Below are 58,288 nucleotides of genomic sequence, written 5' to 3' on the forward strand. Positions count from 1 at the left end.
CGCCGCGACGAGCGAGCCAGAGCCTGAGGATAAGAGGACAGAGCTTGCCAACGCCCCGGAAGTAGTGCCCAAGACACCAGTGGCTGAGGGAACTGAGATGGAGGACTGGCTGATAGACTTCGATGGGGTATTGTCAACTCCCACCCTATCCCACCCGCTATCTAAATCATCTATATTACTCAAAGAGAGCGTTGATAACTGGGAACTTTTGTTTGCTCTATCCTGTGTGAACCGTGTCATGATTACCTTTGTCATCTCAAGTCTCATTTCATCACCACCACTACAGAGCTCAGCCAGCTCTCCAGTCCCATCGCTGCGGGATGCTTGCAGCCCTGCGCCATCTCTGGGGAGTCCCTGCATTGACGTTGAGCCGCAGGTTGAGCAACCACCAGCAGTGCTTATCTCTGTCGGTCGTCCCCCAGTTGCCGTTGGCCTTGTCACCATCTGGGCTCCTCCCTCTCTCGACTCCGCCATGGTCTGTCGGCACTGGGGAGCTCTGGGTCTGTGCTTGCAGACCATCTCCACCGTCACTGCCAGGGGATCGTCGTCCTGCCATCACCTGCCCTTCTCCAGCTCCTCGCCCGCCTCCAAAACCTCCTCCCTCATCTGTTTATGTTCTTCTTATGGCGCAAGATCGCGCCTACTCAGAGGGGGCGTTATGTCACAGTTTGTATTAATTAGTCACATGTTTACCCTTGTTCAGTTTTCCCGCCACTCCTTTGTTACCATGGTCACCATCATTATGAGTTCATTTGGTTCAGCTGTGTTTCATTAATAATCCTCATTTGGGTTTGCTATATAAGTTGGTCCCTCACATCCATTCTCTGTCCAATCACCGTTATGTTAAGTGTGTGTGGATCAACCTGTCTGCTGTCTTCTAGATTGTAATTAACACTTTGTATTTGAAATGATCGTCTTCATCTGCCTTCCTGCAACCCACCGTGACAGTAGTGACATATCTTCTGAAGACATGTTTTATAAACTTAAAATATGTTGATTCTGCTGACAGGACAGAAAAAGAAGCTATCAATGGCTGCAACCAGATTTCTGAGAAGGCAGGTTCAGAAAAAACGCTTGAATGACTGCAAAAACCCTGCAGCAAGACTTGGTGGCAACAGGCACTGAGGTTTCAGCTTGCACAGTACGGCACATACTAAACGCATGCAGTTTTCATGCCAGAACTCCAAGACTCCAAGACACCACTACTGACCCAAAAACACACAAAAAAAATCTGTTCTATGGAGCAAAACAGAACTTTCCGGCCCTATGGATCAGCGGTATGTCTAGAGGAAGAATAAAGAAGCATTTGCTGAAAAGAACACTGTCTACAGTTAAGCATGTGGGGGCTCGGTGATGCTCTGGGGCTGCTTTGCATGTGGAAGGCAAGATGGATTCATTGAAGTATCAGAAAATCCTAGGAGAAAACGTCATGCCGTCAGTGAGGATGCTGAAGCTTGGGTGTCATTGGACCTTGCAACAGGACAATGATCCCAAGTATACCTCAAATTCCACCAAGGCTTGGTTGCAGAAGAAGTCCTGGAAGATTCTACAGTGGCCATCAGTCACCTGACTTGAACCCCACAGAAAATCTCTGGTGGGATTTGAAGAAAGCAGAAAGGCAGCACGCAAACCCAAGAATATTACTGAACTGAAGGCCATTGCTCATGAGGAATGGGCTAAGAGGAATGGGCTGTGCTATTGTCTGGTCATACATCTCGTTTGCAGAAGGTTATACCAGCAAAAGAGTGTTCTATTAAGTACTAAAGATGCTTGCCATGAAGGGGTGGAAAATTTTGAGACGGCAGAAGTCATTAAAAGTTGCACTTTCAGTTAAATTTGGGGAAACCACTTGAAACATTTGTTGTGTTGAGCCATTTCAATTACTTTTGTTTGATTTGTTCATTTCAAACAGCTGTCTGTACATTTTGCCAATAAACCTGATTTGCAATGGGGGTTGAATAATTTTGATTATAACTGTAATATCCAATTTCCCATGGCTACCCACAGTTCCCATGTCACCAATCCACCAATAACATAAAAAACACAATATTAAATATATAATGTACCTTTATATAAACTAACACCTATAAAGTCATAGAAAATCAGCAATAAAAATAAGCTTATATGCTTGGGGGAAAAGTTATCAAAGAATTTAAATTCAGAGTTGTAGCCTTTTCTAGTCCATAGTTACATTCAAGTGAGTAAACACATCTTCCAATTATCTATAAGCTACTTGGTTGCTCAAAATATTTGATGAAGTTGAACAGAGATGCCAGAAGATATAGGCTGTCATTCCATAGTGAAATTTTATATCTGGTTTAAGGTTAGAAGCAGAATACAGATAGGCCTACTACAAAGATATACATCTATATATACACCCCAGATTTGTTTTCCCCCCCCTGAAGTGGTAAGTCTGTAATCTTTTTTTAATTCCTCTTAAAACTATGACCACCCACATGTTCTGTACCATGTTAGGTCTCAGTATTGCAATGCCGTAAGGCACACTTTCACCCTGTCACCCACGTCGCTAAATGAAAACAGTCCCCAACTAAAGACTTACCTGTTTTATCAGCAGTGGAACAGCTGCTAGCTTTCATGCAATGCCTTCATGTTTTTTTTTTTTTTCACAAGTGTTCCTAGTATTTTGTTGTTGTTATTGTTTTCTCTGGGACTCATTATGCAGTTACACTACAATGCTATTCAATAAGGTTATATTAGCATGCTAATTGAAATTTATAAAGCAATTGCCCTAGAGAATGCTGAAAGGTCCCTGATCCAGTTGTTGTTGCGTTAAAAGCATAACTAGCCAAACCGTAATTAAACCATGTAACTTGGTTTCTATGCCAACAAGACTACATCCCCCTTGACTGTTTTCAATTTAAGACTAGATGAAATAATTGCTTCTAGGAAAATTCTTGACAATTCCAATGTACTGGATTGTGCGAATAGATATTACATACACTGACTAAACAATCTTTATGCCAGACACTTAAAACAAAATGTTCGATTTGGGTCAGGCCTGATCCATGCATGTCAGTAAAACTGAAATGCCAATGTCTGAGTGAAAGTTCATCGTGTAACCTTGGTTAAAGCACAAAATCAGATTGGTTAGATAAATGGTAATATTTATCAGGTTTGTCAATCTTGAGGAATTTTAGATTCTGAAAGTGCTGTTCATAATGAACCCTAAACATTGTAAATATGTCCTATTCACATATTCGTTTACATGTGCATTATGTATTTCAAACAAAACTTCAGCACATGAGCAGAGCCCAGACGCCACTTACAGAACAGGAGAAAGCCATCGCAATAATGTCACCGGACCTACAGTGAGTATGATTGTAATTTTTGCCAGTCTGTAAACATAAAGATCATGGTACTACGCTCATGCACAAGGTATTTTTGAATCCAACTGAGAAAATAGTCAGATTCAAGCATTTATATGCAGTATTTAAGGTCTACACCACCCCTACCAATCTAATATAAATTTAATTCGAAACAACCTCAATCAGGGGTGCATTTCTCAAAGACATTGTGAGCTAAGTGATCGTACAGACCATTGGTGCCACTGGTTCTACGATCTACTTAGGCTTACAGTGCTTTTGAGAAATGCAGCCCAGTTCTATTTAGGCATTTACATGAAGGCTTTTCTGTCTTATCGAGCCATCAGTGATAATCGATTATTTGGTTGCATGTAAACATAGCTATTGATGCATACCAAGCATATTTTATAAATAATTTGTTGACTTTGTTGATGCATGTTTTAAGAACTAATTTCCTTGGCTTAACTTGGCTCATACTGATGGTCTTGACTGTAGGAAATGCATAAAAGTAAAAAAATATAAATTTGATATTCTGTGGCCTGGCTCCTCCACATGAGGCTGTGAATCAGTGACAGCATTGTCTCGGACAGGAAGTGCCTGTCAACTGTCACATGTGATTTACAGGCAGGCTAAATATTTTGGAGAGTCTGCCTGAACCCATCCCTATTGTCTAGAAACATGCATTGTGCTACTGTTAAAATACAATAAGCTGCTGACTGCTGAGATGACAGGCTGGATGGGGCATCAACCACTCAGCATAGCTCTGTGGGTGTCGCATCCCAGAATGAAATCATTCTGTGGATATGGATCACTGTGCAAGCTTCAACAGAGGGGTGCAAGTTGAAAGTAAATGCACCAACAAAACCCAAATGCAAACTGACTCGCCTAATAACAATGAAAATGCCATTAGGCCTGTATGTTAAGCATGAGAGATAGTTGGTGTTTTGTTCATCATTATTAGTATATCATAGCAGTATTGTAGATGCATTGTTATTTTAGGATTTTGGCTGGAGAAAGTGCTAAATGTTGGGCAGTAAGCCAAAGTAATGAATGTACAATAACTACCTGGTGGCAGCACCATGAGTGTGTGGGAGAGAATTTCCTATTCATCAAATAATCCTGAAAAAATAGGTTTCCACAAAAAATATCAAGCAGCACAACAGTTTTCAACATTGATAATGTAATATACATGTGTTTTTGTGCACAAAATCAGCATATTAGGATGATATCTGAAAGATCATTTGACACTGAAGACTGCTGAAAATTCAGCTTTTCCATCACAGAACTAAATTACATGCGTAAAATATATTAAAACAGCCAACAGTTATTATAAATTGTAATAATATTATATCACATCACACTATTGCTGTTTTATTGTATTTTTGATCAAATAATGCAGTCTTCAAAAAAATACCCCAAATCTTTTGAAAGGTAGTGTATTTCATTTATGTGGGTTTTTTTAAACTTCTATAGGTGCCATTTCAAACATTGATTATTAATATCATTGCAACGTCTTCGGCAAGGTTGAGCAGAAGAAGGGACTCGCTATAGCGCTTTAATCAAATGAAACACAATTATCCAGGAATCAAAGGAGTAAACAAAGGCAGACTAACAGCTTGTATAAATAAACAAGACAATACCAGACTAAGAACAGAACCAAACTCAGGACTTAAAGGTTTAGTTTACCCAAAAATGAAAATTCGATCATCATTTATTCACCCTCATGTTGTTCCAAACCTTACAAAAGTTTCTTTCTTCTGTTGAACACAAAAGAAGATATTTTAAAGAATTTTGGTAACCAAACAGTTGCGGAGCACCATTGACTTTCATAGTATTTTTTTTTCTACTAAAGCATGTCCTGTCACAGTAAAACAGCAAGGCAACAGGATGACTGAGAGGTGATGATACGGCTAAGCGACAGGCAATGTCACCTGGGAGAGTGAATCACAGTTCATTTTCTACATGGATCAGCACACATCTGTGTTACTATGGAAACAAGGTCAAGTGAGGTCAGGGGTCAACAAAGTTCAAAAGTGATACGTTAAGGTTTCATGTCAGATCAGATGGTGAAAACAACTGCCATGACAACACTTCCCAAACAGTCAAAGAGACACAAAGAGACAGAAGGGTTTTTACTGTACAGCAGCCCATCTCAGCGATTTAAAATGTCATTAATAGTGTATGAGAATATGTCTGTTGAAAGATGCAATAACACACAATACACTCTGACACATAAGCAAAAAAAACCTGAAAATTGACGTTACTTTAACGTTTTAAGACATGTATGAAGCTTGAATGAGCATCGCCGCTGCACTGTCAGTAGTAAGATGAGTCAAAGAGATGGCTTGAAATGGTTTTTAAAGGGGTCATCCGATGCCCATTTTCCACAAGTTGGTATGATTCTTTAGGGTCTTCATGTACAGTTTGTAACATACTTTGGTTAAAATTCCTCAATGGTTGTGTAAAACAACACCCTTTTTACCTCCTCAAAAACAGCTCTGTTCACAGCGACCCGTTTCGGTGCATGTCTCTTTAAATAATAATGAGCAACTGCTCACCCCACCCCTCTCTTCCGTGTGGCATGTGTCGACACAAGACATGTAAATGCTGCCTTGGCAGACAGTATATAAATGGCTGAGGGCGGAAATATGCTAATACGGGACAGTCCGTCAACGGTCGTGGGCGGAGCATGAGCAATATGACATCATATTGCCCAGAAAATCCAAACGGCTTGATTATTGAGAGTGTTTAGGCTTTTTGAGGATTCAAAAAAAAATTATTTTTTTCATTGTATGGTGTCCACACACTGCAAAGACACATTTATATGCAAACACCATATAAAAAAGTGATTTTTGCATCCGATGACCCCTTTAAAGCTCAGGTGAGATGCATCTAAAGATTTCAGAAGGCTAAATCACATACCTCTGATAAAAATAAGGAACAATTCATAAAATTAAACTCAAACCAACTCAGCAGGGCTTCTAAAAACACAACATAGGGGACCGGAAAATCTGTTCAGTGCAATAGGCAATTTTCTTTGTCAACAGAGTTAACCCACTTTCTACATGTTATTTGTCACATGTTATTTGATTACAATGAAGAGTGCAGAGGGCTCTTTAAACATATGTGTTATGCTTTCTGTGTTATTATTCCCTTTTAGAAAGCTCTTTGTAGCTGAATTGGGTGAACTTTTAGAGAAAAAATAATAAAACAATGGTTTTGAGTGTGGCTCATCCAATTAGAATTTAGAGGCTCTTTTATAATGTAATTAAAAAGTGATGACTCACTCACCACTAAACATCATTCAAATGGTGGCTACCTAAGTATACTGCTAACATTAATACTTGTACAATTCTCCCTTTTTTATAATCTGGTCAAAAGGACGTATATCCTACATTATAATGCAGCGGATACCCTGCATTTTGGCACGGAAACAAGAAAGTACTCTTATTCTTCATAGAGAGAGAGAGAGAGAGCAAAAAAGAGTAAGCGAAAGAGTGCTGGAGAGCAAAATGTACATCACCATGCAAGTGTCAGTGCTGATGGCAGCTATGTGCACTGATTGCTATGCACAGTTTTACTTAATCTTGTAATGAGAATGGTGAAAGGGGGCAAATTCTGAGAGCAGCTGCAGCAAGAAAATAACACGAATGAAGAGCTTTTTCAGATATAGCTACAACATGCAGACTGACATGTGCCCACCAATACAATTATAATAAGAGGTTCTTTAAAAAGTGCTGTGCCTTCAGTGATCATTATACTTTTCTTTCAGAAAAGCATTTTTTTTTTAAGGAAACGTATAGTCGGCTGGTCATGACAGTCATATCATTTCTTCAAATCAAAATTAAACAGTAACAATGTCATATTTGGTAAATGTTTAACACACACATAATAGTTCACCTAAAAATGAAAATTCAATTTCTCACCCACATTTTGTTCCAAACTCTAATGATCTAGAAAATAAAGGTATTTTGAAGAACGTTTCAATTATATTTATGTCTAATGAAGTTCAGGGGGGTCCAAAACTAAATTTAATTTCAAATAAGAAAGAAAGTCCTACATGATGACGGCAAATGTTTTGTTTTTAATACAGCTGTTGGAAACCGACTACCTGAGAGTTAATCATACAGTTTAGCGGTCATCGTTAAAAAATATTTGACCTCAAAATGCCACAACCGACCAATCAGAATAAAGTATTTCAGTGAGAAATGTAATAATATGTTTTTAACTTTGGGTATTGTAACGCCCAATATTTTTCAATTCATCTATAAAGCAGCTCTGGAGAAAACAGTGATGTCATCATTTAGTTTAGTTCAGTTCCCATCCAATAGTGTCAGTGCATTTAGGTCAGTAATACTGGACAATATTAACTGTCCTCAACTTAGCAAGCCAAAAGGTGACAGTGGTAAGAAACCCAAACTCAATCAGTGGAGAACAAAACCTTGGGAGAAACCACAGAAACCTGTCTTCAATGAGGATCTGTGCAGATAGATGGCTGTCTAGTCGACGAGGCCTTAATTTTCAAAGATCAGGTCATTTTCCGAAACATCTGATATTAGTTATTTTCGTATAGATTCACTAGCAATAACTACAGTACTTGGCATTTATGTACAATATTACATAAGCATTGGATAGATTTCCTGACTTTCTCATGATCAGGGACAGGGTCATTACAGTCATTCCAACACAAACTCTAATGCCCTTAGTTCAGGGGCTGTGACAAAAAGCCTTCGGCTCAGCTCTGCTAATTGAATTAGTCTCAACCTCGAAGCATGCAGTGAGGCAATGAGGGAACATTAGTTATTTTATCTTGATGCCTCCCCCTTCCGTCTCTCCATGGTGTTTTAATTGGAGGATGGGAAGAGTGAACAACACTGTTGTTGTTAACACTGTATCTGGCAGGTTCTACAGGAGGGTCAGCTGACATTTAAAATGATCTAATCAGCTAGTATTTTTATCAGCCCTAGATGCAATGAGTCATTGACCAGGATAGTCAATCTTTAGATCAACCAGGAAATTCATTGCTAAACGAGATGAGTTCATTAACTACAATAAGTCAATCCTTGCTTACAGACCGCCCACAGTCCTTCACTGACCATCTGATGCATTTTGCACTTGAAAATGGAAAATTCTTTAACCTAATAAATAATCACATGCAGAATATATATATATATATATATATACATAATAGGGCTGTCAAAAGATTAATCGCGATTAATCGCATCCAAAATAAAAGTTTGTTTTTAAATAATATATGTGTGTGTACTGTGTATAATTAAATTTGTATATATAAATACACACACATGCTTGTATATATTTAAGAAAAATGTGTAATTTATATATAAAAAAAATTATATTTATATATAATATAAATTATATATAAATATATACAGTATATGTATGCAAATATTTCTTAAATATATACATGCATGTGTGTGTATTTATATATACAAAATAATTATACACAGTACACACACATATATTATGTAAACACAAACTTTTATTTTGGATGCGATTAATCGCGATTAATCTTTTGACATCCCTAATATATATATATATATATATATATATATATATATATATATATATATATATATATATATATATGTAGCAGTCCGTTTTACTTGCATAATATGATGTATTTCCAACTGAATTAGCATATTAAATGAGAAAACATAAAACATATATATATATATGTATATACACAAGAATAAATAAAATAATAGAAAGATTATATTGAAATGCACAAATTGTAATATGCTTTAGAAAGCATAAGAGACTCAAAGTTTTGAAATAAAAAAAAAATCTTACAGTATAGTGTGAGCAGTTGTGTACTCTCTCTCTCTCTCACACACATACACACATGCACACACACTTTTCTGCTTTATTTTCCGTGTTATCTGTACAACTGTTTGTGACTTAAATTCCTTTTTTTCCATGCCAATTATTGTGCTAATCTATTTTAGATAATCCAACCCTAATATTAAAGCAAAACAAACTGCAGCTGGTCGCCGTCAGTCAGACGGTCTGTTCCTGTCAAAGTGGGAGGATAAGAATAAGATAGAATAAGATAGAAAAAACTGCAATAAGGAATGAAATTTATCCGTAGTTAAAATTCAGGCTACCTGAGACTGCGCTGAGTGGAATATGAGGTGAGTCCTCAGACAGGTTTACAGTAAGCGTGACTGCATTACTTCCTGCACTCCGGTGGTACCCACAGTGTTCTGCATGTTCCCATCAGTTCTGTTCAATTCATCCAATGCAAGAAACATGTCTCAGCTAGTTACCTTTGCAAGTCCAGCACGTAGTTTAAGGGGATCTGCTGTCATCATCAATCATTAGACATGTCATACACGATCAGTCATATAAATCTCTCCATCGCTCCCTATCTGCATTCGCTTGCTCCTGTCTGCATTTATACATGCTGTTTGCAAATACAAACACATTTCTGGGTCAGAACAAAGATTCAGCATGAGGGCAAGTGCTCAAACATTAGCATGATCAAAATCTGTTCTGTGCTCTTCCAAAAATAACAACACAGCCACCCTGACAGAATGTGTGAGCTTGTGTGTGTGTGGGGGGGGGTATCTATGTGTTATGCATGAACATACAAAAACATCAACTCTTTCTCTCTCTTTGGACTCGCTCCTGTCTCTTTGCCTTTCTCTTTACAGAGGTCAAACTCTTCCTTTGGAAATAAGGTCTAAAAATCAACATAAAATGCTGTTTGCAGCCAGTTTTACTTGCATAATATGATGTATATCCAACTGAACTAGCATATTAAATGAGAAAACATATAAAACATGAAATAATTTTTCCATTTTCCATTGGATGGTGAAAATGGGGGTTACCTGAATTGAGCCCAAAACACTGCTTAAATAGCTATTCAACTGTGTTGAATATATGTTGGTAGTCAAAATCCAGCTCTGGCCGCATTGGGGGATAAAAAGCAAACACTTGTGTGCTACTGTACTCGTGTATATATCTATGTACTGTACTGAGGAAACACTTATGACACGTGTCCGAAAGCAAGGCTGAAGAGGTAGAGGTGAACGAACAGCACTGAAACAGTCTTTTGTGACCATCATAAAAAATCCAGTTGTTCTACCTTTCCTTTAAAAAAAAAAAAAAAAAAAAAAAAAAAATATATATATATATATATATATATATATATATATATATATATATATATATATATATATATATATATATATACACGACTGCAAAAATGACAGCCTTACAGCTCAAATAATACACAAGTTTTAAAGGAAGAATTAATGTAAGTGTTTTTTATTTATTATTATAGGCTTCACATTTCACATTCACAAAAAAATGCCTCATTCAAAAGTGACATCGATTTTTGCCTGTCTTTTTTACGAAAACAAGGGACAAGTTGAAATTATTTTTAGTGGTAATCGACATTTTGCCACAAATACTGTTGAATGCGCTTAATTTGTATTGATATTTTCCTGTTACTACAGTGCCCTCAATATTACATAACTCAGTTTGTCTTTTCATTAAAACAGAAAACAATATCATGAGCCAACGATCACCAATGCTCAATCTAATTAGTATAAATAGCCAATATACTCTGATACCATAAGATCAATTTTATAAAACGGATAGTTCCGGTCCTTGATTCTGATTGGTTGAGCCGCGTTCGAAGCCGTTGTAAATTACTCAACAAACATACACCTGTGACCGCATTACATTAGTATTACTGTGCAACCATAGACATAATATACATAGACGCCCTATTGGCCGCTTTGGAACGTTGCTGCGATACGTCAACGCGTCCGCCATTTTGTGGAGGGCAAGACTGCGCTGTAATCAAATGCAAGTAAACTGCTGAGCTGCGGTTTTTCTGTATAAAAACCAAAAAAAATTACATTTATCAACCGATTTCAGTGGTTTGTATGTGGTGTACAAAAAAAGTTCCATCTGTAGTTAGTTAAACTCTCGATAGTTAGACTTATATATTATTATTTTTTTTTTTAATAAGGAATGGCCAAAGCTCTGGCTTGTCATGTATTTAGCTTTTCATTCTTGGATAAGAATTGTGAACACCCCCATACTGAGACATAATTTAATTTTCACATTAAATTAAATAAAGTTTTCTTATTGTGGGAAAAGCATATTCTGTCATTGACCCGATTTTAGCAATAACAAAGATAACTGATGGATCCTTTATGGTACATAAATATGGATATGGTACATGGATATGGTACAACTACAGTGCAATGCAAATAGTAAATATAAGATAAAGTGAGAGGTAGGCTAATAGTAAATAGTTTAGTCAATAAAATAAACAAACAGTATACAGTAAATAAAATAGTAATGAAAAGTATAATTATATAATATCATAAGTACTAATATAATAATAATAATAATAATAATAATAATATATTGATAATAGCATATAGTTTATGTATACTTTAATAATAGCAGTAGAATATGAAATATCAATTACAGAATATAGACAATAAAAAATAATAGGTTAAATAGTTACTATGAATAGTAAAATAATTTGACAGCATAACTATAATAGATTGATAATTGTAAGTGGTATATTATTATAATAACAATAATAAATAATGTAAATTTATACATTTTAAAATATTATTACATAGGCTATATAAAATAAAAAATGACGCAACCCTGTCTCTTTTTGTTAAATTTCAGTTTTTAAAAGGTATAAGAAGCTATACAAATCAAGAAATAAAGTAAACGATCCAGTCAAACATACAGCAGGCTACACTGTTATAATAGCCTAAATATATTAAGTTATGAAACTTCACTTTGCCCTCAGCCAAAACAATCTGCCAAGGAACAAATTATAGATTAATGAAACCAAAGATCGCCCTTTAGATAAACACAAGACGAATTATTCTCACTAGACTGACAGCGACTAACGTCAGAACTCAGAAGCGGTGTACGACAGGCACTATAGCCGAGGCAAGGCTGTTCTCGGCGGGGTACATGAGCGCTGAGCGCCCGCGGGGATCGCTGGATCTCACAACTCCGAAACCGTCAGATAACATTTTTAAAAAGGCGCTATCTTTATAAATAAACCACAGATTTGAGCTTTAAACAACTACATTGTCGACTGAAAAACTCTTAAAACTACATTTCGTGACACAATAACAGTAGTATTTTTAAATTTCGTGGCCTTTCTCCTCTGAAAATAAAAATAGTAAATGAAATGCAACCAGAAACAAATTTTCAGTTTTGCTTGAGAAAGGTAATTCCCTGAGACCTGTTTTCAATTGTGTGGCGATTTGTAAAGCCCCAAGCAGCACAAGAAATAGGCATTTTTCTCAATTCTCGTTATGAGAGGTATGGGAAAGTTGCCCTCCGCAGTATGGCGGCGCCGTTGACGTACGATCCAGCGGCCAATAGGGCGTCTATGTATATTATGTCTATGTGTGCAACAGGGTATATGTCGAACGCCGCATTACGAAACCGGAAAACAGAACGCATCGCTTCCGGTTCAGGTCTTTTGTATGCGCTTCATGCATTTTTTTACTGTTTTACTCAAGATAACTTAAAAGGAGCGAGCAAAGATGATCATAACCAATGTCCCTCGCATGTGAAGATCGATATTTAAAAGTAAAAAAAAAAAAAAATCTTCACACTAACGTTTAGATATTTAAATAGAATAAAAAGCTAATAACAAAGTGAGATAGGTAGGTTAGCTGATTACCTTAAAATTCCATAGATATCGGCATCAGTTCATACGGCTGTTAACACTTTCTATGACAAGCGGATGCGATGAGACCAGGTTTCCGGTTTCGTCATGCGACGTTCGACATATACCCTACTGCCGTTTGTGATTCTTTGTTGCTGCATGTGTTGCTTGGCAACCTCTTAGGAACTACATTGCTTGGCTGAGGAATAAATGTGTTGTAACGTTATATTTTTTGTTGCTGGTGTTTATTTAATGAATAAAATAAATATTAAAATGAATATTTTCCAATCCGCGTTGTGCCTTAGCTGTTCTAAATTCACTGTAAATCACGGCTTTGCAGGGCTTATTGCTTTATTTTACCACCCAAGCAGATATACATCCTCGTATGAATCAACATTTACGGTGTTGAACCACAATGACTTCCTTCTAATTAGTAATGTCCTGCTCAACAGTGCTCGTCCCCTCCCCCCTCCACACAATGTTTGCATCGTACTGCACAAGAATGACGAGATATATCCATGGAAACAGGGCCCTCCATGTTTAGGCCCTCTGGCTCTTCATATATGCACTTGCTGTGTTGCCCATGGACTTGCTGAGTGTGTTTAAATGTGCTAGCGCATGTATGTGAGCGATTGTCGGACAGCCAATGGCCTAGATTTACAGCGTGCCAAAGAACGCACCACTCCCTGTGTGTGTGGGAGCAGTGTGCTCTGAAGCGTACTCACCCCGAGAACCGCACCATGCTTTTCATCATTCACACACATTCCTCTCTATCCATTGATGTTCCTCTTCCTTTTTCCTTCATGTTCCTTCTCTTAAGTGCCTTATTTTGCATTTATGAACACGTGATCAATTGGAAATAGGTCAATGTGTTAATAGTACCCGAAAGTGTTGCAAGAATATAATGCTGCTTACAGGTCTAACCTAAGATTTATTATTTTTCATCATTCATTGTTGTAATGAAGGGCTCTTTTTAAGACATTTATTGTATGAAAAGCTGCATGCCGTCACAAACATGAGCAGTATGCATTTAGATTCCCTGTATGCCTGTATGACTTTTATGGTGCACTGCAGTTACGTGTCTAAAAGCTTTTGAGAATGTAAATGTATTATACTGTAGTTATTCTTGCATTGGTGATTCTCTTCTCATAAAAACTGAGAGATGAATATTCATGAGGACCCTTAGGGATAGATCGCTGCGTGTCTGAAAACTAAAAATAAAATGAAAAAAAGATACAAATGTGCTGGGATCGAGTCCTACGCCTTATGTGAACTCTGCATGCTAATGCTATGGCAGTGTTTGAACGTACAATCATATTATACACTCCTCCAAATCTACACCTTAGAATCCAGCTTTATCAGATGATATGTATCAGTTAGCATCTACTGGCAGAGGGAATTCTTGCACTGTAAACCAAAAATCTGCCTCTAATGACCTTATATCATAGCTTCAGGTTTTCATATCTGCCTAACATACCAACTCGTAGGAGTGACGAGTGACTGGGACTAGTCACATTTGACTCCAGAATGTAGGCCTACTGCTTTGTAGGTTTATTTTTTGAAAGCCAATTCCTACAGGCACATGCCTTGGCTTGAACAAGAAAAAAGAAGGGAGAAAACAAACTATTAAACATTTTCACCAATGTAGCCCTGGAAAAGATACAGTAGTTCACCCAACACTGTTCTCACGATGGGAATCTGACATGTAATATATATCCTATACTGTAGCCTATTTGTGAAACACAAAACAGTTAATGGAAAATGTAACATAAAATGTTTTTACAAACAAATGTAATGTACTTCAATTTATGAAGTACATGACAGCTTACCCCCCAATAAGAATGTGACAACCTTCCCCGATATACCTTCATCATCAGTGAGCATTGGAAGGATGCTGGTGTGTTTGTTATGAGTTTTACTTGATTAGCCTACACAAAAGCTAAATAGCTAATATGCGACCAAGATATTTGTCTTCTATTTTAAGTCCTCTCTCATCCAGCTCATTGGGTCTCTTACCGGTTCCTTGTGTTTCCGAGCGATGTTTTCGATCTTCTGTCGATTTATGTTCACCACAACAGCTCTATTGAAGCTCCCCAGGCCATCTTTACCACAGGCGGTAACTTTAGACTCATGGCGGTAACTTTAGTAGACTCATGGCGTTATCTTGCGTTTGTATCAAATAAGTTTGAAAGAGGACAGCGCGAGACCGCTAAAAGTCTTTATCGAGCAATCAGAATCAAATCTTTTTGAACAATTCCACCCTTATTGCCCACAAAAAGTATTTTTTTTAGCCTGACCAATAGAGGGTTTTCACCTACTTCACGATTTGGTCAGTTACCCGGATGCGCGGCCATATTGGAGGTACTCGGATGTAAATGTAAACAACGGCATGGATTGCACTGTTTATGTACTACTGAACCAATTTCTGATGTCTAAACCACGGGAACAACACATGGAAGCTGCGAAATCATATAGAGAAGGACTTAAAGCAGGAAAGAGCTCAACATTTTGACAAAAAAGATAGCCTAACATAAAAAAAAATTATAATATTTATAATATTTAAAACTTGCTGCTAAAATTTATAATTTTCACTTGTTTCCTGGCTGTTATTAATGATGGTTGTTTACGTAATTCGAACTGTTTGGTTGAAACCAACAAACAAAACCACTGCTATACTTTTGTGTAATTATAATTGTAACTCGAAACCTTGTGCTAAAATTCAGTCTTTTGACGATATTATCCTACTCATGTAACAACCATCAGGCCCATCCGGACAATGAAAACCCTGAATGAGGCAATTCAGCATGTGCATTAGTTTGAATCTGTTTATCAAAATGTCTATCAAAAGTTTGAGAGTTGAGAAAGCTCATTTTAAGAGTGCAAGAGTGTTCTATTACTTTCAAGGAGTGATTGAACAACTTTATCTCCTGAAAATGGACACTCAGGCACATATTGAGACAAGCCATCCACTTTTACAAATAGGCTAAACCATGCAGGAATATCGTCTTGCTGACTAAATCAATAATAAATTGTATGCAAACATTTCTGGAAGATTACCTCTTTCAAAATTCAGTTATTCTTAGCTCACACCCTACAGGGCATATCCTTATATACATATGCTGAACTCTTGAATACAAATGCTGGGCATTCTGCTTAACTCGCACATTCCTTTGCATCATGTAGACAGAATATAAAATGACTGGTGCTTCACATGTGACCTGAAATCTGAAAATAGAGCAGAAGGGCCAGGGCTTTTACCCTTAATTAGAGAGGAAAAAGGGGTAAAAGTGGAAAATGATCCATATTGTACAGCTTTTGACCTTCCTGTCTCTGAGCCACATGCATACCACCTGGCCCTCATTGCTCCAGGTGCAGACAGAATGTACTGGCTCTTTTTCCTTATTCGCCAAATGTGCTTGTTGACTCAGAGAGTTTGGAGAGTGTGGTAGGGGAGTAGAGAGCAGCTCATCTGTGCAGAAAGTGGTGTGACTCAGTGACATAATGCACCGTGGCTGCACCTCTCAGTGTTCCGCCGAGCTAAATAAATAAAGGCTAAAGCTCAAACATTATATGTGCTTCACAGATTCCCTCTGGATGATTTGTAAATGAAACCAGTTTCTGTTACATCAAATGAAATCATATACATACAGATATACGCGTTACACATATTACATATATTATGCTGTATATGTGTGCATACACACACACACACACACACACACACACACACACACGCTCTGTGTGTGTGTGTGTGTGTGTGTGTGTGTGTGTGTGTGTGTGTGTGTGTGTGTTTTGTATATATATATATATATATATATAGTGTATATAACAAAAAAATTGTGTTAATTTTTAATAATATTTTTATTTTTATTATAAGGCCTACTATATAAACTATATGTGTGTGTACATCCTTTTTTTCATATACAAGATATTATATTATTTGAAATGTGGTTTTATGTTTTGTTTATTTATTATTTTGTATTTATTTTACTTGTATTATTATATAGCAAATTGTATAGATAGATAGATAGATAGATAGATAGATGGATGGATGGATGGATGGATGGATGGATGGATGGATGGATGGATGGATGGATGGATGGATGGATGGATGGATGGATGGATGGATGGATGGATGGATGGATGGATGGATGGATGGATGGATGGATGGATGGATGGATGGATAGATAGATAGATAGATAGATAGATAGATAGATAGATAGATAGATAGATAGATAGATAGATAGATAGATAGATAGATAGATAGATAGATAGATAGATAGATAGATAGATAGATAGATAGATAGATAGATAGATAGATAGATATAGTAGCCACCAAATTGCAGTGCACAATGACTTGAATTGTTTTATGTCTCTTGATATCCATTCCCCTTTTGTGTGCTACTGGGGCAGGAGAAAGAGCCTGAGTATGGCTGACTGGACATCTCTCTGTGAAGTTAACAACACTATGTCCCATATCCCCATCCCTTAATCTATTTACCCATCTCTGGCATGCTATCTTCAGCATTAAACAACTGATTATACAGGTTTGGGACCAAGATAATAGGTATGGGTCATACTCAATTCTTCTTAATCAAGAAAATCAATGAGAACTGCTGTGATGTCTATTTTGATCTGAGCCTTTCCTGGTGAAGTTGACATCGCAGCGCCACCATGTGGTTTGGTTTCATCAGGATATAAATAATGAATGAAATGCTGGTAAATTAAGTGGCAATATTCACAAGGGAGGTAAGAGGTCACATTTACTGGAAGGTGGAAAACAAATAAAAAGACAAAGGCACAAATATTTAGATTTGAGTAAAAATATTTTATTACCCTAAACATTAACTTTACATGCATAGTGAGACATGAAGTATCTTACTACATCAAAAAAAAAAAAAAAAAAAAAAAAAAAATACTTGAAAGAGTGTTAATTTAATTTACATGCTGAAATCAAATTTGTCCAGTGAACACAGTGACAGCATTTAATAATAAATGATGGGCTACTATAAATACCGCAAAGGAATGTGCATAAATTGAGTAAACAAACGATTTTCATTTTCAAAAAGAAAATCCTGAAGACTGGATGATAAATCACTAGCTCTTTGGCATCAGGATCAGCACTGACAGCATACTATCCTAAGGGCTGTAATATGCTGCAGTGACAGATGTTTTGCCAAGTGTGTATTTCTGTATTGAGTTGGTTTCTGGATTTAGATGAGGATAAAAATAAACGTAGAAAGCATTCAAAGAACTGGACTCACCAGTAAGGGGCAGTAAGACTCCAAGATGCCACTGCCATTGAACGGTTTTGTGACAGGGCATTACAAGAGTTTGCTAAATTTCACTTCCATTATTTGTTTTTGTACAGTACAGAGAAACCTTAGCAGTTGTCATGATGCTAATAAATGTGTTTTATTAGCAATAGTGTGTACTGGTAAATAGAACAGCTAAAAAACATTTTTTTAAACAAATATTATGTTCTGTCTCAAAATATATTACTTTAAGCCAGTCATAACTTTATTATGTCCAAATTTCTAAAAACAGATGCAGAACTCCCCATGCATGGAAAACAAAGCAACGTGGTCTTCTGTCTCTTTAACAATTGTACGCAACTTTCATGCATTATTAAAATAACAGTATTAATAATAAATATTATTTGGTGTACATCATTTGCAATATTTAGCAAGTATATACAAAAAGAAAATGCTTCTTGGCAAAGTAATACTGCCTTTGTAATTCAAAATCTCAGTGCAAAAGGATAAAATACAGCTTAATTTGAGCACAAAATATACTCACCTGTAAGAAGTGACATTCACAGTAAAAGAAAAGATTTACTCACAAAGGTCAGGTGAATAACATGTTCTTGAAAAAGATCATACAAACAAGCAGTTCTTCGATAACAAAACGTGTTGACAGTGGGGGGGGGGAACATATATTGCAAACTATATGCAAATCATATCAATTCAGACATCAATAATGCATAAAAATCTGCTAAGAAATCATGTAAAAGTCAGTGTTGAATATGCCATTTGCAAATATGCATTAATGTTTTAGTTGTGGGATTTGCCCAAAATGGTCTGCTATCAAAAATACTATAGTGCAGTTCTTAATGTCCCAACTTTAACTAGGTCAAAGAGCCTTAAGTTGGATAAAGCATTTAATTAACAAAAAAGAAATACATAATTAAATACAACAACATACAGCAGAATAAATAAATGATCATGCAAATAATACAGAATCATTCATAATCAGAGTTTCTATCTCTAAGAGAATATTCGCTTGCAACTCACGCAGACAAATCGCCAGGAGAACATGAGTAAAACCAACCTGATTCCTGTTTGGCAGCTAATACGAAGACATATGACTGCTGGATTTGCAAAAACAAACAGTATATGCCCCAAAAACAATGTATAACTTGTGCTCATTTGAATTCAGATTGTGATTATGAACATTAGATACACATTAAATCTTTGGTCCAGTTGCTTATTATTACTGTAGCTGTCAAACATGCTGCTACGATTCTGATGTTCATTTCATAAATCAAACATTTTAATCAAACTTTCAGTTTCGTGAATTGCTTATGGTTTGTTAATTGTGTCAACAGTGATTTATAAGTCATGCTTTTTGTGCTAAACGACAATGTAATCATAATTACATTCAGGTCAGGTTTTACGTATTTGTTGTACGGACATCATAAAATCATACTGCAATTTACAGCTAGGCCGATTTTTGTTGTGGATTTGAGTGAACCTAAAGCTCCTCGGAAAATGAAGGCCACGTATTCCTGAAACAGAGATGGAGATGCATCTTCAAGCTATATGGTAGAAAGAAATCTGCATATATCTGTGCAGTCCAAACTCACTCACATCCTGCATACCACAAGGAATAACGCATACTTGGGTGACATGAACACAGTCAGTCATTCTCGGGGGACATGAGTTGAACTGAAATGCATGCTGACATGTAAGAGTATAAACCCTTAGGTAAACTGTGACACAAGAAAGGACGCACACTTAAATCACTGCAAACCCCTCAACACACGCCAACAGCAGGAGCTTTAGAAGTACAAGTAGTAGGTCCAGTAGAGGAGGTTGATGAAGATGAAGGAGAGGGGGAAGGACAGCCGTGAGTAGTTGTCGATGTAGTGCGGGTTCTCCACTTTGCAGCAGTTCAGACAGCGTATGATACGGCGTGTCGTCGACATGCACTTGGTGCAGCGGGTCTGTGGCTGCGAGTTGATCTCCTCCTTACTCTCACTGGGGGTGGGGTTGCTGGTGCTGCCCATCCGGGACAGCATCTCCTCCCGTTTACGGGCCCGCAAAGCGCGGCTGCCGATGGAATTGACGATGCCGTTCATCTCTTCCTCGCGCTCCTGCATTTCCTGGCCATACTGATGCAACAGTGAGACATAAATGTGTTTGATTTATTGTCATGACTATGGCAAGGTGAAGATGATCTTATTCATGGCCATTCAAGTTCACCTACCATATATGCATTGGCAGCATTCGGCTGGTGTAACGTGCAGAAATGAGCAACTGCATATTCAATCAGTGCGCCAAAGATGAAGCTGAAGCAGATGCCCAGATACACATCGATGGCTTTAATGAAGCAGTTGGCATTGGGTAGAGAGGTACGGGCCCCCATCATCAAGGTGGTCATAGTCAAGACTGTGGTCACTCCTATGAGTTAATGCCAAAAAGTACTGAGTTAAAAAAAATTAGGGAGTCCTATAAACTGTCAAAGTAACTTGGTAATACGATTCTTTACTGTAAAAAAAAAAAAAAAAATCTATTTATGATTTTCATTTTACTGACTTCATTTATGTTGCTGTCATACATGGTTCATATTTTTACTGAATTAGTATTTGTTGATCACTGCATGCTTGAGATGTGTGTGTCGAGGTAGCCAATATGCATCTGATGCAACTGTTGGATTTAATATATTTGCCAGTCAAGGTAATATGTCTGCCTAGTTTTAAGAGGCAAATAATGCCCATTTCATATAGTGGTTTTAAAAATCACGTGTAAATGTGAAAGAAAGAGGTTTGTAGCTCCTTGCATTGCTAAATCTTTAGTTGCCTTGACAAGAATGTTAAAATTCAAAACTCAAAAGAATTTAAAACTCAATGAGACTTTGGGCCCTATTTTAACGATCTGAAACGCAAGTATCAAGCGTGAAACGCAAGTAACTTTGTGGGCAGGTCTTGGGCGCTGTTGCTATTATACCGGCGGGATAAATGACTCTTGCTCCCGATGCAAATCTAAAATGGGTTGGTCTGAAGTAGCTTCATTATTCATAGGTGTGGTTTGGGCGTAATGTGAAATAAACCAATCAGAGTGACATCTCACATTCCCTTCAAGAGGCGCGCTTGTTCCATGGTGGATTGCTATTATAACGGCGGATTTGCCAGGCGCGCGCCAGCAGCGTTCACAGCCGAGGAGACCGTTGTTCTCATCAGGGCCGTAAAAGACAGAGAAGTGACATTGTATGGGGATGGGAGAAACCCACCCAAATTAGCTTTGGTTAAACAGGCATATAAAAATTTGTGTAAATGTGTAAGCTAGATTTATGCCTATTTTTTCACATCTTCATGGACACATCAATGATTTCACTCGTGTGTTAATATTTTTCCTTGTAATAATGTATTTTCTAAAAATGAGAACTGCTGCGTCTTGTGTGTAGATGAGATAAGCAAAGTGCATGCGCGTTGTGCACACGCTACATTGATTATGGCCAAGCATGCGCCCTTAAAATAGCATATGAATAACATGTGCAAGGTGCCACAATTGTTTTCTAAACCTGCAAAATAGCACCATGGAACGTTTGCGCCTGAACCGCCCCTGGGAGAGCAAGTTCATTTCTTAATTTACCGACGTGCGTCTGTGGAGGAAAAAGTCCGCTGTGCGTCGAGTGCAAAATAGGAATGATACATGCGTCGGTGTACAAAGTCAATTGTGCTGGGTGAAAGATAGGGCCCTTTATGTTACTCATCAAATGAATTTAAGAAACCAATTTAAGTTTTCAGTTGTTAGTTGAGTTTACTTAAAGGGTTAGTTCACCCAAAAATGAAAATTATGTCAGTAATTACTCAGTAATTACGAGAATACTTTTTGTGCGCAAAAACAAACAAAAATAACGACTTTATTCCACTTTTCATTTCCTTCTCTCTGGACCTTGAGTTTTTTTTACGTAGTGTAACTGCGTAGCGCGTCTGTGTTGCACGTCAACACGTATCACACATGACTAGCGTCGGCCAATAGTGAGCCTACGTGGTGACGTGCTACGCTATTACACTACGTAAAAAGACTTGAGGTCCAGAGAGAAGGAAATGAAAAGTGGAATAAAGTCGTTATTTTTGTTTGGTTTTGCGCACAAAAAGTATTCTCGTCGCTTTATAATCTTAAGATTGCGCCACTGGAGTCACTTGGACTATATTAACAATGTCTTTAATACATTTTCTGGGCCAGCAAGTTAAGGTGTCCATAAGCGTGTGGAGGAGTGATCCAGCTCTCAGATTTCATCAAAAATATCTTAATTTGTGTTCCGAAGATGAACGAAAGTCTTACGGGTCTGGAACAACATGAGGGTGAGTAATTACTGACAGAATTTTCATTTTTGGGTGAACTAACCCTTTAAATTGATTGTAATAGGTTGTCTTATTATTTTTTAGGTTAATTAAACATTCTTACATTTTTACATGGTATAATGCAATTTATCATTTCATTAAATTGTCTGAAGTTACGTATGTAACCGGGTTCCCTGAGAGTGGAACGAGGCGCTGCATCATGGCTTGACACTTGGCTTTACATGAGCCAATGTCTGAAGCATCTGAAAATAGTCCTTTTTGGGCACAATAAAGCACTAGCTGTAAAACCATGAATATCTCTCTGGGATGGGTACTTTCTCTATGGCCCCTTTCATCAGGAGAGATTGTAGTTCCTGAATGAAAAATACTTTTTCTGATTCTTGACATACCACTGTTACTACTACGCCATTGAACTGTAACCTGTCCTGTAGCACTGTAACCTTTTCTTCGTATTCAGTACCCACTGAGAGACATTCGGCAGTAGCTGCTACGCTGCCAGAAAGTCTGAATGAGGGATAATTTTTTGATGGAAATGGCCTGTCTGGTGCCCTGAATCAGAGAACTGGCAGGGACCAACCGAGCAGGCTGAATGGAAAGATCGCTCATTGCTGAAGATGGAGCGAATGGCCCATTGGGATCCTCCACTTCCCGAAACACTGTTAATGGTGGGGCTACGCCTGCAGAGGGCCCCAAGGAAGGTCGAGCACACAATATTGTGGTGTGCACTGACCTCCTTGGGAGGGGTTGCCCTCGGGTGCCAGGGCCCACAACAGTCAGGACTTTCTCTTAGCCTTCCTGGAAGAGATGACATACCTAAGTTCCTGTCTCCCCCTAGATAGATGTGTCTGAGTGTAATTCCCAGTCCCTCTGCATTTGTTAGGGGGGGTGGCATTTTGCTCTTGCCTCCTTTCGCTGGACAGATTCTTGGCCTCCTTGTACCTGTCGATGATGTCATTAACCGCATTGCCGAACAGGCCAGAACGTGAAATCGGGGCATCCAGAAGGAAAGCCTTTTCTTTCTTTTATCCCTGTGAGCAGCAGGGAGGTTGCCATCGGTCAGATGTTAACCCTTTCACACGCAAGTTTAAAATATTTTAGCTGACCCCCCAGCATGAGTTTTTTAAGGCGACCGTTATTTTAGAACGTATCACCTTATTATTTCTATGGCGACGCGTCACAATTGTCATGTGACACACCGCAGCCACAATTGTGCTGTATGACATATGTATAGCTTTTATTTCAATTTTCAATTTTTATTCAAAATATTCACAAACTTGTTAACTATATCACAAACTATCTGATATTCCGATTCTCAGATATGTGTAAGTTAATGTGTTTTGTCATTTTAAAGCCTTTATAATGATCATGTAAGTTGATTAGTTCAAGTTACTGAATACTGAAGAGGTGTTGATATATTTTGATGAGCTTATGTTAATTTGGCAATGATTGCTGCACGTTCTTACCTATGCAGATGCGAGCAGGTACAGAAGACTGGCTGATCCAAAATGAGACCCAGGACAGGACCACCAGAGCACTGGAAGGAACATACGTCTCCAGAATGAAATATAAGATGCTCCGCTTGAGTTTGAAGTGGAAGATCAATTTTGGGTAGTTACCTGTTACATTATTAGTAAATAAAAGAGAAAGTAAAAACATCAATACAGCATGTAAAGTCTTCAAAATATCAGTGTGTGTGTGTGTGTGTGTGTGTGTGTGTGTGTGTGTGCGTGTGTGTGTGTGTGTGTGTGTGTGTGTGTGTGTGTGTGTGTGTGTGCGTGTGTGTGTGTGTGTGTGTGTGTGTGTGTGTGTGTACATACCAGTCTCGTAGACGGCTTCAGATTCAGAGGTGTAGTGGTCCTCAAGGGTGTACTGAGCCAGCTGTAAATGATCAAGACCGCTAACTGATTGGTTTCCCCGTGTCCAGTAGAAAACAACATCTTTCACGTTATATCCCCCTGAGGAGAACATAATATAAATCGAAGAGCCAATTATCACTACACAATAAGTAATTCCAATGCTGAGAGCTACTATATTTACATCAAATTACACTTATAGAGCAGTAAGAAAGCATTCGATTACCACTGATTTTATATGCAGCCCTGCTAGAGCACTATGCTATAATACATGCATTACCATAAATTCAATCATTTTGAACAGAGCTGTTCAGTCATTTTTAATCCAACCTGAAATGCTAATTCACCATGGGTTCCCTAAGGAATTTTCAAACCGTTGTCTGACTCATCTAAAATGCTAAATGATATGCCTAATTAGGGATAGTAAATATCCATATACAAAAGCAGAACCATAAAAAAATACAAGTAATTGCTATATACAGTACATTCACTTTGTGAAAATGTAAATATAAAATATAAAATGTTCAAAATATTTGATGAATACATTTTTATCACAAGTTTTCAAATTGATTTAGTTTTATTTTTGTAATGTGTTTCTGTGTTAATTCTGTTACAAATACTGTTTTGATCTGCTATTTGTAATTGTTGATGTTTTTTTTTTTCTTCTTTTTCTCATAGTGTCATTTTTGGTGAATTGTATTAAAACCAGCTAGGGTCAGTCTGACCCACAAACAGCATAATAATTATTAATTATAATAATTGTGTAATTCATGGCTTAAAATCTACAAATTAAACAGCTCTGTTCATGCAGAACACTGTATTTTGTTGTAACACATAATCTACACCTCAAGATGGCACTGTGTCATGCAAAGTTTAGTGTGCAAGAGAGTTTAAAAAAATAACTTTGCACATTATCTAGAGAATAAAACATTGTGAAATATGTTGCCCTGATTCCATATATTTAAAAATAACAATAATAATAATAATAAGCATACTGATCTGTGAGGAGAGTAGGCTAGCTGTCACATTGTGTTGCTAATTTAAAGTCACCATGAAATCTAAATGGCAGTTCTTTTATTTTATGGAATATTGCAGTATTTATTATAAATTATTTATCTGTGCATATCTTTATTTTTATTTCTTTAATTCCTGTGCCATCATAATCTTTAATCAAAATAACTTCCCCTCCCTCCTGGGGCTACATCTTATCTCTTCTGTTGCTAAGGCAGGACAACCTGTCACACACATCACAGCAATAGCAAACCACAATCATCCAATCAATTCCAGATGGACAAAACCAAGTCAAGCCCTACATTATTTATCGTTCAAGAAGCCATTTCACTCTGACACACATCACAACAGGGAAGAAAAGACTAATGAAACTTTAGACTTTATGTCCTGCTGAAAATATTAGTTTGAACAACTATGAATTTACATGCCTGTCCAAGCTGGTTTATGCCTTTGGTTTGGTAATAGTCTAGCTGGCTCTATTTATCTCCTGTTGCATATTGTGTGAGTAACCATTCTGGACCTAAACGTTTGGTTAAATCAATTCAGAATATTTATATTTTTGTCTCAGTATGAAAAAAAAAAAAAAAAAAACTAGTTTGAATTAAAATGTTCATACATTCCAAACCATTACACAGCAGTCTTGGGTGAGTGCGCATATGGAAGATCTTGTATGCAGATTAATTTTTTAAAACTTATGGGACTTTTATGGTGTGTATACCTGGAGCATCTATCATTAGTGAAATAAATATTTCATAAGAGTTTCACAAATTTAAAAAGGCTTGAAACATGCATGTATTTTAAAAGGTTAGACAGTCTTATGCCTGCCACACAGCATAAATCACAAGCACTCTGTAGTGCTGATTAAATAAGAGACTAGAAGCACTGTAAGGTCAACTCATAAAATTCACTAACTGGGTCTCATTCACCAACTAATGTGTTGAACTTTATATTAGCAGTACAACCATTTTCAACAATAATAGTAAGAAATGTTTCTTGAGCACCAAATCAGAAATGATTTCTGAAGGATCATGTGGAGCTAAAAACTGAAAATTGAGTAATGATGCTGAAAAGTAATGATGCTGAAAATTCAACTTTGCTATCGCAAGAATAAATGACATTTTAAAATATATTAAAACATCAAAACTTTAATTAAAAATGTAATATTAATTGTAAATTAATTTTTTTATTAAATGAATGCCATCATGATGAGCGTAAGTGAGCATTCTTTCAAAAACTTTTAAAAAGTCTTACTGACATAATAAACATTATTCACATATAAAATGTGTATAAATTCTAAATATACAGCATATCAATGTCAAAAAAAAAAAAGTGATATAACCCAACCCTACAATGAGTCTTTCTCATTTCAGAATAAAAATTATGCATTAAAGGAGAACTCCGGTCAATTTTAACATTGAGCTAATTTTTTTGTAAATTCACGGGTGAATCTGACTGCTGTAGATGTGAAAGATATGAATAAAAATGATGTTATTTCAGCCAGCGCACATACCTGTATTTTCTTCCTGTTTTCGGTCGAAGTCCATAGTAATCGATTGTCGAGTTCACGCGCGTGATCATAGGTAACTAAACCTATGCGTGTGAACTCGACAATCGATTACTATGGACTTCGACCGAAAACAGGAAGAAAATACAGGTATGTGCGCTGGCTGAAATAACATCAATTTTATTAATATCTTTCACATCTACTGCAGTCAGATTCACCCGTGATCACTCTGAAGGAATCACTCACATTAGCTGGGCACTTGTAATGACACATCAAGAATGTTAAGAGGCTAAAAGCAGGTTTAAAACTTGCCCCATTGAAGTCAACAGGGTGCAAATTTTAAAAAGAGGATAACACTGTGTAGGCGACACACCGATTTTTGTCGTTGTTCTCTGTACTGACAGCACTCCAAATTTACAAAAAAATGAGCTCAATGTTAAAATTGACCGGAGTTCTCCTTTAAAGTATGGTGCATTTTACATTGTAAACACCTACACAATTACTAGTGAATGAAACCCACTGAGTTATATCTCAAATTTGGCAACGGTTTCAAGAGAAATAGAGAATTATTTGAGGCCTACAGCTTTCAAGTTGAAGCATGCACGTCTGCCTGTCCATGGGATATTTGGTTAGATCCATACTGCAGGCCACCGTGGTGGTAATTCTAGAGAAACAGAGAGGTAAAACAAAGAGAGGAACATACATGAGAGAATGTTGTTGCTTATATAACACTGGAAATCAGCTCACTGTCCGTGAATACTACTTTCAAGCTTAATATTTGATGCCAGCTGCCCATCTGTACAAACCGTCCCTTGCCACCACCTCTATTTTTACCCTGTTTTCCACTATTGTGAACTCTTTTACTAGCCCATATTTATCCCTACCTCTTTCTAGTTGTCTTCTGATGCCCCATTCCCTCTATCAACCCTCCAGTCAGTCCATCAACAGTTAGCCCATTCCTCAACAATCATAAGACCCCAGTATAGCATCTGAATGAGGACCAGATCCAGTGAATGACACCTCACTACCTCAGGGCATACAGCACAGTTCCGTTGGGAAATATCCGGATCAGTCTGTTTTCGACAGTGATGTCATGCAGGAAGGATTTCTTGGAATCCACAATGAATGTATCAGGGACCCAAAGGAGTTCCACAAGTCTCCCATCCAGACTCAAGCTCTTATTGCCATCAAAACACAAGCGTTCATCTGTCCAGCGCTGACGAAGAAAGATGGTGGCTGTGTAATCCTGGAGAGGTTGAACAGAAATTCTTAATTTAGCGATGTCCACCAAAAGCTTTGATTTACATCATACACTCAGCTCTTATATAACTCTGTCCAAAGATCAAAGGGGCCAAGGATGTGACTTTTTTTCTTTTTTCTTTTTTAGATCTATTGAGATTTTTAAAAAACTACATTAAAATGCAGTTCATACAGACAATAACTTGAACACACATTCAAAATTCAAAATGAATTTAGCTGTTTATTGGATTTTTATTTATATTATATTATATTATATTATATTATATATGATGATGAAAAGGGAATGTTGGAAAAGGGAAAACTGAAAACAATTGTTATAACGTTTGTAAAGATCTGTTCTTTACAAGATCTTTATTTTAAGGTGAAGTAGTTACATTGTACTTACTCAAATAAGTACTGAATAATATTAATTAACTACATGTACTTACTTTAAAGTTAGGGTTAGGTTTAGGGTTAGTTACTCGTAATTATGCATTACTATAGTAAGTACATGTAGTAACTATGTCACCTTAATATAAAGTGTTAAAATATTGTGTATAAGTGTATCAAAGTTTCAATATTTTATTTACAGTGTTAAAAAAACATATAAGCATGAATGAATCATTCAAAATAAGATACATATTCAGAAAATAGACTGGGTGATATTGATATTATGGATGAGAAAATCTCATTTCATGCTGACTTTTATTATGTTTCTTTTTTTATGTTATATGCATTTTAAAAATATGAACGCAACAAGATTACTAAAATGACATTTCTAAGAACTTTGGCACTTGCATTATGAACTAGTTTTTCTCCTTTTCATCACCTCAAATGTATTTGTTATTGATCCCATATGCTTTTATATTAGTTATGCTTTAATATTATAATTTGAGTTCTTTCATGACAACTCAATGTTAATATGTTTGGTCTGCTACGCTGCTGTTGCCGTTGCTGTGATTGTACAGGACTTGCCATAGGAAATACACAACATGCTGCTGTACAAAATAGCGTACATGAATTACCCATAGCAGATCTATACAGGTGGAGCTGGGGAAGGTGGAGGGTTTCTGAAAGCACACTGCAAACTGCAACAGCAGACACTGACTAAGTATTTGAAAGCTGATCAGCAAATTTATTGGCTACTAATACAGCAGGAACCAATCAGCTGTGCCCTATTGAGAACAGACTGCAAGCAGACTGAGTTAAGGACCTATAGCTTGCGCCATCTAGAGTTTAATGACAGAACTTTCTTTTTGTCTTAGTAATTTTGAAATATATTTGGATGTTTGTGGTTTGTAAGATTATCCTACCATGTTGATTTCTGATATGGTGTCTATGCTGGCGATATCCAGACTCATGCCTACAGTAACAGGGCCATCTGAAAAAAACAACAACACACACTGCATTCACTACAGAGTGACAACACTGCTAACAGAGGAAGACAGCAGAAAAGGGCTCTTAATTTACATGCGTTACAAGAGTGGACTGCATCAACTCAAGCCTGGAGCGTTTTCCGCTGAATTGAATTTAGTTTTAATTGCAGTTGTTGATGATGATGATAGGACTTTAAGAGAAGATAAAATCCACTTATGCAATATCATAGTTTGCGTAAATGTAAAAGCTTTGCTCGTCGTACTGTCAAAGAATGGCCTAAGGTATTTGTTGTATCCCTTCATCAGTTTCTGAATGGTGGGAGGCAAAATCTCCTCCGTGCTGGCGACAGAGCCATCAATGATCCTGTAAAAGCAGCAGAACACAAAACACACACATTAAGCACTGCACTACCCCACAAGTCAATGCAGAAAAACAGAAAAGCAATGTTACTTCCAACCGAGCCAAGGCATGTTTTGATCATGTGGACTTTAATTGCCAATAACTTATGACCTAGATTTGAGAATACTGTGTATTTTTAGGTTTCATCAGTTCTCTCATTAAAGCACTGCTGCCGACTGCTGCGCGTGTGATTTCAACGTCCTCAGTGATGGTAAGCGACTGTGTTCTTTCCCGCAGAGCGAAGTCTCAGTTTCTACAGTGATAAGGACCCGTGAGCTTCAGATATTATTCAGCTTCAGGGTTACACTGTACAACCCCACAGAGCACAGTAGCACATGTAGGAAATACTTCAAGAGATGTCTGAAGAAAAAAAGTGCTTGGTTGAACACTACACAATATACTCATAAATATTCTAGAATGGAGAGAAACAAGTACATTGGGTGGGCCAAGCACAGCAAGGGGGACAGAGGTACACACGGATTTCTATGTGCCTCTCAATGCGGCAAATATCTTACGTCTCTTCTGCTCTCTCAGACATCGCCCTATCCAATATTCTTCTTCTGCTATAAATACATACAGTGAGGTCCAAAAGTCTGAGAACCCATTGCAAAATCTAGTTCATACCTGGAAATGAACAAAGTTTAGGGATCTTAAAATAATTAGAACACAAAATTATGATGTAAAATGAATAGGAAATATTTAAGATTCTGCCCTATTTTTAGGTCACTAAAGTAAATTTGTGAAATTGATCATGTGACTCATTTATACTGTTATTCAAATGTTGTTGCTTTTACTCAAGCTCAGGGTGCTCTTTGGATCATTTTCAAATCATACTGGATCACATAATCATCAGTCAGTAAAAGATTGACAAATCAAATACTAAGACATTCTGAAATTCATGTTAATTTTAAAAGTTTGGGGTTAGTATTTCTATTCAGCAACAATGGATTAAAATTGATCAAAGGTGACAACAAATATGTTTATAATGTTACAAATGATTTCTATTTCAAATAAATGCTGTTCTTGTGAACTTTCCATTCATCAAACAATCCTGAGAGAAAAATGTATCATGGTTTCAACAAACATATTAAGCAGCACAACTATTTTCAACATTGATAAGAAAAGTTAATAAGAAAAGTTTATTGAGCAAATCGGCATATTAGAATGATTTCTGAAGTATCACGTGGCAGAGTTATGACTGCTAAAAAATTACATTTTAAAGTATTTTAAAATGAAAAAAAAAATATATATATATTGTATTGTAATGATATTTCACAATTTCACTGTTTACTGTATTTTTTATCAAATAAATGCAGCCTTGGTGATCATAAAAGTCTTCGTTCAAAAAAATGATCTTACTGACTCCAAACTTTTGATTGGTAGTATAATTTGTCACATAAAAAGCATTATATAAGGAAAATTCAGACTTTTGTACCGCAAATTCAATTTAAACATTGTCTAATGAGTACAAAATCAGGAATAACTAAAAAAAAGCAACACTCATCTGAAACTATCATATTCACCTGTATTCAAGTATGCGGCATTTTTGTCCAGTTTTGATTGTCACCCATACTATGTAAAGAATGCATGCTAAAGTGCAAACTCTTGAAGAAGAAAGACAGAGATCGACTGGGAAAGATCAAAAGAAAGGAAGTGAGACAGATAGTGAGAGTGTGAGAGAGACACAGAGAGTTTGGAAGACAGACGGAGAGCTTCAGGTCACTGACATGATGTCTCCATTATTACTCTCATTAAACTGTTACCAAAATAAAAATAAAAAATAAATAAAAATGGAAGTGAACCATGCAGGTCACTGCCTTTATATTAGCCCCTATAAACACATGGAAGACTGTTCAAAACATTGTTCACCTCTCAAACACATCTGATCACATTCTGCATCCCTGCGCAGGCAGAAAAAAAGGCTCTTGCTTTCTACATGATGTATAGCTATTTTCACTGGTAAGTACAACTAGTGTTTCAGAACATTTGTTTTTAAGTATGCTCCACTATATGAAGTCTGTCTCCACATGCCTCCCATAGTGTGGAAGTGTGCAATTTCAGCTTAATAAGCAGAGACAATAAAAGTAAGCCATTTTTGTAGGTTGTTTTTTCCCTGAAACAGTGTCATGTGGTGTTAGCAAAACATTGCTCTGTTTGTTTGAGCATCCCGACACAGTGACATCGGCTCAGCCAGTGACGTTACTTTGGTGATGGGGTTATCAAACAGTCTGACCAATGGCAAACAGTCATTATTTTTGTAATTATGTTTGGTGACACCAGTGGCACAGAAATTACACACTTCAGCTTCAATCGACAATAATCAGAAAATCAGGATGGCATCTTTACCTTCAGGGGCTCAATAATCCTATAACTAAAGAACAATTTAGTATTCTGTCATGCCAGGAAAACAATTACGTCAAATAAGAAATAGCCATATCATCAAAGCAATGCCATTTGTGTTGTTTTATCTTATCACACATACAAAAATGATGTGTATTTCAAATGAAACAAACATTTTCTAAGTGGAATTGAATTAAACTAAAAAGAGTGAACATGTGCCAAACTTTATTCGTGATTAGACATTTTTAGTGTTAAATGGCAACCGTCTGCTTGCTGCCCCTTCAGGCTGAAGTCCAGTCATGTGTGAAGGGATGCTGGTTTAGTGGTCTGTGAATGCTGGGTAGGCAGTTTTTATCTGCTAATTGTGGTAGTTGATAAGCATCCATCATACCTTTACAGGCATCTAACACCGTATTGACACTATCTTTTGTTACATGCTTTGACTCTTTATGCCATGCTGCAGTCAGGGCTAATAGATAAATTTGTGCATTAGAGAAAATGACAGTCTTTTGTATCTGCACTTTTCTCTAATGTATCATTATTAAAATAAAGCCAACATCAATTCATATAGTGATTTAAACTTATTTTAATACTGTTTAATATAAATGCATTAAATCAAATATAAATCTAAAATTTTGCAGAAAACAGCAGTGATGGAGAAATAAAATTACAATAAACACAATTAATACATCTAAAGAAAAACATATTAATTGCCATGTAAACCTGGGATGTCAAGGAGTCACAAGATGATATCAGTACATAAAATAATTTTGGAATCTTCTTTGATCCGGTGCTTTAGAACGTCTCGGTTACTAATGAAGGCCCTGAAGGAGGGAACAGAGATGCAAGAGCTCCCAATCCTTCAAGTGGCAACAAACATGCCAATTCACGATTTGCATGGCAAGCCACTCCCCGTACATACGGGTATATAAGGCAGTGTGCAACTCACTCAGTCAAGTTAGCGCTGAGGAGACGGGGATCCTGGCCATTCAGCTGTGGTACAGGGATTGTGGCAGGCAGGATGTAACATGACGTAACATTATAGGGGAATGGCTCTGCAAGCGAGACGCCGAGCCAGCCTTTCCGCATATTACCTGTTTGTACCCAACACCCGGGAAGAAACTGGCACCTTGGGACTGGTACACCAAGACGATGGCATCCAATATCCAGTGGTTCAACCTCTGTTTGGAGACAGCCTTTCACTTCTGCTGACCTTCAAAGCAAACAAAGAGCTTCCCGAGCTTCTGAAGCTCTACCTACGGTCCACGTAAACACACAGGGCGCGAACAGGACACAGCAACACAAGGGCTGGATCAGCCTCCTCCAGGGGCAGCGCTTGCAAGTTCACCATCTGGCCCCGGACGGGAGTGGTGGGAACTTTGGAATTAACTTAGGATTAGGTGAGAGTCCGGAGGTCCAAATTCCAGGTACGTTCCATGCCTATCTCGGGACTCGGCCGTGTAGCCAGACACTGTGCAAGCAGTACCAGCCAAATCACAAACGTACATGCGGAGGGGCAGTGAGGTGGAGCACAGGGGCCCAACACGGAAGGCATAGCGTCCCAGAGTAGAGGCAGTGAGTGTGGTGTAACACTTTTATCTGGCTCCATGGTTCCCACGAGTGGCTGGAGATGCGTAAGGAGGTGTTGTGTCCTCGAACCACAAACTCCTGCCATGTGGTGAAAGAAGAGGTGGATGAGGAAGCATAGCGTTGCTCACTGTCAAACCGCACCTTGTGTGACCTCCTCTATGGGAAGGAGTGGTGTGCCCATCATCTCCTGAAGAGCAGCTCCCTCCATCTCTGGGTTGGTGTTTTGTCGGGATGGTGTTTTGCCGACCACCTAGAGGGTTTAGCGGCAGCTGAGATGCTGCTGTGGCCGCACCAGAGCAGAAGAAGATTCCGCAAAGGGACACCCTCTGTGATGAGTAGGCAGAGGGGCAGCCCCTGGCTGACTGGCCAGGGCAGGATGTGTTTGATCGCCTCAGTTTGCTAATGTTCTACCGAGAGCTACTGGGCAAAGCCCTCGACAGTGTCGCTGGGAGATGGTGGAGTCGAGAAAGCCAACTTTGTCGGCCTCCTTCATCTCAGCCAGGTTCAGCCAGAGATGACATTCCTGGACAACTAGTGTGGACATTGTCTGACCCCGAGGCCCCTAGCAGTAGGTCCATCGCTGTATGCAGTTCCTGCATCACCCCTTGTTCAGAACTACCTTCGTGCAGCTCTTTGGGTGCTTTGGCTTGGTGTACTTAACGAAGGGCCATAGCGTGCAAGGCGGAGGCAGCCTGTCCAGCAGAACTGTAAGCCTTGGCGGCAAGCGCAGCCGAGAACTTACAGGCCTTGGATGGGAGGCACGGGCTACCAGGGGCAGCCGCCAGGGGCAGCACTTTGTGGTTAAAATGCACTGCAATTGCACACTCCACTGCACAGACTCGAACAGCGCTCCTCTCCCTGAAGGGGGAAGCACAGCCGAGTCTTCATCCCCAGAGGACTCAAGCCCACCCTCAGATACAGCCATTAACATCCAGTCCGTCGCACAAGCCCCAAATGAGATGCTGGGTCCCCCATGGAAAGGATCTTATCACACAGGGCCACTATAACCCTCAGATCACTATAACCCTCAGGTCACCCTGAGTATTAACCGAAGTGGTCCTCTACAGTGCAGAGAGAAACAAGGTCTGGGAATAACAGAGGGGACTCTACCTTTTTCAAGGTATTGGAGTCTCAATCTCAGCATCACAATGCTCATGTTTCCGCAGAGGGAGCATGATTCATCAACGAAAAAGAAGCAATGCTTGCTCTTTTAGGGAAAACTGCTCTTTTACTCGTTTAAGCACCCAGGGGTGAAATCGCTGCACTTAGCTGTGCAATTGCTCTTTCAATGCAACAACCGCTAAATGCACCGTCTCTCCAACACAGAACTGCTTCCCTCTTGTTGAGCTCACACAAAATGATGATTGTCAGAGCGCTGAGTGTGAAAACTGCTCGGCTCCGAAGTGAAAGCTTGAATGAGTATGGGGAGTATGGCTTACAATGCAAATCTCACTCGCCAAGGGCAATTGGCTTGTTTTGTTACCACTCAAAGGTGATTCTACTCTCAGGCGAGTTCCCATTGCGTCAGTCAGTTCTGACGTAACGTCGAACATGACTGACTGATAGGGAACTAAATGTTAAAATGACATGATAATAATAAAACCACACAGGACTTTTCTTTTCTTCTTTTATGTCCCCATTACCAAAGACAAAAGCAGATTAGTCTGACTAAGAATTATTTCATTTTTTCATGTACATTCTTATTTCCGAACCAACCTTGAAACTAAATCCAGCCCACGTCTCTGGTGTTTAGGCTGATTGACGTGTTGTGTATGGAAGAAGAGTGCTCCGCAGGACTGTCTCCCCAACTGTTTCTGCTTTGGTCCACAGAGACAGTTTCTCAAGCTTGTATCAACTCCATTTCCCCGTCTACACACATCAGTGGTCATATGAGATACGAGCCCCAACTCTTTCTTTGGGAGACCTTGTCCAGCATTGAAATAAAACCTCAGAAAGTTTGAGCGGAAATTAATTTAAGTTTGTATTAAAACTTAACTTTAAAACTGATAGGAGACTTATTAAGATCAGCAATAAAAAATCTAAAAAAAGAAGCAAGCCTGCAATGTGCCAGGCAATTTGTTTATTTATACTAATGAGTTCAGAGTGATGATGACCTAATTATTTTCATAAATCTGTGCGCTCTTGATACCACCAGTGTGATCCCCTCCTTCGGTTTGAATCTAGTCTGGTTTATCCAGAAGTATGTGTCAAAGAAATGATTACTTACTGTACTGAGGGGTTCATGCATTAAATATTGCTTTTAAAATAGAGCATTCAGCTGTGTCTCTCATCTACAAAACAGTCATAAAGTATATTTATGTTTCAGTAGATCTCTGGCAACTCACCTATAAAATAAAACTTTAATCATGGGGAGTTTTCATTAAAAAGACTTTTTTTTAAAAAAGGTCATATAATAAATATTTTTCTCTGAGGTCCACCTATAATGTAGGTGAGGCAGTGACCGTTTCTCGCCAACATTTTAGAGAGAATTGTTGCTACTTCCCAATTGCACTCCCATCTAGCTGCTAATAATCTTTAAGCCCCTTCAATCGGGATTCCGTAAACTCCACAGCACTGAAACAGCATTAGTTAAGGTCACTAATGACTTGTTAATCTAAGTCCTATTTTTCTGATTGAAAGCAGTTTGTCGCTATGGGTGGTTGCAGGTCTGATATTGGCGTAGAGCAATCTGGTGTTCCTCAAGGTTCAATCTTGGACCCTATACTTTTTAGCATCTACATTTATCCTCTTGGTCAACTTTTAAGATCACTTGGTGTCAGTTTTTCACTTTTATGCAGATGACACCCAGATTTATATACATTTAAAACCTGGGGCCCTATTTTAAGGATCCGAAACGCAAGTATCAAACGCAAAACGCAAGTAACTTTGCGGGCAGAAATCTAACATGGGTTGGTCTGAAGTAGCTACATTACTCATAGGTGTGATTTGGGTGTAAAGTGCAATAAACCAATTAGAGCGTCATCTCACATGCGCTTGTTCCATGGCGGATTGCTATTATAACGGTGGATTTGCCAGGCTCACACCAGAAGCAGTTCACAGCCAAAGAGACTGACGTTCTCATCAGGGCCGTTAAAGATAGAGAAGTGACATTGTATGGGGATGGGAGAAACCCACCCAAATTAGCTTTGGTAAAACAGGCGTATAATAATTTGGGTAAATGTGTAAGCTAGAGTTATGCCTATTTTTTCACATCTTCATGGACACCACAATGATTTCCCTTGTGTGGTAATATTTTTCCTTGTAATTATGTATGGTTTGCAAAAATGGGAACTGCTGCCTGCGTCTGTGTGTAGATGAGAGAAGCAAAGTGTATGCGCGTTGTGCACACGCTACATTATGGCAAGCATGCGCCCTTAAAATAGCATCTGAATAATGCGCCACTGATTTTAGTCTAGGTTTTTCCTGGTCTGTGCTGGAATTGTTTTCTAAAAACTGCAGAATAGCACCAGGGAACGTTTGCGCCGGAACACACCTCCTCTTTTCGCTGAACGGCCCCCGGGAGCGCAAATTCATTCCCTAATTTACTGGTGTGCGTCTGTGGAGGAAAAAGTCCGCTGTGCGTCGGGTGCAAAATAGGAATGATACATGCGTCGGTGTACAATTGCACTGGGTTTAAGATAGGTCCCCTGATGTTAATGTGGCTGTGTCTTTTCTTTCTCTATGTATTTCTGAGATTAAAAAATGGATGTCTACAAATGTATGTCTAAACAGTGACAAGACGGAGGTAATGCTCATTGGTTCACCACACCAGCTACGTAAGGCTGGGTCTCAAACTTCTCAAACTGTAGATGGTTCTACACTTAAATTTCAAACAAAACTAAAACATTTGGGGGTGATATTTGATACTAATTTAACATTTTTTCCTCATGTTCAGAGCACTGTCAAGACATAATTTTTTCATCTAACAAATATTGCCAGATTGCATCCCATGTTATCACTCCCAGTGGCTGAAAAGTTAATTAACATCTTTGTATTCTCTCACATTGATTACTGCAATGCTTTGCTGGCCGGGGTCTCAAAAGCTACCCTTAATAAATTACAGATGGATCACAAACGGGACAAGGGATCATATCACTCCTGTATTGGAATCTTTTCACTGGCTCCCTGTCAGATTCCGTGTTGAATTTAAAATCCTTATGTTATGCTTACTTATAAGGCTTTGCATGGACTGACACCTCATTATCTCTCTGAGATTTTAACCCCTTACACACCAGCACATGATCTCCGCTCTTCGGAAGCTGTCCTTTTAATTGTTCCGCTTTCTCATTTAAAATCCATGGGTCGTGATAGGCCTTTTTATTCAATTGCTCCAAAACTTTGGAATTCCCTGCCAGCTGAGATTAGGCATGCTGAATCCCTTAGTGTTTTTAAATCATCTTAAATCATCTAAATCATCTTAAATCATCTAAATTTATCTTGTTTCTATTTTTGTGAAGCGCTTTGAGATGCTACTTTTAAAGGCGCTATAGAAAATTAGTTTATTATTATTAATGTTAGTAATTTTTTTATCCCAAAAACTTATTTGAGTTTTTTATGCCCATTTCAATGAAACAGGCCATATCCTAAACCCTCTAACAGTGTTGCCCTGTCTGCTTACTATAAGTGACTTTGGGTTTGTTTTTCATAGTCATTTCCAAATTTGCACAGTGGCAATTGCATTTTATGGGTTTATTTCCAAAATACATATGGGTGTTAAAGAGAGAAAGAAAGAGACATATTGATTGAATTTGGTTGACCATTTAAACTGCATGTGAAACAGTTTAATTATTTTTGTAAATAGAAAATGCAATTTAGAATTATTTTATGCACTTTATGCACAACAGATTTTCCAAACCTGAGAGACCCCACACACGGCGATAAAAATCAGGGGTCTAACAGTTTTGGTCGTACAGTGTGTGGTGCGCAGTTCTATTTGTGTTTCATTGTCGGGTATTTTCTATGTTACGTATGTGTATTGCTCTCTCTCTGTTTGGATATACCTTTGGATTTATTAAAAGACTACATTCTCTCTTCATCATCATGTTCGAGTTTGATCATCAACACAGCGTTGTGACACCTGTAATCTATTTGCATGATATCAGCCTGCCCAAATTTCTAATCACCCAATAGGTTTCATTGACATGTAACCATGGAGGTCAATGTTCATGCATTTATTCCATGTTGCAGAAGTACAGAACGAGCAGCTTTTGCAGCTAGGTTTCAATATATATATATATTTGGGCTGGGAAGTAAGTTTTGAGTTCTGAAAGTTACAGTATGATTTCACAGTACCTCAAGCTCTTTTATATCAAAAGATCAAGGAACATATTTATGACATGACCCCTTTAAACACTATTGGTTCTGAATAGACCTCATGTAGACCGGCAGTATTAGATTTCAACAAGCAAAAACGTTGCAAGGCCCTTTGCGAGACTAAGCCTTCAATAGAGCATCCTTATCTTCATGTGCTAAGCACTAAGAACCCAAAGAGGAGGTATTGCTCTTGTTGTTGTGGTTTAGGCTGTTATGTGATAGAAGCTGAATTCCAGGCCAAACTATATGTACACCCACTAAATTCTCCCATCTTGCCAGGAAGAGAGACTAGAGATTGGAGAGGAAAGGAGGACAGGAAGGGGGTGGGTAAAAGCAGATGGTGAGGTGAATTGATGTTGGCACGCTTCCTCAACATCTCCCTTTGATCTTTTGCAGAGTCGTCCTGACCAGCAAGGTCCTATACATCTTCCCATCAAATTTCAAAGGTCATGCCAGAATACCAGCATCGATGCATATCTTATTAATTGGAATCTGCCTGAACTTTCATTGAACATGGCTGAGCGACGGCAGTTCCAGTAAATCAATGTCTTGTTTCTACACTGTCACCAGTAATCGTGTTAGCATTGCAGCTACTGTACTGCTGCATGGAAAGATAAGCTCAAACAGACAAAACAGAGAGGAGACACGATGTGAGGGCTGGTATTTCCATCTGTAACCCGTACATTGACTCCGACGGTCTCATTCAGGCTCACCCAAAAGTCTACATGGATTAGTTATAATTCCATCCTTCCTCTAGCTACACCTTTCACCGAGCCCACATAATCTGGTGTGAATGATACTTAAGGCATATAGTCTTTTATTTGCTGCCAAAAGAGTAAAACCTAAATTATGCCGGCTTGTCATTTCGGCAAGGACGTCACTCCGAAAGCTTATCACCCGTGAGAACTTGTTGACAAAAATGGGTTTTCCGCCTCGGCTTTCCTGGGAGCGTCGAGAAATGCCATGTTTATCAACTTTACAAAGTTACTACTGAAATTAATGCACATCCTACCCTCTAGTTTTTGAAAAAGAAAGAAATTAAGGGGGAACAACACAAAAGCAATAAACACTGTACACCGCAGTCATATTCGGCTTGCCACATCACAATAATGAGTGTAGGAATAGCAAAAGTGAGTTTGAAATAAGCCAGGAGTTTCTTACCTGCTGATGAAAAGGAGGAGCAGCAAAGAGCTACACAAATGCATGGCTGCTTGAGCGTTACGCGTCCTTCTGAGAAATGAGAGATAAAGAATGGAGAGATTATGTAGAGATTCAACAGATTTGTACATAGAGATTAAGCATTACTGACAAATTTTGCAGTTAGTATAAGCGCTCAACATTTTAGCTTGATGAGCCAGGCAAAATTAGGACAGGTTTTCTCAATCCTCCTTACGTGTGTTTAGAGACTGTTAAGTGACAAAATATACCCCTTACTCAAGTTTTGACTGAAGCTATGAGGCAATACCATTAAAAAAGGTTTCAAACTGCTATCAATAATTTACCATCACAGCATACTTTGAGAAAAAGAAATTGACCAGCTAACCGATTGAGATATATATGGAAAAATAGCAAATTTAAATCATTTCAAATACTTATGAATGATTTGTGAAAGTTTCATACAGTTTGTCCTGTGAAATCCTTAACCTCAGACCAGTGTGTGTAAGTTTGACCCTTGAAAAGATTCTTTCTGATGCATATAATCCCAGAACACATAGTGAAATAATCCCTCAAAAATGTCTCTGAGAACAGATTTACTGATGGTGACATAAAACTATAAATATACGGTGCATATTTCCAGGGAATTATGTAAAACCACTTATGTGACCACCAACTACGCAAAGACGACAAGATACAACAGTATAAGTAGATTTTAGGTTTTAAAATGACTCTCAATTCCCTCATTCTTGAATACTTTCCAGTTGGCTCTGAGCCTTGTAAATACAATAGATTTTATCTGGCACTATATTTCATGATACTTTTTATCTTCTCAGTGTCTATTTTGAGCCTTGATGGCAAAAAAAATGGTCTGTGATTCTTTGCTCAGTCTTCCAGCACCATTGCAATCTGTGTGCAGCTGTGACGATAAGTTTGATACAACAGACGTCTGCCCTGCAGCATGTGTTCGTACACATACAATGTGCAGGAAGATGTAAAAATGCTTAAATTTGGATTGCACGGGTAAGTGCTTCAAAGTACTTAAAGCGGGCATCTTGTCATGTTGGCATGGCCAAACAAACACAAAACTGTCATATTGTTAACATGAAAAAGACAAATCTGTTCTTGACCCAGATTAATACGTTCTTTTTTTCACACAGACCAACACAAGCAAATCAACACAAACACTGAGATGTAATGCTCTTCTATTCTGCCTGTCAGTGCTATTAAATCAAGATTGCTCCACATACTGCAACTCATCTCTAAGATCAGAACGTTTAATTTCATTATTTATTATTTTAACACTCCTGTCTCTTCATGATGGCTTGTGATGGAGGTGGGTAGCAGAATATAAAAAAAGTTGTCTGGGTTGTCTGGGTTCCACACAACTGAAACACACTTAAAATATCTTCTTTTATGCACAGAAGAAAGAAAAGCATTCAGGGTTGGAACATCATGAGGGTGAATTAATAATGACAGAATTCTTTTTTTGTGAACTAGCCCTTTAATGTTTGTAAGCAAGTCATCAGAAGTTGACACATCCTTACAAGGAGCAAATTTTGATGTCTCCAGGCTTATTTGTGCCTGCATACATGAAACATGCAGTCTTCCCACACACATATATCTAACATGCAGCATTCCCTCAGCTCCCCATTGCAAAAGCTGTTCTAGCTAATTCCTATACCCTCGTGGTTTGTGACTCAGTGGCTGCTTGAAGGATCCTGGTCTTAAGACTGAGATGTCACTCATTTAGAGTGACAGATGACATCTTCAATGAGTTCTGGACCTTGAAGACCCCGCAGGAAGGTTACACTAGACTTGTTTAACAATCTTACCAGGAAACCCAAAAAGCCTGAAGCTGGGAATGCATTGGTGGTTATGGGTATTGGATCTCCAGTGCTACAGATGTACTGTTCAGTCCTCTGGACTTTCTCATGTAATACACTACCATTCAAACTTTTTTTTTTTTTTTTTTTTTTTTTTTTTTTAATGCTCACCAAGGCTGCATTTATTTGATCAAAAAAATACTGTATAACATGTAAAATAAATAACAGTAAAAAAACAGTTTTCTATTTTAAAATATTTTAAAATGTACCGGTAATTTATTCCTGTGATGGTAAAGCTAAATTTTCAGCATCATTACCCCAGACTTCAGTGTCATGTGATCCTTCAGAAATCATTCTAATATGCTGATTTGGTGCTCAAGAAACATTTCCTAATGTTGAAAATGGTTGTGCTGCTTAATAATTTTATGGAAATTTTTCTAGGTTTATTTGATGAACAGAAAGTTCAAAAGAAAAGCATTTATTTGAAATAAAAATCTTTTGTAACATTAAAAAACATTTTTGATCAATTTAATGTGTCCTTGCTGAATAAAAGTATCAATTTTATTTTATTTTTATTTATTTTTAAATCATACTGATCCCAAACCTTTAAACGCTGGAATAATTAAAAGACTTAACGGCTGTCTGACATTGCATCCATCTAAAAAGCAAAGAGCCTCAGCTATTTTCTTTATTGCACACCTTCTTGCTATATTGACTTCAAACACCAGATATCTCAGTGAGAATCTAGGTCAGTGAATGACTGAGTTCTGTCTCTTGCAACGGCAGGGTCCAATTACTGTTCTTTGACAAACTGAAAAATATCTCCACGAGAACCTTCTGAATTAATCATGAAAGCAAAACAGGAGCATTACGTGAAGCATTTTATTTTTAAAAGCCTTTCTTAGCCTTATAATTGGCTAAAAAAATGTTTGCCGTTAATTTGTGTGCATGATGTAGCAGGGAAAACATCTCATCTTTCCTCTTAAAATATTGTAAATAATAAAATATGAATGTGGAAGAGAGAGAGTTTGTGCACAGGGTAAATGTGATCTTCCTGCCTTTGATAGAGATTATCTGGGCATCTCATAGCACCCAAGATAAACCGCTTTCAACACAACTGATCATTTACCAGCTAACAGAGCACATGAGAAATGCTGATTTGAAAACCGATGGAGAGCTTAGCCTTAAGCCATCAGCTAATCACAAGATAGAAATCTGCACAGTTTCTCGTAGTTTTTCAGGCCACAGTCTATAATGTATGGCAACAGACACCAATAAGCCATTATGTCACTTGAGGACGTCAGAATAATCTCAATTCAAGGGCCTTAACTTAAAGGGTATAGTAAAACATCATAAAAGTAATCCTTGTGTCTCCAGTGGTTTAACCTCAATTTTGTTTGTGCAAAAAAAAAAAAAAAACATAAAAAATTACAAAGTATTAAGCTCCGACATACATTTACACAACAAAGTCTGCTCTTGCATAAACACAGCTTGTGTTTTAATGATGTCTTTACTACCTTTCTGGGCCTTGAAATTAGTTGCGTTGTCAATGGAGGGACAGAAAGTTCTCAGATTTAATTAAAAAGATCTTCATTTGTTTTCCGAAGATCAATGAATGTCTTCTGGGTTTGGAATGGCATGAGGGTGAATAATTATTGACAGAATTTTCATTTTTGGGTGAACTAATCCTTTAACTCTATGCCATCTTTAACCCGTTCAGATACAATATCCGTCACAACGCACATCACTTTGATGCTAAGTCAATCTATGAGTGCCATATCACATGATTTTTCCTAAAATACAATAAACTAAGGAAATGAAGCATGGTGGACTATGAAACAGGGCAGAAAAATATTTAATAAATTATGAATCATTATGATATTGTATTGAACAGTAGATCTAAATGCAAGCAAAAGACAAGATAAAGATCTGATTTCACTTATAATGCTCTGACACATTAAAGGCAATCTTCACCAAAACTGAGTTAGATTATCTTCAGACCATCCCTGTCAAACGTTATTTTGCATTCAAAACTGTTTACATGCACTGACATTGAACTTTTTTTTTTTACCAATAAATTGTAATGATCATACTATTTATTTGTTTACTCGGAACATCCTTAGGCTACTATATACATTTCTCAATTACAAAAAATTGCATTGAATTAAACATATACAATTGAGAAAGACTGAAATAGTTGCCTATATAGGCTATTTTCTTATAAAACGTAGCCTATAGGCCTATTTAAAATCGGATGTTAATTAGAATCTGATAACCTTATCACACATTACCATAAACTGATTTTTATTCATTACCATTTATGCCTGCATTTAGAGTAGAAATAAATCGTGGTCATATTTTTGTGTTCCTAAAACTTTGTCCAAGACCAAAAGGGTTAAATTTGACGATCTGTCACAGCGAGAAGTCGTTATAAATAAACACACATTATGCACATTCGACATGTGGAACTATTCACAGTTCACATTCATTATAAAACGCATTTTATATTTTACAGTAACACAAATTGTCCTCTATTATATAGAAAAGCGGGTTTAAAACTGTTTACAGTCTTCTAATCACACACTATTAATGAATCAACAAGCAAGTGATTTAAACAACAAACATGATTGCGACCTTTCGTTTTTTTTTTTTTTTTTTTTTTCTCAAAGAGTAAACTATAGCCAATGATAAATCCATCATACAGTCCCGACTTTGTCTGTTATCAAACATCAAAATATTTCATTCAAATTCATAAACGTAGCCTACATCATATAATGACTCACTGCGTACTTACATTTAAAGCCGGGCAATCGTTTGCATTTCCCAAACGCTTATAATATCGAATCACTCATCTACATATGTTGTATCGGTTGTAAGTCCAAGCCATTTAGTTCTGTGAAAAGAAAGACGTGACTTTTAGCGGTTTTCAAGGCGCTGGAATCCGTCAGTGATGCGCAACTACTTCACAGCACTCAGTCTAAAACTACTGGTTGCATCCTAGACACATTCTGCGCTGTGTGCTCATAGGAGAAGAGCCTATCAGTGATAGACTGACGATTCAGTGGTGATTGGAGGGAACAGGCTTGGAAAATGACATCTCACATGTTTGTAAATATACATTGAATCACAGTGGCATGCAATTATCACATAGGCACACTCACATCATAACTACTAATGTATATAGGCTATTTTAGCCTATGCCACATGCATGCAGGCAAACCCTGTCTGTCATCGCTTTCTTTATATGTCATGTCACTTTGACCATGAGGTTATTTCTTTCGAGGCATGAAATTCTATTTTCACATGCTCGCCCACTTCTGGCAAGTAAGAAATGTTTGACATTGCATCATACATAGATTATGCCGTAGCACTGCAGGGAATAATGCGGTATCAAGTGCAGAAATGCATTCGCTTCTTCTAGCGGGTTGTTAGAGACTGAATTCTGAAATTTCGGGGTAAGCTCCAGTTCCAGCACCCACGGAACTGGCAGGTCTTCATAATAAACCCACTTACTGCTGTTCTCCAACATATAACTGCCAACAGGCACAGATCTGATTGCAAGAGATTTCCTTTTGAAACTGATGGATGTCTTCACGGCATATTTCAGTGTTGAAAATGTGTGCAGATCATTGTGCTTTTGGCTGTAGGCTGTTGAAGTTTAAAGGAAGATAGTTAACTAGCTAAAAAATAAAATCTCAGAACTTATTTGTTGAAAGCAGTGATGACTCTGATCTATCTTCATCAAGCACCTGCAAGTCAGTAGGTGCTAAAGCTAATTGACTAAATGCGCATCAGCATGTTGCCTGTCAGATCAAACAATACACAAGATACATTCGAATAGGATCCTCCCACATTGCTGCAGAATAAAAATTGTTTCAGGGTTGCATGCCAAACGCTGTTTCTGTCCAAAAAGTTCTCTACTCGCTCATGCAACTACAAGCATTGAAGGCTTCCCGGCAACACTCCCACTCAAGACATTTAAATATGTCCTTTAGTGTAGCAGATAATTGTGAACCCATGAAGGATTTAATTCATTATTCAAAATAAGGCGTGACTTGAGACAAAATGTACACTACATTAAAATAGACGAGACATTAATCGTGTAAATTTTATGGGTGGCAAAATATACAAAGCTAATTGCTTTGACATATTCTCATACAGAAGATAATTCTCAATCTTTTCTATCAGAATTCAAATTTGGTCATAGTTGCGTGTTGAATATGCAAGAACACATAAATCGAACTAAACCACAGTGGCATGGATTAGATTTGCCAGTTTTAGTTTTTTTAAAAAAATGATAACTTAAAAAGGTGCTCATGTGTAACATGTTGGCCTATGTTCTGTTTTTGTTTAGTTTCATTGTGTTTTGGTTCTGTTTTCAAACTAAACGATTTAATGTGTGCGTACGTGCTCTAGGATGTAAGAACAAGCCTATTATTGAATCTGGAAATAAAGCAAAATAATTGAGAAAAATTAGAATTAGTCCTCAGATGCCACATCCGTAATTTATAGCAAAACAATTCGCAGATTCTTAAATCTTAAACAGATTCATTAAAAGAAGTTATCATTCCACCACCTGTGTCATCATCAACGTGGTTGAATGTTGTAATTTGCGTCAATACAGTTTCGGGAAACAGTTGTGACTTGTAAGTTGATTTCTTCAACGATACATTGTACTTTGGTAGTTACGTTGTTGTATGAACACAACTCTGGTTTGCACCCCTGTTTTTTACCCCTATAAAAAAATATGTTCCCTAGCAGAGGTGTAAAGTCCAGGGGTCAGAAAGTCCTGCCATATGCATATTCCACCCATGAACTCAGCCACCTGATTTCACTAATTAGTTCTATCTCCGGACTTAAAAACTGTGCTAATTAGCTAATCCAGGTGATTGGAACAAAATACTGAGGAGGACCTTTACTTTCTAAACCTGGGCTGCGTTTCAAAATTGTCATGCCCTTCACTCACTAACTTCCCTCCGTCTCGTTCACTTGGATGTACGTCATTGCTTACGTTGCACGAGTGCCCACTACTGGCGGAAACTGCAATGGGCTGAATTGGAACGTCCTAACTGTACGTTCACACCGGCGAAAGCAGCAAAATTCGCTCTCGCCGCCCTGCCACCGACGCCGTAGAAAGATTCGGGACGCTCTGACGCTCTGAGGTAGATTAGAATGCGTTATATATATTTTTTTTTACTTTATTTAAAGGGGCCGCAAAGCAAATAAGAATTGCATAAACAACTGTTTTGCATGATATGGCGCTAAAGTTATCATGCAATTCCCGCTTTTTTCTAGAAAATATATAACGTTAATGCCCATCAGCAACTCACCAGAAACACCAACAATTTCAGACACCTTGTTCCATGTGTCGTTCTTTTTATTAATGTCCCTGTATATAAACCAAGCGTGCCGCACAAGCCCTGAAAAGTGAAGCCAAAACGTCTCGATCGCCCCCCGGTGACTGGTCCTAGTATAGGTCATAAGCCCCTCCTCCCCGTGTTATTCAACGGGACGCGAGACCAACTAAACAATTAAATTACACTTGAAATATCTTTTTTCCAAAGGTGGTTTCTTTCATTTGCTGTCGTTTTTATCACGCTGATGTAAGTTCAAGTGTCTGTTTCAAAAATAAGTTGGATTTTAGTTAGTTACGTGATGCGGTGGTGTAACGTCATGATTGACAGCTGTGATTGACAGGTTCTCCGAGCGAAGTAGTCACTGAAGCACCAACGGACATTTTTTTCGGGATCTTCGGAGGACTGAGGAGATTGTATTTACTTTATTTTAACAAGCCTCTTGTCGTACTGCAATCATTTTTTTAAAAAGTGTGCAGAATGCACTTTCCCTGCGAGAGTGAGGGCGGAGCGTTGATTTCGCGGCTTTACTTCCTGCTCACTACTGCGCAGGTCTGGTCCCGAAATCGCTACTGCGCAGACTCAAGTTCCAATATGTCAGCGCCATATCGGGACTCTGGCGGCTTCAGTTCTAATCAATGGAAGAGAGCGAAGGGGCGTCGTCCATCTTTTTTTACAGTCTATGATATAAACAGGGACAAGTTGTACAATAACGGGAAACCCGCAACAGAAATGATTAATTTTTCCTCCATTTTGCTTAGGAACTAATGTGGTCGGAACCAAAGTTTACAGGATTGTGTTCTCTTGTATCCTCTCAGGCGGAGGACTTCTATATTCCGATTGGTTGCCGCTAGTTGCCGCCGAAACGCTTCATAGCTTATTACTATAAAGTTGACTTGATTTCAACTCTTCCTGCCGCTCTCGCCGTCCAAGAGACGCGCCGCACCGCCCTCGCCGGAGCTCGCCGCCGGCTCTCATTGAAAATGAATGGCTTCCGGCCACTTTGACGCTCTCGCCGCCGGCGGTGTGAACGTACAGTAAGCCCTTGATCACTTGGAATCAGCTATGGAGTTATTTAAATTATTCTTCCCTTTAAGAATTTGTTTAATGCAGCAACCAGATGTATATAGGTGTGTTTGGGTTGTTTTAAATTAAAACAATTATAATTAATATATCATAGAGTTGTTTGTTGTGGTAGTGATTAGACGAGATCTGTGGTGACGTCACAATCATACTGCATTGTGGGACATATAGGTGCCTGAAGTGTACATATGAAGTAGACTCGCTCCCTCTGTCAAAATCGAGGGAACGAGGGTCTGTTCATATAAACTTCCCTCGTCCACTTCACGAAATGGAACGCTCTTCAAAATGGCGGCAGGGATTCCCCCGAGGGGAAGTTCGCAAGTGCGTGTCTAAAAGTGGACTGGAACGCAGCCGTGGTCTTTACACCTCTATTTCCTAGTTGTTAATCTCCTTGGTTGTTAATTAGTTCTATGCACCTGTTTCTGTTCAGTTGATTTCTCTCCCTTGTATTTAAGCCCTCAGTTCCCTTTGTTTCATGTTAAGTGTAGTTATTGCCTGAGCTTCTTCCCTGCGATTTTCCTATACTTGTTACTAGTGGAATTTACTATTAAAGATTCATTTTGTTATCCTTTGTGATTGTGCGCTTACTACAGCCTGCACAGTGCCTGACATCATGTAACATCTGAATTAATTGATTGAATCTATTAATTGATTGCTTTATCTAGCTGTAATGTGGCTGCTGTAGACAAGAGGCGTTGGATCTAAGTGCAGTAAATGTTTATTGAAACAGGACAACTGAAATAACTCTAGACAAGGAACAAGACAAATCCAGGCACATGAACAAGATGCCACAAGAAACGAGCACACAATACAACCACATATTGGCAATGCTAGACAAGCAACAAGAGAAACACTGGGGTATACAAAGGGAAAACAAGATAACAAGGGGGAGTGGCTAATTGTCATGGGAACACAGGATGGTAACCAGCAAGGGAACCTGGGGAGACTAATCTCATGGAGCACACTGGCTGTTGTCAGACTCATTTATCCTACAGCAAATCCATACTAATCTGCCACTGTTTTGAAACTATGTCCAAATAATTTTTTACAACATTACCATATATTTGTTTCTTGGTTGCAATTTATTAAAAATTGTATCTCTCATACAGCACTTCCCGGGGAGAGGCAAGCTGTGAAGTGGATGCTTACTGCCAAATTCAAACTTATAAATGTGACTAAAAAGACGTGCATTTAATGTTTTATTTAAACGCCTCTTGCATTGCTGCCTGATGTCAGGCTGCACACTGCTTTTTTAAGTTTAAATTGGCTGCAAGTAGTCCACTGGGACAGTTCCTCATTTTGTTTGATAAATCTTTAATTGTAGGAAGCCATGCCTTCTGTTAAGTTGAACCTGGCCCTAATTATAACTAATTATAGTAAGCATGAATAATTGATTTAACATTTTATACAATTATATAAAACATGTAATTACACAAGTACTGTTTTACTGTTGTTTCAATGATTTCACTTGAATTGCACACACTTTTTTAAATAATTCAGCTGAATAAAAAGTTAAAGGGCGCGAAGGACCCATTTTAAATTGCCTAAAATATACAGATTGTTTGCCTTGTGCAAGAGCTGATGTCATGTGAAGACACATGGGACACAAACTGAAAAAACAATGAGCCATAGTAAAAGAAGTGAGGAAAGGGGGAAATATGATTGATATGTTACATAATCATATGATTACATATGATAACTGCAAAAGGAACCTGAGGCAAAAACTGTATGAATTATTAACTGTCCCTGGTTGAGACCTGTCAAGAAGAAAGTGAAAGAGAGGAGGGAGAGAAATTGTGTTTAAAACTCAGCCCAGGCTGTGTCAAAACATACAACACTCTATATTGCCATCATCTTGACATGGCAAGACCGGTCTCTAACATTGTAAGCTCATAGGAAGCTTAAAAGTAATCTGTCAGGCACTTAACAATCTAGTGCCACCCACTCTTGTCCTGGCAGCTTCATGGAACGATGCACTCGATGCCGTGCCATTCTCTTGACAAAATGTCTGCGGCATCCCTGTTGCTGTCTGTCTGCTGGAACCACACAGGGCAGTCCCTTCATTGTGGGGGACAGGACAGGAGTTCATGTGTATGTTGAAGTTTTAGAGCCTGAAGCCCGTGGCTGAGCGGATAGACTGCGGAGCGCGAGAGCACCATATGGTGAAGCCTCAAGCCCAGTTCTGACATGTATAGGGCAAAAACACTCCGGACTTACATAAGGATGTGACAAAGCGAGTGCCCTCAGTTGGGCCTTTGAGTAATATGAATCAGGAGAGGGCATGAGGTTTCAGGAGAATCTGGTGCCAGCATGCTGTCGACTGGCAGCCGTGCCCACTGCCGCCACAGCGCCCGATGACAGCATGCAATATGCACGACCCTGCTTCATTCTCTGGCCAGTTCCCTGGGGGGATGAGCTTATGAAGCGATTTATATACAACGCTACACTGGTTCCACAAATACTTCACAACAACAGACTAACTGCAAAAGGGAAATTGATGTGATATGTTGTCAGGATCGATGCTTAGAAATGTTTCTCCTCATTCTGTCATTACATGGGGAAGAACAATGTCTCAAAAAGCAGGAGGGAGGAGTATGTGAAGGCTCAGCATGAAACCAGCCCACAGTAACAGACACGAAAGCTCGATGAAGGGTGACATCAATTACTAACTAAAAAGCAGAGAACGGGGGTGCCCTCCTACTACCACTTACAACAACATGGTTTTAGAATGATCAGATAATGTCAATAAAAATCAACCATTTCCTCTACTATTCATTTTCCTCAGTCTTTAACAGATCAACTTTTATACACCATTACATTTCACACTAAATCAAAGCAAAGTGGTCATTGTGCCACTGGGGCCAAGCTATTAATAGCAAGCTGAAATACTCTAGAATATACTAAAATAATTGCAACACAATAGCAATGTTAAAAACAAAAGAAAAGTCACTGGCCCTAGGCTGTGTAAAGAGCAAACAAAAAAATCAGGGGATTTGTCTTCACTTTTTAAGTTAACTCTCTGTCTGTCAAGATTTTTGCTCGGATTTAAGAAACATCCTGAGCTGTGATGTCAAATGCTGAAGACTGGGGAAAACATAATTCAATTTCACATTTAAAAGATGTCACTGGTAAAACAAGCTCTATATAAATTAATAAAAGTTTAAAGTTCAATTTTGATTGAAATGTATTTTAGAAGGCATGGCTACTTTTGAATAACTGTCAGTAGAGAAGACTGTAGTTAAAGCATCTATACCAGCATGCATGGGCTAACTGGCCTTTACTAATCAGCCAAAACTTGACTCCTTAGGGTTTGCTGATATATCTTTGGAATTATACCTTAAGAGAATGAACACTTTCAGGCCCAATTTCTCATTTGGCAGATTTACCTTTAGCTTGGCCCATTAACTTTTTAAGTCCTGGGTTGAGTTTAGCCTGTTCTAAGCCTTTAAATTAGCTAAAGAAAAGTTATCACATTCAGTTCAGTGGTTTCCACAGAGCTAACAGGCCCTAATTCATTCTAAGCTCTCCAGTCAGCATTCTCTCCCTTACACTTCCTCTGTGATAACCTGAGTTTAATGCTTAAGGGCAATGATTGCTTTCACAACCTATTATGGTGTAGTGGTGCATTTCTTGATGATGATTTCACAGCACAGTGCATTTTCTTCTGAGAGAGATGAAGTTTACATCAGCCACAGGGTGAGATTTATCCAGTCTCACATCTACTGCATCATCACTTTTCACACTTTTTATTGCTGCAGACATCCCGTTGGACCCAAGAGCAGAGGTTTGTAAGAGCTGAAGTGTGTAATTTTGTCGATGTAAAAATATTTTCTCATATCTCGGCTTAATAGGCAGAGACAGCTATAAGTAAGCCATTTGTAGGTTGTTATGTCTGAAAAGTCTGTGTAAATACTGTGTCTCTTTGGTTTTATCACAACATCACAACTGCTTGTGAAACATTCCTTCTCACCCAATCTAGCCAACCCACCTGCACTTGAATTGTCTGAGGTTTATTCATTTCACTTTTGGTACGAAAGGGCCTTTACATTTGCCAAAAATAGAACTTTTATCTGTTATTAAAAAACAAAAGCAAAAGTAATGCAACACATTACTTTCCATAAAAAGTAACAAAGTAATACAATTAGTTATATTTTAAGGAGTAACACAATATTGTAACGCATTACTTTTAAAAAGTAACTTCCCAAAACACTGGTTAAAACACATTAAACATACTCTGCAGGTGATCGCGTTTTAGCTCTTTCATTTGCCAACTCTGTATATGCTTATACAGGATGCATTTTGTCATGTCATTTTTGTAATTAATTCATTATTAAAAGGAACAGCTGAACATCATATGTTAGATTTATACTTGGTTTTAATAAATAGAACATTAATTATATTGTTAATGTAAAAATGTTTTTTTTATGTAATGTAAAGTACATTTTTATTTAACCAGGAAAATGACAACATTAAGTGTAACTGGGACATGAATTTGCATTTGATTTATTAAAAAAAAAAAGTAAAAAATGAGTGAAGACTTTGCCTCCTCATCTCTGAACACCATGCACAAAGTGCCCTTTTTTTGGTGGTGGTGTTTTTTTTCTTCTTCAATAAATCAATGCTATTGGTCACCCTTTACATCTGTCTGTCTGTTTTACAAATATTTAGCCAATGAAAGTTCTTAAAAAGATCTTGTGTAAATCTTGTTCATCCTCAAACTGTCAGTAACTCCGCCCTCTCTATCTTGACTGAGGCCCAAAACGGAGGACTTTAGAAACGATGTCGCAGAGGCTCACGCTCGGAATGGTCACGTGATCCGCATTTTCAGTCGTTTTATTGTGTTCGGAGATCAATTCTAATACGCAGCTAAAACGCTGGTGTGGACGGAGATCGTATTCGTTTTAATTCTCCGTTTCTAAACTAAAACGCAGCAGTGTGGATGGGGCCTGAATGAACTGAAGTTCCACAGCAGCCGCATTGCAGACTACCCTGGAAATCCAGAGTTCTCGCGAGAGCACAAGTTGAATTTGCTCAGCGAGTTTACTCTGGCATCGAGTAATGATGCTCATTAAATATGCCCTTGTATCCGAGGCGAGCTAAACAGATGACGACAGCGCTGTGACATCGAAGTCATTATTAAACATTGCAAGATGGCTATGGATGAACACCAGTTGTTTGAAACGGCTTTGGCCGCTACAATGAACAAGTTAGACTTTGCTTTTTATCTAAAAGAGGAACAGAAGACGTCGCTCGAATCGTTCCTTTGCAAGAAGGGCGTTTTTGCTGTTTTGCCGCCCGGATACGGCAAGAGTCTAATCTACCAGTTAGCTCTGCTGGTAGCTAAGCGTATGGGGCTTGTTGTGATTGGTCGTAGTGTTATCCAATTGTGTGCAGTGAGATTTTCAAATGCATGCTTGGTGCCACCCCTCGAGCTGGCCGATTTTCATTAGTTGATGCCAGACCATTAATCTTTCAGATTTAGGTCTGGATTTCCAGGCTAATAGCAGACAGCAGCTGAACGAAGTTTTGCAAGGGTAAACAAAGATCTTGTTGTTTGAATAAGTACTAATCACTATGTCTATAAAGGCTCATATTTTATTTATTTGATGTCTGACTGAGACATGTAGGACCTGAGAGAGAGGTCTAGCATTTGCCATCTAGTCATAGCCAACACAGCCTACACTTAAATAGCCTGTGCATAGTAGCATTTCATCTTTTATAAAATGAGATTTTGGTCAAATGTATTTTACAACAGGAAAAACTGAGCGCCCATATAGCTACAACAAACTAGTTTGTAACCTGTTGATGAAATCGCCGTTTTAATGACGGACAAAATGTACATTTGCACACATTCGCTGTTCAAAAACCCCGTAACTAGCAAGCTGATTTCTTCAACGATGCATCGTACTATGGTAGTGAAGCAGCGAGTTTCGTCGTTGTACGGTAAACGCATCCCAGCTTTGTTGAGTGTCACGTTTGACTGCATGTTAGAAGTATGGCTAAGTCAAAATAATGGTCCAAAAGGTTAAGAGAGGATATCATCGCCCTTCACAAACACAGAACAGGATACAAAAAGATAGACTACTGACCCAAAAGCACAAGAAAAGCTCCAATTTGCTCAAAATCATATAAATGTTTTGGGATTTGCGATTAAAAAAAGGAACTTTTCAGCCCTATGGATCAGCGTCTGGAGGAAGAAGAATGAAGCATATGCTGAAAAGAACACTGCCTACAGTTAAGCATGGTGGGGGCTCGCTCGGTGATGCTCTGGGGCTGCTTTGTATCCTCTGGCACTGGAAACCTGCAGTGTGTGGAAGGCAAGATATGTCACGATCCACACTCAAGGAGACAGGGAAAGATCCAATAATGCAGTAAGTATTTATTTAGGGAAATCCGTAACTCATAAACAGTCCAGGCAGGGGTCAAAATCCAAATAAGCAATCCAAAACACAAAACAGAGCAGAAACATACGTCAAAAGTGGTGTGACAAGTAACAAGGACTCCATAACAAATACTAAACAGGCAAGGTATTTATACACACAGAACCTAATAATCATGATGGGGAACAGCTGGGTGCAATGAACAGTGATGAGTGCAGACAAGGATTGTGGGGAATGTAGTTCCTAATGTGAATGACACTGTGGGGGAAGAGGACCTCTAGTGGACACCAGGGAACATAAACCAACACTGTGACAAGATGGATTCATTGAAGTATCAGGAAATCCTAAGAGAAAACGTCATGCCGTCAGTGAGGACGCTGAAGCATGGGCGTCATTATTGGACCTTCCAACAGGACAATGATCCCAAGCATACCTCAAATTACACCAAGGCTTGGTTGCAGAAGAACTCCTGAAAGATTCTACAGTGGCAATCAGTCACCTGACTTGAACCCCACAGAAAATCTTTTGGTGATTTGAAGAAGGCGGTTGCAGCACGCAAACCCAAGAATATTACTGAACTAGAGGCCATTGCTCATGAGGAATGGGCTAAGATTCCTCAGAAAGGCTGCCAGAAGCTAGTGTCTGGTTATACATCTCGTTTTTTTTTCATCTTTCACCCTGTTGGTGTTTGTTAGGGCATTGTGAACCAGCCTTTAAGAAAATAGTCTTCTCAACAATTACATGTCTAATAAGACCATCAGTGCAATAGCGTGCACTGGCATCCATCCAAGCCTCTTGATTTAATTTCAAACAGATTTATGCATATGCACAGAATTTTTATAGGGAGGGAGTCTCGCTGAACTGGTATAACATCTCTGTTATATCAGCTTGGCAAATCATAAATTCAGGCATTCACTAATGCTTTTAGCAGTATTTATATGAGTGAATTAGTGTAATTGGATTAGTTGGTAATCGTTTAGAAAAACAGACACTTTGAATTGTTTGTAGAGTCAGTTTAGCTTTGACAGATGAATATAATTTTTATGGACACGTTATGTAATGAATGAGCAGGAGGTTTGTTCTGGATTTATGGCTCACGTGCTCACAATTAAATGTATGTATTAAGCCTTGCACAGTTACACTGTTCAAGATTGTCTGTGGAAATGCAGAAGACTTACCACATTACAGTATAGTATTCAATAGACCTTAAACCATATTTCCCTCAGACACATCTCTAGTAAAACTAAAACTATACTGTTGACCAGATTTTTTAATGTATTAAAGCAGTGCATAAATATGAACCACACCACACTCAAAAAGTGCTACAGATCTAAGCATTAGTGAAATGTCATAGATGTAATATTACAGTCTCAACACCAGAGGTCATAATCACTGAACTATTGAGAATTGGACTCAATCTGTTCCCAATTATGTGTTGTTTGTAAATGCTTCCTGTAGTTTGCTTTCTGCAGTAGAACATTTTCTGTTAGTTCTCGTCATTTTCATTAAATCCTCAGGCTATTTTTTTCTCTTACAATCTCAGTGGAGAACTTCAGACCTTTTCTCCTGATAAAGACTAATGGGTTTAGACAGGGTCGATGATAGGCTTCTATTCCCACCTCATAAGATGATTCCTCATGCTGTCTGTTCCCACCATCTAAGGGTTTTCATCTCAAACCATGGGCCACATTGCAGTGAAGAGGATGTCGCATGAGTTTGGATAATCCACATACAGTATGACTGGGTCTGTCTAAGTGCTAGTTCAGAAAACAGGATTATGATCCACTCAAGAAGCCAGCAGTGCTATCTAACACTCACATCACTCCTATCTGGGTTGAAGCAGGTTTATTATTTACTACAAATGAAAATGTCCCCTGGCGAAGAGTAACTGTAGATGCTGAAACCAGGTGTGCACACAAACACAGGCAGATCTCATTACAGCAGACAGGACTATGTAAAAAAAAAAAAAAAAAAAAAAACACTTTCACAAGCTATTTTTTTTGTACCCTATACAGCTCTGTCAGTAGGGCTTCTTCAACACCAAACCTAAAATAATTTTGTCTGCTTTTGTATAGCTGCACATATATATATATACACACACCGCCCGGCCCCCCCAAAAAAAAACAACAACAAAAAAATCGCTGTTTGGATTTAAATAGGCAAATACTTCATTATTGCTCTGATCATTATGTTTCTAGCATGTTATACATTTGGGACTAGTTCTTTTAGCCCTAAATGATGGAGTGTGTAGCTTTTCATTTCTTAAAAAAGCATGTAGGAAGACACACCATGGCCATATTCCAGTATGGCAAGGCCAAGATTCATAAGGCTCAAATTGTGAAAGATTGGTTTGGAGGGAGCATGAAGAATCATTTTCATATATGTTTGGTCCAGACCTTTAAATTAATTGAAAGTCTTTGGGATGTGCTTGAGGAGACTTTACAGAGTGATGGACTCTTGCATTGTCAATACAAGATCTTGACCAAGAACTGATGCACCTCTTGATGGAAATAATATCACAACATTTATTTCCATCAAGAGGTTCCATCAATTTTTGGTTTTAATTAAACCATTTACAAGCCCACTAAATACTACTCCAACATAATTGGAGTTAGCAATGGGAACTCCAGGTCCCTTTTCTTGGTGGTAAACAATACTCTGCAACCACCTGATTCTTTGCCATCTGATATGTATTCCACTGACTTATGTGATCGCTTTTTGACTTTTTTGCATCTTAGGTTGAAAATGTACATCAGCAATTACTTACTGGTACTCTTCACAATGACTCCTGTCAGTCTATCACTCACACACCTCCCCACTCTGTTTTCTCTAACTTTGCACTACCAACTACTTCAGAGATAGTGGGTCTTATAGGTAAATCTAAATCTTCGACTTGTCAGTTAGACCCTCTACCAACTCCTTTAGTGAAAGCTTGTTTACCAGCCCTGTTGCCATTGATTACTAAAATTGTTCATGCTTCACTTGTTTCTGGTTCTGTATCTCCAAATCTCAAATCTGCTATTATTACTCCCATACTTAAGAAACCAGGGGGTGATCCATTTAATTTTGATAATTTTCGTCCAATTTCAAATTTACCATTTATCTCTAAGGTAGTGGAAAAGTGTATTGCAATTCAAATTTATGAACATCTTTCCAATAATAACTTGTATGAACAATTTCAATCTGGCTTTTGTCCCCACCACAGCACTGAGACTGCTCTTGTCAGAATAACCAATGATCTACTGTTGGCAGCTGACTCTGGGC

At 38.2% G+C, this 58,288-nt stretch overlaps 1 protein-coding gene across 1 annotated transcript; it reads right to left on the reverse strand.

The window, feature by feature from the left end:
• Positions 1-20,071: 20,071 nt before the first annotated feature.
• Positions 20,072-45,127, reverse strand: gabrz (gamma-aminobutyric acid type A receptor subunit zeta; the record flags this gene model as incomplete). The annotated part of the gene is made up of 10 exons (XM_081392375.1): positions 45,002-45,127; positions 40,388-40,456; positions 29,847-29,947; positions 29,521-29,588; positions 27,997-28,214; positions 27,550-27,632; positions 24,418-24,555; positions 24,064-24,216; positions 20,500-20,693; positions 20,072-20,404 (listed from the first exon to the last, which is right to left on the reverse strand). Exons 2-10 carry the CDS (start codon positions 40,429-40,431, stop codon positions 20,072-20,074), a joined length of 1,332 nt encoding a protein of 443 aa, XP_081248501.1. The 5' UTR covers positions 40,432-40,456; positions 45,002-45,127.
• Between the last annotated feature and the right edge of the window lie 13,161 nt (positions 45,128-58,288).

This window comes from Scardinius erythrophthalmus (genome assembly GCF_964197995.2).
Source record: "Scardinius erythrophthalmus genome assembly, chromosome: 18".
NCBI classification, from domain to species: Eukaryota; Metazoa; Chordata; class Actinopteri; order Cypriniformes; family Leuciscidae; genus Scardinius; species Scardinius erythrophthalmus.